The 72089-nt window shown below is 44.2% G+C and overlaps 1 protein-coding gene, 1 non-coding gene and 3 pseudogenes across 2 annotated transcripts; 3 read left to right on the top strand and 2 right to left on the bottom strand.

The window, feature by feature from the left end:
- Nucleotides 1-3603: 3603 nt before the first annotated feature.
- Nucleotides 3604-4229, top strand: LOC120855565 (annotated as a pseudogene).
- Nucleotides 4230-8901: 4672 nt separating this feature from the next.
- LOC120855564 lies at nucleotides 8902-10516 on the top strand (annotated as a pseudogene).
- A 34578-nt stretch (nucleotides 10517-45094) lies between these two features.
- F11R (F11 receptor) lies at nucleotides 45095-68594 on the bottom strand. The gene is made up of 10 exons (XM_040230089.1): nucleotides 68410-68594; nucleotides 49340-49408; nucleotides 49092-49199; nucleotides 48730-48876; nucleotides 48227-48429; nucleotides 47781-47883; nucleotides 47536-47643; nucleotides 47304-47316; nucleotides 46931-46979; nucleotides 45095-46790 (listed from the first exon to the last, which is right to left on the bottom strand). The coding sequence occupies exons 1-10, from the start codon at nucleotides 68468-68470 to the stop codon at nucleotides 46755-46757; spliced, it is 897 nt and encodes a 298-aa protein (XP_040086023.1). The 5' UTR covers nucleotides 68471-68594; the 3' UTR covers nucleotides 45095-46754.
- LOC120855392 lies at nucleotides 57726-58663 on the top strand (annotated as a pseudogene).
- Nucleotides 68595-69806: 1212 nt separating the features above from the next.
- Nucleotides 69807-69878, bottom strand: TRNAR-ACG. The gene has a single exon. It is a non-coding gene; the product is annotated as a tRNA-Arg (tRNA).
- Nucleotides 69879-72089: the final 2211 nt, after the last annotated feature.

The following is a 72089-nucleotide window of genomic DNA, read 5'->3' as shown; positions in this document are numbered from 1 at the left end:
CATCTCACCAGCTGTCTGTTTCACACATAATAGTGTGTATACATCAGTGCTACTTTCCCCATTCTTTCCACTCTCTCCTTTCCCCACTGTGTCCGTAAGTCCATTCTCGACATCTGTGTTTCCATTTGTTATTTTTTATTTACTTTTTATTATTTGGCCTTGCAACGCAGCATGTGGAAACTTAGTTCCCTGACTAGAGACTGAATCCACACCAGCTGCTTTGGAAGCAAGGAGTCTAAACCACTGGACCACTAGGCAAGTCCTAGCTTTGCAGGATCTTAGTTCCTCAAACAGTGAAAATGTCAAGTCCTAACCACCGGGTCGCCAGGGAATTCCCAGTATATTTTTAACTAGACTGGGAACGATTCTTTTGACTGTAAATTTTATGAAACCTAAATGCAACATCAACAATTCTAATGAATATGTAGCATACAAATTGAGCAGAGCTTTATGTGAGTATTAGATACACAGTAGATTTTGAAGACTAAGCAAGAGAATAAATTTTTTACATTGACTACATATTGAAATGATAATATTTTGGCTACACACATATTAAAATTAATTTCACCTTCTCTTTTTACTTTTTTACAGAGTTAATAGAAAAATTTAAATTACATATGCAGTTTGCATTATGCTTCTATTGGACAGTGCTGCTGTAAGGTATATACCTTTAATTTACTATTTAAAATTAATTAGGGCTTAAACTGAAGCTACACATTAATTTGTCAATTTTTGCCTGATAAAAGCATAAATGAAGACTACCCCAAAGTTTTGTTGTCTAGTTTGTTTCTTGGTTGACTTATTCCAGAAGGCTCCTCCTGACTACTATATAAATCTCTATTCCACAAATTCTCTTTGAATCAGCTTTACTATCCACTAGATTCCTCATTAATGAGTTAAATAAACATCTGACACATGTTCACTTTACAGTCATATGAATCATATTTTGAACTTTTTTAAAATTACACTTTGGCAGAGCCCACTGGCAAGGTTCTCCATGACAGATCACTTCTTTAATAGAAAAAACTATAATCTACTACATCATTCAAATAAAATTTCTAAAAGGAAAAGCACTTTACAACCTTGCTACTTAAGAAAATTATTTTGATTCATCCAAATCATCTACCAACATGGCTTATAGACATTTTTCCACATAAATGTAATTATGATGGATGCTATTTTGTATTTTCAGTATGTGTATGTGCAAAAATCATAAACATTTTTGTGTTTATACATGTGCTTTGTAATTATCATTTTCAATAGCTGCATACTATTTCATTGGCCTTTGTGTTTTAACTCAACAATTTGTTTATTGTTGAGAATTTGGCTTCTTTCCAGGTTTTTACTCTTATAAATCATGCTTACAATGGATATCTTTCACATATATGTATATATATTTATACAGGCTTTTGCTTCTGTTTAATTGCTTCCTTAAGGCAGATTCCCATGAAAGGGATTACTGAACTTCAGGGTGTGAACAATTTTATAGCCACTGAAGTATGCTACTATAATGCATCCAGAAAAGTCTGTAACCATTTCCACCACCATCAACAGTCCATTAACTTTTTAGTTTTCCAAAAGTTCCCAGTCTTGGTGAAAGAATGTATTTTGAGGTCTCTTTATTTTGTTTTTACTATGAATTGATAGATGCAAAACAAGTCCTCAATTTAAATGCTTCTCATAGTGTCCTGTTTTCTTTCTTTTTTGATCAAAAGAAAAACCGATATTCTGGGGACACCTAACCTGAGAATAATTCTTAAAGTGGACCTACCACATAGCCCTCGGCTGTGTGAAGCCAACTGAATGTATAACCAATTGAATGTGTAACCACACTCTGCTCGACCCATGACAGGCCAGTGAATACAGAGATAAGGTGTTGAGGCAAGGAATACAACTTTATTCAGAAAGCTGGCTGACTGCAAGAAGATGGCAGACTAACGTCTTAAAGTAACCATCTTCTGGATGCCAGGTTCTTTTATAGAGCCAGACGGAGAGAAGCAATCAGGAACTAATGTCAAAAGGCAGCATAGAGACTTCCCTGGTGGTCTAGTGGCTAAAACTCTGTGCTCCCAATGCCAGGGGCCTAGGTTTAGTCCCTGGTCAGGGAACTGGATCCCACATGCTGCAACTAAGACCTGGTACAGCCAAATAAATAAATATTGAAAAATTGAAAGGCTGAATAGAGAGGGAGAGGCAATGAAAAAGTAAAGTAGAAAGGGTCTTCAGTCTTGCAAAACATCTCTGGGAAGGGCCAGCCTTTGGAAGGGGTGTGTTAATCTCTTCTTTTTTGCATCCATTCACAGGTGGGCACCATCAGATTATCTCTCTATGAGCTGAACAAGCTAAAGGCAAAGTAGAAAAAGAAAGATATACCCATTTGAATGTAGAGTTCCAAAGAATAGCAAGGAGAGATAAGAAAGCCATCTTAACGATCAATGCAAAGAAATAGAGTAAAACAATAGAATGAGAAAGACTAGCAATCTCTTCAAGAAAATTAGAGATACCAAGGGAACATTTCATGCAAAGATGGGCACAATAAAGGACAGAAACGGTATGGACCTAAAAGAAGCAGAAGATATTAAGAAGAGGTGGCAAGAATACACAAAGAACTGTACAAAAAAATCTTAATGACCCAGGTACCATGATGGTTTTATCACTCACCTAGAGCCATATATCCTGGAGTGAGAAGTTAAGTGGACTTTCGGAAGCATCACTATGAACAAAGCTAATGGATATGATGGAATTCTAGGAGAGCTATTTCAAATCTTAAAAGATGATGCTGTGAAAGTGTTGCACTCAATATGCCAGCAAATTTGGAAAATTCAGCAGTAGCCACAGGACTGGAAAAGGTCAGTTTTCATTCCAGTACAAAAGAAAAGCAATGCTAAAGTATGTTCAAACTACCGCACGACTGCATTCATTTCACAGCTAGCAAAGTAATGCTCAAAATTCTGCAAGCCAGGCTTCAACAGTACATGAACCTCAAACTTCCAGATGTTCAAGCTGGATTTAGAAAACCCAGAGAAACCAGAGATCAAATTGCCAACATCCATCGGATGATCAAAAAAGCAAGAGAGTTCCAGAAAAACATCCACTTCTGCTTTATTGACTACACCAAAGCCTTTGACTGTGTGGATCACAACAAACTGTGGGAAATTCTTCAAGAGATGGGAATACCAGACCACCTGATCTGCCTCCTGAGAAATCTGTATGCAGGTTAAGAAGCAACAGTTAGAACTGGACATGGATCAATGGACTGGTTCCAAAACGGGAAAGGAGTCCACCAGAGCTGTATATTGTCACCCTGCTTATTTAGCTTATATGCAGAGTACATCATGCGAAATGCCAGGCGGGATGAAGTACAAGCTGGAATCAAGATTGCCGGAAGAACCCTCGACCCTGCCGCCAGCAAGCAGAAGGAAGGGCCAACATGCCAGAGACAGCCGGGGGGAGCTGAGGTCGCCCTACACGGTCGCCCCCTTCGTCTCCTGAGATGTCAGGAAGTTAGGAGGCCACCCGTGTCCCCAGCACGGGCCTCCTGGCACCAGGGGTCCCTAGCCCTGGAGCTCAGAGGTAAGAAGATGCTGACAGGTGCTCAGCGAGATGCTCCCCCACCCCTCAGGCTCCCTTCCCATCCTCCTATTTTTCCTCCTCCCCAATGTCCCAGTGGAGCCCCACCCCCCACCCTCACCCTGACCCCATTTCCAGCACCTGAGTGTGACTGCTTGTCCCCCCCGTGTAGCCCTATCCAGGGGTACCCTCATGGGGCCCCCTCTGCTTTTTCTGCTGAAGTCCGAGGCCTTTGGGGAGCCCACCTGGAGCCCAGCTGACCGCTATCTGTGAGGGGTAAGCAAGACAGCACCAACTGGTTGCTGTGGAGGGCTGGCCTGTGTGATGCCATCCACAGCTCGTAACAGACCCCTGGACTGCTGTGGACCTGTGTGGGTGTGAGGTGGAGATGCTGGAGGAGGTGCCTGCGGCTGGCAGCAGTCCTCTGTGCCAGTACTTCTTTGAAACCCACTGTAAGGCTGCCAACACTGAGGAAGATGGCCCTGGTGGGGAGGGAGTAGGCTGCTGGAATGTGGGCCAGAGGCACTGGGTGTCTGAGTATAAAGCCAAGCAGTCCTACCTGTGGGCATTGACCACTGATGCCCAGGGCTGGCTGGCGATGGATTTGAATTGATACTGCCTATGTCTACATGCTCCTAAGCTGGACTGGCCAGGCCTGAGACCCATGCCCTGGAATTGGGCAGATAGAGGAAGAAGGAGCCGGATGCTGAAAAACCTCAGGAGTGATCTGGCTGCTCTGGGCCTCAGTCTAGGAACTTGTCAAATGGTCACAAAAATCATTGAGAGTTCACTCTGGGCAAGACAGATGGTGAAACCAAATGGGGTTTTGAAGGATGAATAGGAGTTACCCTGAATGAACTTGAGGGTAAAAATGACGATGATGATAGCCAAAAAAAAAAAAGAAGATTGCTGGAAAAAATGTCAATAACCTCAGATATGCAGATAACACCACCCTTATGGCAGAAAGAGCCTTTTGATGAAAGAGAAAAGTGAAAAAGCTGGCTTAAAATTCAACATTCAAAAAACAAACACCATGGCACTCTGTCCCATCAGTTCATGGCAAATAGATATGGAAACAGTGGCAGACTTTATTTTCTGGGGCTCCAAAATCACTGCAGATGTGACTGCAGCCATGAGATTAAAAGACACTTGCTCCTTGGAAAAAATCTATGATCAACATAGACAGCATATGAAAAAGTAGAGATATTACTTTGCCAACAAAGATCTGTCTAGTCAAAGCTATGGTTTTTCCAGTAGTCACGTATGGAGGTGAAAGTTGGCCTATCAAGAAAGCTGAGTGCCAAAGAACTGATGCTTTTGAACTGTGGTGCTGGAGAAGACTTGAGAGTCCCTTGGACTGCAAGGAGATCCAACCAGTCCATCCTAAAGGAGATCAGTCCTGGGTATTTGTTGGAAGGACTGATGCTGAAGCTGAAGCTCCAGTACTTTGGCCATCTGATGCAAAGAGCTGACTCATTGGAAAAGACCTTGATGCTGGGAAAGATTGAAGGCAGGAGGAGAAAGGGACGACAGAGGATGAGATGGTTAGATGGCATCACCAACTTGATGCACATGAGTTTGAGCAAGCTCAGGGAATTGGTGATGGACAGGGAAGCTTGGTGTGCTGCAGTCCATGGGGTCACAAAGAGTCAGACATGACTGAGCAGCTGAACTGAACTGAACTAGTGACTTCATTTAATCATAATTGTTACTGAACTCAGGTTCAATGGTTCACCACTTGAAAGCCAATATTTAGGAGACAAGTGCTGGTTAGAAAGGAAAGTTTACTTTATTCAGGAGGTCAGCAACGTAGGGAGAAGGTGGACTCCTATCCAAGAACCAACTCATAAATTCTGTTTGACCAGGAAAGTTTTTAAAGGAAGAGAGGGGAAGCTTATCTCAGTTAATCATTTGGAAAGGGGGGTCAGAGTCTTTGTTATCTTCCACTGTGTGCAGACTTTCTCCTGACTGGTTGGTAGGAAGGTAGCAAGGCAGTGTTCCAGGAATCTTTTACTCAGTCTGAAGTTATCATCCTCCACCTCGGTGGGGACTTTAGTTCCTGCAGAAGAACTCAAAGATATTGTTGTATATGTCACCTGAGTAGAAACCAGGTCCCTGTTTTATCACTGCACTATAGTTTCTTGACCATTCTGAGGCAGGAAATAGATAGGTAAACCCCTGGGTAAGGTGATAGAAGATTCATTCTCTGTGGGCTGAAACTCCAAGAGGAAAATAGCAGGGCGTTTCAGAGAAGAGGCTAGGCCTTGCCCAGACCACGTATTTCTCATTCTCGAAGACAGGACATCTCCCTGACCATGCATGTCCTTGGAGGTCAAAAGGGAAGTGATGCCAACTGACGCCAGGCTACCCATAGGCCTCTGGCAGTAGAATCCATCTTGGCTAAGAGACGCATGCACACATATGGGAGGATCCTGAGACATACCAAATATGGACTCTGAGCCAGGCAAATCAAAATGATAAGCTTAAGAAAAACCAGAGAGATGCTCCACAAAAGTGATTTAAACGACCACAAGGGCAAGACTCAGGGACTTTCTCTCTGAGCTCACCTTTGTGTCTATCCACACATATGAAATTTTTTCCACCTAGTAAATACTCTACTTGCTTCACTACTTTCTGCCTTTATGGGAATTCTTTTCTGCAAAGCCAAAGAGCCAGGGCTTTGTCGCTGACCATGGGCCTGGTGGGTAGGATTTGGTGTTTTCACTGCCATAACCCAACTCACTCTCTGGCCAGGAAACCAAAGGCCCACTTCAAGCTGCTTCAGGTTGAGGCTACCTAAGATCAGTTCCTCTTTTCATTCCCCATTGCCTCACTATTTTGATTAACAACTGTTTGAATTTACCCTTTGATAATCAGGGAAGGTCTAGGAGGCTGAAGCTTCTTTCCTACATACAAGAAACTGAAGACATGCAAAAGATTTGTACCAGGGGAGGTTCCGATAGGGTTCTGTTCAGTTTTATAATCACTTCTTTAAAGGCCTCATGCACAAATATAAACATAAACCATGTTTATGTTTGATTGACAACTTAGATGTCAAGTTCTAAACTGGGTTAGAACTTCGGTTTATGAATTGGATGGGCAGGTAGGGGCAGGCAGACACAGTTCTGCCTTTAATGGTAGTGTTAGCAATATTTGTTACAATTTGCAGAAATAAAAGTTTCAAAACTGGTAATGTTAAAGCTCCTAGAAGGATGGTGCTTAAAAAAAAAAAATCACAATTCAAATAAGCAATGTAAGAGCAGAAAAAATTTCCCAGCCTCCTATTGCAGGAGAGTGGGGCACAGGAGGATGGTCACATCCCAGTTCTTGTGACAGCCACCAAGTGCGTGTTCTTGGTTTCATGAAACAAAGAATTCAAGAGCAAAAAATAGTAAAGTGAAAAAGGTTTACTTAGGGAGGAAACACACTTCGTTGACAGAGTGTAGGCCATCTGTTGACAGAGTGTAGGCCATCTCAGAAGGCAAAAGAGGCAAAAAAAGGCACCAGGGTATGCTGCTGCTGCTGCTGCTAAGTCACTTCAGTTGTGTCCGACTCTGCGCGACCCCATAGACAGCAGCCCACCAGGCTCCCTCGTCCCTGGGATTCTCCAGGCAAGAACACTGGAGTGGGTTGCCATTTCCTTCTCCAGTGCATGAAAGTGAAAAGTGAAAGTGAAGTCGCTCAGTCACATCCGACTCTTAGCGACCCCATGGACTGCGGCCCACCAGGCTCCTCCATCCATGGGATTCCCCAGGCAAGAGTACTGGAGTGGGGTATGCTAACCTTATCCTAATCTGAGTTCAAGTCCTAATATGAGTTGTATGGTTTCAATAGTCCTGAATATGGGATTGCCAGTTTTTTTAAGGGTGGGTAATTTCACAGGCTAATGAGTGGGAAGAGTATTCCATCTCTTTTGGGAAGGGGTGGGGATTTTCAGGAACTGAACCACGGCACCTGTGGATGTGTCATTTAGCACGTTGATGTGCTACAATAAGCGTATAGTGAGGCTCAAGATCTAGTAGATGACTCATCTGCCATCTTATGCCTAGTTGGTTCTAATCAGTTTAAGTCGCATGTGTTCTCAGGGTATTTCATTCTTTTAAAGTTTGTGCCCTGCCCTTTCCTGTCTCAGTTCTATGTTATTTGACTGGTCTAATAATTAAACTATATAAAACAGATTAATAGAGGAAAAACAAACAAAATTACATATCTCCAGGAGCACGTGAAGATATGAAGAATCAAAGGCAGCCAGGTAACTGAAGCTTATATAATATCCTGAGCTAAAAAAAGGGGTAGAGATCTAGAGATACAAAAGCGTGAACGAGGAAGGACAAAAAAAGCATTGTTCACCACCCAGTTCTACATTGTCATAACCCTCTATAGTTGCCCACCAACAGGGTGAAGAACAGAGTGAGGCTTTCTGTGCTTTGGCCTAACAGCTGTTTATGAAACTGAGCAAGACCCTGAGGGGCTCCTGGTCTTGGAAGCCTTTCCGTGTCTCCTAGTCTTTGTAAGGAACAGACTCCAGCCTCCATGAGCTTCCCTGAGTTCCAAAGGACAGACTCAAACAGTTGCTAATCTGGGAAGGAGAGGATGTAAAGACATGGGAGGAACAGCCAAGAATCAACAGTGTAGCCTTGGGGCAGGGGCACATAACAATATCTTTATGCTCTTTATAGAAATAAAAACACCAACAGATGAAAGAGGTATGTATGCTTGACTGCATGTATTCCCTAGACAAAAAAAAAAAAAAAATTTGTATGTATACTGGTTCCTCCTCTACCACTTCTAAGTTCTGAGCTTCATTAAGTCCTGAGATGAGGTGTATGATCTCAACAAAAGACTGTGTGTTCAAGTCCGAATATGAGTTGTACGATTTAGCTACTACTTGCCTGTCTCCTCCTTTAGCAATACTCAGCCTACCAATCCTCTATCCAAATTACCTTTCTGAAACAGGAGGGAAGGGGTCAGGGTAGAGTCTTTAAAAGAATGACATGGCCCAGGGACAAGACATAAACTGATTAGAACAAAATAGGTCAAGGTGGAAGATGCATCAACTCCCACTAGACCTTGGGCCTCAGAGTAAGTTCATGGTAACACATCAGCAAACTAAGTGATACACCCACCAGTATCATGACAGTTTCAATGCCAACCATCAAAAATCAGTGAACAGAGGGCGTGGACGGCCCCTGGCGGCCACGGGCAGAGACTGCGGCCGGGCGAGTGGCGCAGGACCGTCGGTGGCCACGGGACCAGGGCAAGCATGTAGCGGCAGCGGGCGGCGCGGCGCTCCTGGGGCTGGCCAGGCCGCGGGGGGCCGCTCGCGGAGACATGGAGGAAGAGGGCAAGAAGGGCAAGAAGCGCGAGCGGGGGAGGAAGGAGTCACGCCTTTCCACCCCTTCCGGTCAGTGACTCTCCTGCAAACGTAGGCTCTCCACATGGCCTTCCTGGCGGGTGAGTGACCAGGGGCTGCAGAGGAGCTGGCCCCGGTTATGGGCCAGAAAATTTTCTAGGAGCCAGCTGTGTCCTTCAGTTGAAGATTACTCATCACAAGGGGCCCCATTTCAAAAGGACAGGACTCATCGAGCTTCCAGAGAACCAATAGACCAGAGTGGATTTCATATAAAGTGCGCAGCCTGGAATTGTGTCGCCTGGAATTGTGAAAAGAGTAGAGATAAGAAAACCCATGAGAAGGTGACAGAGAGGCGCCCTTTGCACACTGTGGTGCTGTCCCTGCCCGAGCACGTCGAGCCCGACAGACTGCTGAGCAACTATATCGAGAAGGAGGTGAAGTATTTAGGTCAGTTAACGTCCATGCCAGGATACCTGAATCCTTCCAGTAGGACCAAAATCCCGCATTTCATAGACAGTGCAAAGAGACCCCACCAGCTCCCCACACACCTGACCCAGGAGCATGACACTGTGATCAGTCTGTCTGCCTACAACGTCAAGCTGGCTGGGAGGGACAGGGAGGACACTATCCTCAGGGTTCTATCCATGACATTGCCGCCGTGTCCTACGTACGAGATGACGCCTCACACCTGGTGGTCCTGAAGACAGCCCAGGACCCCAGCATCTCCCCCAGCCAGAGTTTGTGTGCAGAAAGTTCCCGAGGCCTCACCACAGGCTCCGTGTCGGAGAGTGGAGTGGTGTCTGTGTAGGCATGCTGCCTGGTGATCCTGGCCACAGAGAGCAAGGTCGCCGCGGAAGAGCTGTGCTCCCTGCTTGGCCAGGTCTTCCAGATTGTGTACAGAGTCCACCATTGACTTCCTGGACAGAGCCATATTTGATGGGGCCTCGACACCCACCCACCACCTATCCCTTCACAGTGATGACTCTTCCACAAAGGTGGACATGAAGGAGCCATATGAGACGGAAGCCAGCACTTTCTCCTTCCCCGAGCGTGCACATGCAGGCTGCGTCTCACCCTTGTCCTTCTGCATGCAGAGGACACCCCACGCCAAGACGGTCAGCGAGAGTGAGCTGAGCGCCACGGCTGCAGAGTTTCTGCAGGACCACATGCTCACGCTGCGCACCAAGCTGTCGTCGCAGGAGATCCAGCAGTTTGCAGCGCTGCTGCACGAGTACCCTGACGGCGCCTCGGTGCACGAGTTCTGCATCAACCTACGGCAGCTCTATGGGGACAGCCAAGTTCCTGCTGCTCGGTCTGCGGCCCTTCATCCCTGAGAAAGACAGCCAGCACTTCGAGAACTTCTTGGAGACCATTGGGCTGAAGGATGGCCATGGGATCATCACGGACAGCTTTGGCAGGTACCTCCGGGCCACGAGCTCCACCTCCACCTCCACCTCCAACGGGAACAGGACCGCAGGCAGCTCTGACAACCAGTCCGCGCCCTCGGAGTGAGACAAGTGGGACCGCGTGATTTTGGACGTCAGCAATGACATCGAGGCGCTGGGCTGCAGCATGGGTCAGGACTCAGCCTGATGGCCCCGGGGCCCCTTCCAGTCACCCTCCTGGGCCCCGGACATAGGTGGCTCTACCGTGAAGGAGGCACCCCGGTGCCGGGGCAGAAAGTCAAGCTGCACCCACCTGCATGCCCACCTGCCTCGGGAGGGGGTCCTGTCAGCCAGACCCTGGACAGCTGTCATTTTGCACACGACATTTCTATTGAAACTCTCAGAGACCTTAAAAGAAGTTTACTGCAATGTGAAGAAAAAAAAAAAATCAGTGAACAGTGGCCTAATTCCTGGAAATCTCCACCCCTTCTCTAAAATAGTTGAAATAATCCTCCCCCTCATTAGTCTATGAAATTACCCTACCCATAAAAACTAACCTCTCCATATTTGGGGCCCTCTTACCTTCTGAGATAGCCCACAGTATGTCAGTGAAGTGTGTTTCTACCGAATTTGTTCTTGCTTTTTAAGACATACCTCATCTTGTCTATGAAATATGTATCTGTCTAAATAAATCCATTCTTTACCTATCACTTTGTCTCTGATTAGACTTTTTTCTGCAACAAGACAAAAAGGACCTGAGTTCACTGAATCCTGAGACCAGGTGTGTGATCTCAATTAAAAGACAGTGGGTTGAAGTCTTAATATGAGATTGTACAGTTTCAAAAGTCCTAAGTAAGCCCCTGATTATGTAACCAAGCCAGATCATATGGGACCTTCTCAGTTCCCCCGCAATTCTGTTTTTTCTCCCCTCTGAAGTATCTAGATAATGGTATCTAATGCATATTTCCTAAGTTTTTCAGCTGATAAAACTGCCACCAAATGGATGAAATTAACTATTAATACTTGATGATCATGAGCAGGAGCTTGCTTCTAGTGCCCAAGGATTGATCATCATCAACCAATCAGAGAATTGTGCAGGAGCTGATCACATACCCTAGGACACCTCTTCCTCCCCTTGCCTTTAAAAATGCTTTGCTGAAACCCTTCAGGGAGTTTGGAGTTTTTGAACACAAGCCGCTTGTTCTTGCTCAGCCCTCTGTCAACTACAAATTGGCAGTTGTTGGGTGGGTGCTTGCCATCTGCCTGTACAAGGATTAAATCATATGCTGCTACACCTGTTGATTTTCAACACCCTCTGAAAGGAGATCAGGGTAGAGAGCAGAAATTGTTGCAGGTAAGAGCCTTGACTCCATGCTGGATCTCTTTGACTTTAACCTTTATTTTTTTGTTTTGTTTTGTTTTTGTTATTATAATCATACATAATGGCCTTCCTAAAAGGACCCCACCCCTCTGCTGGACTGTTAAACTAAAGTGCCTTTGCTCAGCACACAGAAATATAACCTGACTCTGCACACCTGCGCCTAATGGCTGCAAGAAACAAGGTATTAACATATCCCTTCCCCAATACTGGTCATTCCCAGACATGATTTGTAAGACTGATGGCCCTTTTTATTTTACTTCCTCATCCCATCTCTCTCTCATTCTATAAAAGAAAATGGCATCCAGACCGTGATAAGATAGTTATTTCTAGACATTAGTCTGCCATCTTCCCAGTCGGCTGGCTTTCTGAAGAAAGTCGTATTTCTTGCCTCAACATCTCCTCTCTCAGCTAATTGGCCTGTCATGTGGCAAGCAGACAAAATGTGGATTCGGTAACAAAATGAGGCATTCTGTGCTTGGGGGGAAAAACTAATAAGACAGGGCTTCAGATAGGTAGATATTTTCAGGAGCCTTTTTTTTTTTTTTTGGTTGTGCTTCTTGATACACAGGTTTTTCTCTAGTTGCAGCGAGTGAGCTCCTCTCTAGCTGTGGTGTGATAGCTTCTCTTGGTAGCGGACTCTCTTGTTGCAGAGCATGGACTCTAGGGCTCTTGGGCTTCAGTAGTCACAGCGCATGGGCTCAGCAGTTTCAGGTCCCAGACTCTAGAGCACAGGCTCAGTGGTTACGGTGCACAGACTTAGTTGCTCTGTGGCATGCAGGATCTTCCCAGACGAGGGATCAAACCCACGTCTCCTGCACTGGCAGGTGGACTCTGCCACTGAGCCACCAGGGAAGGCCTAGGAGCCCATTTTTTGAGCCTAATTCTTGTGTCTCCTCTCTGGAAAAGTATTAAAATCCATGGTGACAACTCTTCCTGACGACTAGCAAAAGTATCACAAGACTAGTAGAAACCTTATGGGAAGTATGTGCTTGGTTGATTCCCCCTTTACCAAAATTACATATATACTATTTTTCCCTCCTACATCTTGGGAGTAGTTTCTCAGAGGTATCTGAGATGCCATCTCCCAGGCTGCAGTCCTCGTTTTGCCCCAAATAAAACTTGACTCACAACTCTCATATTGTGCTTTTTCTTAAGTTGACACCTCCAATAAACCTTTCTGTGCACTAAACTCATTTTTGTTTATTTGCCCTAGAGGTAGGACATACATGGGCCCAGGCTCAACAGTTTCTCCCCTGTGGACAGAAATTTCATAATAGCAGAAACTCTATAAAAACAGGATGATGGAGGAGGCTGGGCCCTGTAAAGATGAGAGATGGAAGACCACATTCCTCATTCTAAAGTTAAGGAGACCTCCCGGACCACACATGCACTGAAAGGCTCCTTGGAAGTTGAGAAGGGAGGAGGGATAACCTCAAAGAAAGTGATGTCAACTACCCATAAGCTTTACTAGAATCCATCTGGGCTAAAAGATGTGCACACACACGGGATGACCCTGAGCTATGCCAAATATGGCCTCTTTACCAGACAAAGCAAGATGATTGGCCAAAGTAAATTGGAAAGAAATGCCCCATAGAAGTGATTCAAACTACCACCAGGGTGCAGCTCTCCCTCTGAGCCTGCCCGTGTATCCATCCACAGGCACTGTATTCTTTTTCCTCCTAATAAACACCACCTCTGTGGGAATTCCCTTCTGCAAAGCCAAAAGGCTAGGACCTTGTCACTGACCACTGGTCTATAAGACAACGGTGATGCAGGGACTCCAGTCACTCCCCACAGCAGACCCTGCAAAAGCAACTGAAATCACCGTGGGACCTCTTTAATGAGACAGGGTGAGAGCTCCATGACTCCAACTAGGTAGGGTCTATGAGGCCCTGTCAGCCTGAAGAAGTTACAGAAAACAGACCTTTGCCTGTCATCTGCCCAATAAAGATTTTGGGGGGTTTATGTTTCTCAGAGAGTGTGATGCACGAGGTAGATGGACCCCCAACATGGTAGAGCAATTGGAGATTCATTCCCTATGGACTGAAACTCCAAAACAAAAGCAGCAGGACAATTAAGGGAGGAGGCTGGGCCCTATCCAGGACATATATTTCTCATTCTTGAAGTCAAGAGACCTCCCCAACCACACATGTGCAGAAAAGGCTCCTTTGAGGTCAAAGATGGAGTTATGTCAAAGGATATTCTCTATCTATACACCTATTCATCTTGGCTAAAATCCAACTTGGCTAAGAGATGTTTACGAACATATGAGAGATCCTGAGATATACCAAATATGAATAGTGAACCAGAAAATCAAAATGATTGGCCAAAGGAAACTCAGAAGAAATGCCCTGTAAAAGTAATTCAAACTACCACAAGGGTGCAACTCAGCAATTCAGACACTCGCTCTCTCTAGAGTTCGCCGATTTGTCTATCCACACATGCTATACTCTTTTTCCTCTGAATAAATATTTTATTTGTTTCCCTGTTTTCTATATTTGTGGGAATTCTTTTCTGCAAACCCAAAGAACCAGGCCCTGTCCCTGACCATTGATCTAGTGGTTAGGATTTGGTGCTCACACTGCTGCAACACAGCCTCTGTCTCTGGCTGGGAACCCGAACCCCACTCCAAGCCTTAGCAGGCTGAGGCCACCCAAGGTCAACCTCACTGTGCATTGGGCTCACAAATTTGCATTCAGTAACAAACAAAATTTAAATTCGCAATTTCACCTTGTGTGGTTTTTCTTTATGTAGACAAAGGGGAAGAAAACTATTCACAGGAAGGCAGAGGTGTTTGGAAAACAAAAGGTGAATAAATTTCTTTAGGTGTCTCAGGTAATAGCTCTCTTCCTGGTACAGGCCCCCTTTCCAAAGTAAATTTAAGCAGTTAAGGGAGAGATAAAGAGCTTTCCAGAATCTGTTAGATTTTATTACCTTTACCTTGAAATAGGTCCATACCATTTCTATCCTTTATCGAGCCCATCTTTGCATGAAATGTTCCCTTGGTAGCTCTAATTTTCTTGAAGAGATCTCTAGTCTTTCCCATTCTGTTGTTTTCCTGTTTCTTTGCATTGATCGCTGAAGAAGGCTTTCTTATCTCTTCTTGCTGTTCTTTGGAACTCTGCATTCAGATGCTAATATCTTTCCTTTTCTCCTTTGCTTTTCGCCTCTCTTCTTTTCACAGCTATTTGTAAGGCCTCCCCAGACAGCCATTTTGCTTTTTTGCATTTCTTTTCCATGGGGATGGTCTTGATCCCTGTCTCCTGTACAATGTCACAAACCTCATTCCATAGTTCATCAGGCACTCTATCTATCAGATCTAGGCCCTTAAATCTATTTCTCACTTCCACTGTATAATCATAAGGGATTTGATTTAGGTCATACCTGAATGGTCTAGCGGTTTTCCCTACTTTCTTCAATTTCAGTCTGAATTTGGTAATAAGGAGTTCATGATCTGAGCCACAGTCAGCTCCCAACCTGTTTTTGCTGACTGTATAGAGCTTCTCCATCTTTGGCTACAAAGAATATAATCAATCTGATTTCGATGTTGACCATCTGGTGATGTCCATGTGTAGAGTCTTCTCTTGTGTTGTTGGAAGAGGGTATTTGCTATGACCAGTGCATTTTCTTGGCAAAATTCTATTAGTCTTTGCCCTGCTTCATTCCACATTCCAAGGCCAAATTTGCCTGTTACTCCAGGTGTTTCTTGACTTCCTACTTTTGCATTCCAGTCCCCTGGAATGAAAAGGACATCTTTTTTGGGTGTTAGTTCTAAAAGGTCTTGTAGGTCTTTCATAAAACCGTTCAACTTCAGTTTCTTTAGCATTACTGGTTGGGGCATAGACTTGGATAACTGTGATATTGAATGGTTTGCCTTGGAGACGAACAGAGATCATTCTGTCATTTTTGAGATTGCATCCAAGTACTGCATTTCGGACTCTTTTGTTGACCATGATGGCTACTCCATTTCTTCTGAGGGATTCCTGCCCGCAGTAGTAGATATAATGGTCATCTGAGTTACGTTCACCCATTCCAGTCCATTTTAGTTCACTGATTTCTAGAATGTCAATGTTCACCCTTGCCATCTCTTGTTTGACCACTTCCAATTTGCCTTGATTCATGGACCTGACATTCCAGGTTCCTATGCAATATTGCTCTTTACAGCATCAGATCTTGCTTCTATCACCAGTCACATCCACAACTGGGTGTTGTTTTTGCTTTGGCTGGTATGAACCTAACAGAAGCAGAAGATATTAAGAGGTGGCAAGAATACATGGAAGAACTGTACAAAAACAATCTTCACAACCCAGGTAATCACGATGATGTGATCACTAATCTAGAGCCAGACATCTTGGAATGTGAAGTCAAGTGGGCCTTAGAAAGCATCACTACAAACAAGGCTAGTGGAGGTGATGGAATTCCAGTTGAGCTGTTTCAAATCCTGAAAGATAATGCTGTGAAAGTGCTGCACTCAATATGCCAGCAAATTTGGAAAACTCAGCAGTGGCCACAGGACTGGAAAAGGTCAGTTTTCATTCCAATCCCAAAGAAAGGCAAAGCCAAAGAATGCTCAAACTACCGCACAATTGCACTCATCTCACATGCTAGTAAAGTAATGCTCAAAATTCTCCAAGCCAGGCTTCAGCAATACGTGAACCATGAACTCCCTGATGTTCAAGCTGGTTTTAGAAAAGGCAGAGGAAAAAAAAGAAAAGAAAAAAGAAAAGGCAGAGGAACCAGAGATCAAATTGCCAATATCTGCTGGATTGTGGAAAAAGCAAGAGAGTTCCAGAAAAACATCGATTTCTGCTTTATTGACTATGCCAAAGCCTTTGACTGTGTGGATCACAATAAACTGTGGAAAATTCTGAGAGAGATGGGAATACCAGACCACCTAACCTGCCTCTTGAGAAGTCTGTATGCAGGTCAGGAAGCAACAGTTAGAACTGGACATGCAACAACAGACTGGTTCCAAATAGGAAAAGGAGTACGTCAAGGCTGTATATTGTCACCCTGCTTAATTAGGTGGCTTCACCAACTCAACGGACATGAGTCTGAGCAGCTCTGGGAAATGGTGAAGAACAGGGAAGCCTGGCGTACTGCAGCCCATGGGGTTGCAAAGAGTTGGACATGACTGAGCAACTGAACAACAACTCTTTTCGCAATTCCCCTTCTCCCATCCCACTCACAACCCACAGAATACTGCTTTGCACCCATAGTTCCCAGATCTGCTTAGGGACCCTGACTCTTTGTAATGCAAATTTAGTAAACACTGCTGTTAAAGTCTCACCCTTGCCTCTCCCTGACATTCCAGCTCAATCCCATCACAAAAGTTCAAAACCAGTCTGGCTGGGATTTGCTCTCCACAAATGGGAGGTGGGGCTGAGGGTGGGGTCAAGTGTCAAACACCGGAGGAAATCAAGTTACATCTTGTTGGAAAGCTAGGTGACTGTTTTGTTGTTCTTTAGTCTCTAAGTCCTGTCCCACTCTTTTGCAACTCCATGGAGGTTACTGGAGGAGTGAGTAACAGTCATGCGCTTGCACTCAGCCCCCATCTGCATCTTTTCTGGGAGCCCAAAGAGATGCTGGATGCCCCAGAGTGCGGCCCACTGCCTCTGCAGCCCCTTCCTACAGCAAGTGCACAGATCCTGTCTTCATTTGAAAACACCTGGGGCCAGATTTCTCTATTCCCGCAAAGTCAGGAACTTTCCTAGGATCCACACAACCTCACAACCTGCTCAGCAGTTTCCTCCAAGATGACAGTCATAGGAACCCCAAGAATAACAAAACAAAGGGATAGGCAGCCACTAGATGGCCCCCTTAGCCTTATCCACAGCAATGCAGGGCTCAACTACCTCCCAAAGTTTGACATTCGTTTATCTCCAACTGGGGACTGGTTTCCTCTTTGGAAGCAAGTGTTAACTACAAATCGGCACTTGCCATCTCCCTCTATAAGGATTAAATCATGTGCTGCTGCAGCTGCTGACTTTCAACACCTACTGAAATGAGTTTAAGGTAGAGAGCAGAAATAAGCCCTTTTTGCTGAGGGGGAGGGATAGAGTGGGGGAACTGGCAGGAGAGGTCTTCATATATTTAGATATTTTTAGGACCTGGTTTTATGTGCCCAGTTCTTGTATCTCCTCATATCTAGAAAATCACTAAAGTTCTTTATGGTGACGACTGTTCCTCAGGACTAGCAAAAGCTTCAGGAGACTAGCAGAAACCTTCTAGAGAATGTGTGCTTGATTGCATGTATTCCCCCTTCGCCAAAATTACATATATAATGACCTTCCCCCCTGCTTCTTTGAACCAGTTTCTCAGAGCTGTCTGAAGTGAAGTGCTGACTCCTGGGCTGCAGTCCTCATTTTGCCCCAAATAAAACTTAACTCACAGCACTCAAGTTGTGCATTTTTTTTAAGCTGAGACAAGTTAAGGGACAAGTTGTGAGCCCTCGACTGGCTCCACAAGAGATGGCCCTGGAGGAGGCTGAAGAGTTCCCTGAATCCACCCTCAGGGATTTTACATGCAGATACTTATCCTTGGGGGATCAACTTAGCCCTAGCATCACTGCCAGGTCCCCAGAGCGGGGAGTGGGCATCAAACTTTGTGTTGTCTGCACCTTTCCAGGTTACCAGATTCCAGTGAAGGGAACAGAATCCCAGGGGGCTCTTCTGAGTACATTTCCTTTCTGTGTCTCCTATTTCATGTTTGTAGGAAATAGGCTTCATTCAGCCTCCTAGACCATCCCTGAGTCCCAAAGGGCTGATTCAAATGGTTGGTAATCAGGAAAGGGAGAGAATACGGAAACAAAAGGGGAATGTTACCAAAAACTCGACTTCTCTATACTCCAGTGCTGATTCACATCCTGGAGACGGAAGTAGAAACGAACAGCTTTCTTGCTTTGCCAGGCAAAGGGAGACACACCAGGCTTCGGCCTTGAAAACCTATGTGTCTCAGTTCAGTTCAGTTCAGTTCAGTCGCTCAGTCATGTCCGACGCTTTGCGACCCCATGAATCACAGCACGCCAGGCCTCCCTGTCCATCACCATCTCCCGGAGTTCACTCAGACTCATGTCCATCGAGTCCGTGATGCCATCCAGCCATCTCATCCTCTGTCATCCCCTTCTCCTCCTGCCTCCAATCCCTCCCAGCATTAGAGTCTTTTCCAATGAGTCAACTCTTCGCATGAGGTGGCCAAAGTACTGGAGCTTCAGCTTTAAGCATCATTCCTTCCAAAGAAATCCCAGGGCTGATCTCCTTCAGAATGGACTGGTTGGATCTCCTTGCAGTCCAAGGGACTCACAAGAGTCTTCTCCAACACCACAGTTCAAACGCATCAATTCTTTGGCGCTCAGCCTTCTTCACAGTCCAACTCTCATATCCATACATGACCACAGGAAAAACCATAGCCTTGACTAGGCAGACCTTAGTCGGCAAAGTAATGTCTCTGCTTTTGAATATGCTATCTAGGTTGGTCATAGCTTTCCTTCCAAGGAGTAAGCGTCTTTTAATTTCATGGCTGCAGTCACCATCTGCAGTGATTTTGGAGCCCAAAGAAATAAAGTCTGACACTGTTTCCACTGTTTCCCCATCTATTTCCCATGAAGTGATGGGACCAGATGCCATGATCTTCATTTTCTGAATGTTGAGCTTTAAGCCAACTTTTTCACTCTCCTCTTTCACTTTCATCAAGAGGCTTTTTAGTTCCTCTTCACTTTCTGCCATAAGGGTGGTGTCATCCGCATATCTGAGGTTATTAATATTCCTCCCAGCAATCTTTATTCCAGCTTGTGTTTCTTCCAGTCCAGCGTTTCTCATGATGTACTATGCATATTAGTTAAATAAGGAGGGTGACAATATACAGCCTTGACGTACTCCTTTTCCTATTTGGAAGCAGTCTGTTGTTCCATGTCCAGTTCTAACTATTGCTTCCTGACCTGCATACAGATTTCTCAAGAGGCAGGTCAGGTGGTCTGGTATTCCCATCTCTTTCCGAATTTTCCACAGTTTATTGGGATCCACACAGTCAAAGGCTTTGGCATAGTCAATAAAGCAGAAATCGATGTTTTTCTGGAACTCTCTTGCTTTTTCCATGATCCAGCGGATGTTGGCAATTTGATCTCTGGTTCCTCTGCCTTTTCTAAAACCAGTTTGAACATCAGGGAGTTCACGGTTCACGTATTGCTGAAGCCTGGCTTGGAGAATTTTGAACATTACGTTACTAGCATGTGAGATGAGCGCAATTGTGTGGTAGTTTGAGCATTCTTTTGCATTTCCTTTCTTTGGGATTGGAATAAAAACTGACCTTTTCCAGTCCTGTGGCCACTGCTGAGTTTTCCAAATTTGCTGGCATACTGAGTGCAGCACTTTCACAGCATCATCTTTCAGGATTTGAAACAGCTCCACTGGAATTCCATCACCTCCACTAGCTTTGTTTGTAGTGATGCCTTCAAGGGCCCACTTGACCTCCCCTTCCAGGATGTCTGGCTCTAGATAAGTGATCACACCATCGTGATTATCTGGGTCATGAAGATCTTTTTTGTATAGTTCTTCTGTGTATTCTTGCCACCTCTTCTTAATATCTTCTGCTTCTGTTAGGTCCATACCATTTCTATCCTTTATCGAGCCCATCTTTGCATGAAATGTTCCCTTGGTAGCTCTAATTTTCTTGAAGAGATCTCTAGTCTTTCCCATTCTGTTGTTTTCCTCTATTTCTTTGCATTGATCACTGAAGAAGGCTTTCTTATTTCTTCTTGCTATTCTCTGGAACTCTGCATTCAGATGCTAATATCTTTCCTTTTCTCCTTTGCTTTTCGCCTCTCTTCTTTTCACAGCTATTTGTAAGGCCTCCCCAGACAGCCATTTTGCTTTTTTGCATTTCTTTTCCATGGGGATGGTCTTGATCCCTGTCTCCTGTACAATGTCACGAACCTCATTCCATAGTTCATCAGGCACTCTATCTATCAGATCTAGGCCCTTAAATCTATTTCTCACTTCCATTGTATAATCATAAGGGATTTGATTGAGGTCATACCTGAATGGTCTAGCGGTTTTCCCTACTTTCTTCAATTTAAGTCTGAATTTGGCAATAAGGAGTTCATGATCTGAGCCACAGTCAGCTCCTGGTCTTGCTTTTGTTGACTGTATAGAGCTTCTCCATCTTTGGCCCAGCCTATAAAAGCTAACCACACATTTTGAGGCTGCACTCACCTTCTGTGAGGGCTCACACTCTCGTCTATGGAGTGTGTATCTCCCAAGGCTGCCCTTGCCTTCTGAGATGGCCCACACTCTGTAGAGTGTGTTTCTATCTAAAAAAAGAAAGAAAGAAAAGAAACAAAACACTTCTTACCTGTCACTTTGTTTCTCAATGAATTCTTTCTGCAATGAGACATCAAGAACCTGAGTCACACTAAGGTGACTCCTAAAACCAGGTGTGTGATTTCAGTTGAAAGATCTTGGGTTTTGGCCAGGTTTGAGGCCCAACCACATGGGTTCAAGTCCCAAGCAGGTTTTTGCCTGGGTTCAAGTCCTGACCTGTGGATTTAAGCCTCAATCTGAGGTGAAAGGTTTCAGTGTGAAGAGCCGACTCATTGGAAAAGACCTTAACATTGGGAAAGATTGATGGCAAAAGGAGAAGGGGGAGGCAGAGGATGAGATGGTTAGATAGCATCACCATCTCACTGGACATGAATCTGCGCAAACGCTGGGAGATGGTGGAGGACAGAGGAACCTGTGTGCTACAGTCCACGGGGTCACAAGGAGCCAGACACAACTTAGTGACTGAACAGCAACAAAAATCCCACAGGCTAATGAGTGGGAGGATTATTTCAACTATTTTGGAGACAGGGTGCAATCTCCAGGCATTGGGTCACCACCCACTCTGGTCTGTGATAGTTGACCTTGGAACTGTCATGGTTCCTCTGGGCGTGTCATTTAGCTTGCTGACATGTTACAATGAAGGCTTCCCAGGTGGCTCAGTAGTAAAGAATGTGCCTGCCGGGACAGGAGGTGTAGGAGACGGGGTTTGATCCCTAGGTCGGGAAGATTTATCCATGTATGTTGTATCTTCAGGTTAAGCCATTCTTTCAAATGTAGTACCCTGCGCCGCTCCCTCCTTGTGTCATTTGCTCAGATTTTAGTCCCATATTCTTATGGAGAAGGAAATGGCAACCCACTCCAGTATTCTTGCCTAGAGAATCCCATGGACAGAGGAGCCTGGTGGGCTACAGTCCACGGGGTTGCAAAGAGTCGGACACGACTGAGCGACTTCACTTCACTATTCACTATTCTTATGGGAAGGAAAAAGGCAGTGGTCCATCTTCTGTAACTGCTTCAAGGCTGCGTAGGGGCATTGACCCTGCCTGTCAGGTAGTAAATATCTCTGGATGCCTGATCTCACAGCCTCAGGGACAAGACAGCTTGTGGTTTTAAGTCAATATGAGCTGGAACACTCCCCATAATCATCATCTTGATATGGAACTGTTGTAAATGCTTCACAGCTTTCTTTATGAATCTCGATAATGAAGCACTTTTTCTAAGCACCAGAGTATAAAAATATCTATAAATGACAAAAGACTTTAAACACAGAGTTAAACATCTGATTACAGTATAATTGATAAAGAATCCTGATTGCTGTTGTGACACACAATATTTTAAGATAACTAGAACTATCACATTATACCAGGACATATCCCAATTTTAGAAACTTTTTATAATTTTTAGAATGTCTATATTAATCAAACCAACAAGCTTAAGCCACCTTCAAGCCAGATATTATTAGTTTTGTTCTGAATATTTTCCAGTTAACATGAACCTGGAATTCATTCTGGCCAGATTACTATGTATTTCTGAGTATTATGTAAGTGCTTAATTTCCTTTAAGTCAATTGAATATGGCTCTTTTATTAAGTAATCTTTGGCAATACCATATCTATAACACTTATAGACACACATGAACACACAAACAAACACAGAAGCCTGTCTAAAATTTCAGCCATCATCTTAGACCCAAACCATTTTCCCAAAATACTTTTCAAACCTAGGAGAGGGTCATTTAGAGCTTCTGTTTGTGCATGTAATATGTGCATGTAACTCAGTAATTGAGATACACTAACAGAATTACCTGGAATAAAAACACAATATTCTGTCAATGATAGCACAGGTTACCCGCCCCGCTCCCCAACCCCGCCATGAAGCTGTGATAATGTCCAACGCCATTCTATTTTGTTGGATAGCCTTCCTCATTAGAGGTCCAAATTCTTAAATAGATGTGCAACAGGCTGGTATGTAGGGCCTAAACATTGAGTTAACACACCAAGGGCCATACCTCCTCCTTCAGTACCAAAGAGAAAAAATGTTTTTTCTAAATTAGGCAACCTCAGAGCAAGGGGGTCTAATAAATTTTTTAGAATTTGGAAGACCTGTTCTTCTGTTTCCCCCCAGTTTAATGGTCCAGTTTCTGCATTTTGTTTTAGGAGCTCATATAATGGTTTTGCATCTAGCCCATAACCAGGAATCTAACCCAGCAATATCCAATTACCCCCAAGAACGTCCTAAACTGTTTTACTGTTTTTGGAGACTTTAATCTTTGAATTAGCACTATTCTATCAGCAGATATAGACCTCTTCCCTGGGGTAAGCATGCATCCCAGATAACAAAACTTGTTTAGAAATTTGCACCTTAACTTTGGCTACCCTATTACCCTTTTTTCATAAATGAGTTAGCATCTTAACAGTATTCTCATTTGATGCCTTCTTAGGGAAAACTTGCTATTAAAATATCATCTACATTGCAGAATAACTCCATTTGTTCCCTTTAATTCTCACTCATGGGACAAGAATTCCCAGTTCTTATGCCAAGGCAGTCCCCAAAATATGTGGGCTACCCTAAATCCTTGGGAAAGTCGAGTCTAAGTATATTGTCCAGTTTCTTTTGTATCTGAATCTGTCCACTTGAGGGCGTAAGAAACTGAGATTCTTCGGCTGATGGAATGTAGAAAAAAGTATCCTTTAAATCTGAAACAGTAAGCCAGTTGGCTTCCTCTGGGATCTGAGTCAGAATAGTATAAGGCTTAGGCACAATAGGCTAGATGGTTTCCCTGCTTCATTAATAGCCTTTAGATCTTATGCAAATCAATATTCTCCAGTGGGTGTAAGAATGGGTAATATCAGCATATTGTGCAGAGACTGAGGTACTAATAAACCATGCAAAAGGTATCTTTTAACTGAGGGAGAGATTCCTCTCTGTGCCTCTGATTTTAGAGGGTTCTGCTTTTTGCAGAGAAATTCCCACCCAGGTCTTAACTTAATAACCACTCTTCGGCTATCTTTGGCCAAGCCTGGACCCTCTATATTCTACACTCCAGAGTCTAAAAAGGCTTCTATCTCAGCTTCAATCTGTTTCTTCCTACTTTCTGTTAAAACCATTTGGCAATAAGGGTGGTTCCTTTGTCCCTCAATAAACAGAGAAACCCCTAACTTAGTTAATAAATCACTTCCTATTAAAGGGATGAGACAACCAGGCACAAACAGAAAGGAGTGTAAAACAGCTGGTCATTGATGTTGCACGAAAGGGTCTCCAAGAAACTATGCCCCTTTTTCTTCCCTGACAACCCCATTACATATCCCTTATGATTGCTAAGATCTCCAATTCTCTGGGTTTCAACAGAGAAGTTTGCATCAGTGTCTATAAGAAATTCTATCAAGTGGCCCACTACATCAAATGACCACCCGAGCTCATGGTATCTCTGGGTAGTGTCACTTTCAGCCTCAGGCTCCATAGGTCTTCTGATTGCAAAACCATCAGTGGCTGAGGGGCCTCCATTGCTCTCTGGCATCTGGAGCATTCCTTATGCCAATGCCCTGGCTATTTGCAAAGGGCACATCAACTGTAATCCTTCCCCCAGTGCCCCTTTTGTCCACACAAGGTACACTGAGGCTGTATGGATACCCACGGACCTTGTGGTCTGCCAGATTGGCCCAGAAAAACCAGACTGTCTGTTAGCGGTCTCTGAGCAGACAAAGCCATCGCCATCATTTGGGTCTTTTGCATATTTCCCAGGGTACATTCAGCCTTTTTGAAAACCAAATAAGTCGATTGCAGCAAATTGCTCATTGGAATCTGAGGACCAGCAATTGCTTTCTGAATTTTGTGCCTGATTCTGGGGCAGACTGAGCTGTCCCTCAGGGCAGAAGGGATCCGTGTTTGCATATTTCCTAAAAACCTCCACTAATCTCTTTTAGAACACTATAGGATTTTCATCCTGTTCCTGTTCAGCCTCTTTTACCTTATCATAATTAACAGCTTTTACTGTAAGTTTCTTCATGCTGCTGCTACTGCTGCTAAGTCGCTTCAGTTGTGTCCGACTCTGTGCGACCCCGTAGACGACAGCCCACTAGGTTCCTCTGTCCCTGGGACTCTCCAGGCAGGAACACTGGAGTGGGTTGCCATTTCCTTCTCCAATGCATGAAAGTGAAAAGTGAAAGGGAAGTCGCTCAGTCGTGCCCGACTCTTAGCGACCCCATGGACTGGAGCCTACCAGGCTCCTCCGTCCATGGGATTTTCCAGGCAAGAGTTACTGGAGTAGGGTGCCATTGCCTTCTGCATACCCTCTATTAAACTATTAATCATAGGGTCTCATATGTCTCTATCAATTGAACTAAGCTGGTAATTCCATTGCAGGTTTGCCTCAAGGACAACATCATTCCCCACTCAGAGCACAGCGTAGTCCTGTTGGGCTTGGGCTGCCAGTTAGTCCACATGGGCTCCGGCCGCCAGTATTATGCACTGCTTTTTCTCAGGAGTGCAGCAATGGGATACTAATCAATAAGATCTATAAGTCCCCTCAGATGAGATCGAAAGATCTCACTAATTGGGTAAGTCCCTTTGAAAAAAAGTTCAGGATCCTCAGAAAAACTTTCCAACTTGTCCTCTGCCATACTTAGATCAGGCATTGAAAAAGGTACATGGACTCTTATTATCCTTTGATTTTCATCCGGGCAAAACTGTAAGGGCAGTTTGTTGGTAACTTACACCAACTGCAAGCGCTAGCTGGGCTAAGGATGGGCCCCTTGAGTAACCCAGGGTACAAAGATGTTCCTGAATATGGGTGGGGCCTTTTTTTTTCATCCCTATCTGTGTTTCCCCTCAGGCAATAACCAGAGAGGGGGCTCCTGCCTGTGGGTATCCCTCTGAGCTACATACACCTTAAATCCCTTTGAGTCTCATTTAAATTTAAATACAAGGCCATGAAAATTTGAAGTGCGGAAGCTCACTCCATTCAAATTTCTTTCTATAATATAAATCTAACTGCAATGTAGTATTATAACTAAGGAAACCATTTAGTGGCCACTTTATTTTTTTTTTTGGCTTCCTCCTTTAGTAGCCACTTTCCTTGGTTTCCTAATTTGTATCATGGCCAAACATGATTACATAACCTAATAAGTTTTTTTTTTTTCTTCTTAATCCTTGTAGTCTCACTCTTTACCAATCCCTGAGGATACGGCCCAGAGGGGTATTGGTTGAGACTGATGCAACTTGACCCATTTCAGACCCAAACCTGAAATGTCTCTAACTCCCATTCTATCCAAAATTTCACTCTTAAGTCAATATCCACTGTGCAATTTGGTCAAGATTTGCACTTATAATATTAGATGCTATCTTTTCCAAGATGGTCTCCCAACCGGGTGTAAGTGCCCAAAAAGTTGTTGCAAAGAAATAGCACAGCAGACATCCCAATGGTATTCATGAGCTGGTGTTGGTCTAGCTATAAATTGGGAATAAAGGGTCAGCACTTGTAAGAGTCACAGAGAGGTACAGTAAAAGCAATAAAAAGTACGATTTGGTGGTCACATAAGTCTTCTAGGGTTATCAGAAGAAAGAAAGAAATAGAGAGGGTATGAACAAGAATGTAAGAATGTAGGAGAAAGACCTCAGTCAAAGACTATAGAGGTTAACAATTCTGTCCTGGACCTACCCCACCAATGACATCAGCAGAGCTTCCTCCCCCTGTGGGCTTGTGGAATTCCACATGCCTCTTAAGGACCAAGACCTAATTTTAAACCTTTTCTTGCCTAATTTTAAACCTTCACTGTCCCTTTGTAGTCACTAACTGAAACCATTCACCTCAGATTGGGACTTGAACCCATGTGCTGGACTCAGCCAATACCCAGATTGGTAACTGAACACAGCCAAAACCCACGGTCTTTCAACTGAGGTCACACACCCAGCTCAGGTTCTTGATGTCTCATCGCAGAAAGGATTTACTGAGAGACAAAATGATAGATCGGTAAGAAGTGGATTTATTTAGGGAGAAACACACTCCACAGACAGAATGTGGGCCATCTCAGAAATCAAGAGCGGCCTTGGGAGAAATACACTCCACAGACTAGAGGGTGGGCTGTCCTAGAGGGTGAGTGCAGCCTCAAAATGTGGTGTGGTTACATTTTATGGCTTGGCTCAGCTGGTAAAGAGTCCACCTGCAATGTGGGAGACCTGGATTCGATCCCTAGGTTGGGAAGATTCCCTGGAGAAGGCAAAGGCTACCCACTCCAGTATTCTGGCCTGGAGAATTCCATGGACTGTATAGTGCATGGGGTCACAGAGTCGGACTCAACTGAGTGACTTTCACTCTTAGCTTTTATGAACTCAGTAATTGTATAGGCTAATGAGTGCGAGGATTTTTTCAACTGTTTTGGGGAAGGGGTGGAGATTTCCAGGAACTGGGCCACCACCCACTTTTTGATCTTTGACGGTGGGTCTTGGGACTGTCATGGTGCCTCTGAGTGTGTCACTTAGCTTGCTGATGTGTTATAATGAGTGTATACTGAGCATCAAGGTCAAGCTGATGTGTCTGCCATCTTGGACCCATTGATTCTAAGCAGCTTATGTTGTGTCCTCAGAATATGCCATTCTTTCAAAGGTTGTGCCCTGCCCCCCTTCTTCCTGATCAATTTGCCTGACGAGCTGATTGACAGCTTTAGGTTCTATAACTTTTGTCCTAGTGCACAGGCACTTACCCATGAGCCCCCCAGTGAAACCCATGATGGGGGAAGGGGGAACCAAAACCCTAAGTTATTGCAAATATGGCCCAATGAACCCAAGGTCACTGTGAGTCACCTTTTAGGTCTTGGTGCTCCTATGCCAACCTGTGCTGGAGTTTTATCTTGTTTGAAACTTAGAGCAAGGCTCTCTGGGTGTGCGCTGATTACCAGGGTCCACGTAGGAGAGGGAAATATGACCCTTCTAGAATGAGGTGGGACCCACTCCTATCTGACTAGCTACCTAACAAGTAGAAGTGTAAATTCTGTAATTTATGTGAATTTTATAATTTTTCTTCCTCTCCCAAAAAATCGACTTTGTCTCCATTTGCTGTTTATTTCAGCATTTATGTTTTTTCTATTCTCATTTGAATTGGTTATAATATTTGCCTAATTCTACCATATGAATAAAATAAATCTTTTACCTAATATTATTATTATATCTGTATGAGATTCATGGTTTTACCTCCTTGCAAAAATTATCTTTTAACAATGGTTAGAGGTATATTCACTGTAATGTTAAAGAAATAAAGAAATCTGAGCTTCAGGTCCTCTTCTAATGTATTATTTTCTTAAAGAGACCTCCAGATTGCATAAAATTCAGTCCCACCAAATTTATATCCACTACCATAAACTGCCAGCTCCCATTAAGCAGTTGAAATTTTATTAAGGTAAAGTCATAACTCCCATAGGAAATTCAAAATGAACACATGTTAACAATTAGTTAGCTCATTAATTAATTCTGTGGAGCAAAAAATGCAATTTCTGGAATCATCTGCTTACTTTCTATAGTGGAAATCAGTCCCTACCAAACAAAATTCATTTGCATTTCTCTGAACAGGGATTATTTGCATCACCATCAGGCTTGTGTCTGACTCTTTGCCACCCCATGGACTATAGCCTGCCAGGCTCCTCTGCATGGGGATTCTCCAAGCAAGAATACTGGAGTGGGTCACCATGCCCTCCTCCAGGGGATCTTCCCAACCCAGGGATCAAACCCAGGTCTCCCACATTCCAGGTGGATATTCTTCACCATCTCAGTCACCAGGGTAGCCCAACTTTTCCCTACATAGTTGCAAAATAGTCAAAGATGATAAAGAGTGCAAACCCCTATAGAACCAGAAAATCCCAAGGAGGGTCCTCTGGTTTAGACAAATCTTGGTACTCCACTGAAAGGAGGCTCAGTGTTTGTCCATTTCAAAGTCTTTCACAATTTCTCCTTAATTAGCAGTAGGGATTCAGGCAGCATTAAAGTGTTGTTTGTAACAAACATGCTGTTTGTTTCCTTGTAAGAGTGTTGTTTCCTCGAGCCTCCCCCTAAGCCTGTCACCCTGCATCAAGGTGACTGACAATTTGTGGAAATTTTCCCCAAGGTATCTAGAACAGTGTTTGATTTTGGCTGATTGCTGACGCAAGTTATGAATTGGGACCATGAGTGCCTATCACTGTCCACTCACCACATACTTGTTCTAAAGGACTGAGACAGCACTGCCCAGAAATGCCAGGTGACAAAGACTCTCTCCTTGACCAGACCCTAGTGTGAAGCACTGTACCCCTCCATCCGTGAATCAGTTTCCCTTGAATAAAGCACATCAAATTTATTATGATATTGTACTGTTTTTTCAGTTGATATTCCTTACTTTCTAGTTTTCTGTGTTCAGATGTTACCAAATTGAGACCCCTTGCCAAGACCCATTGTCTCAGCCAGAGAGGTCCTTGCTCCTGCTTGGATTCTCTAAGCCAATAAGGGAACAAAAACCCATGCTGAGACTGGAACTGCACAGTCTGTATGCAATGGCCAAAGAATGGAAAAGCAGGAATTTAGTTCACAAATCAACTTCTCAACCCTGTTAGAGCAGAGACCTCATATTTAAGGGAGGGTCTAGCTAAAAGGGAGGCAGTTGAAAAAAGTGAGAGAAATATTCACGAATCATCCGAGAACAGGAGTGTGGTTTGGAACAGGAATTGATGCAGCTCTCCTCTTTGTTCTTGTACGCTCTTGTTCAGTTGTTGTCATTGGAAACTGTCAACTATCATGGCGCTGGTGGGTGTGTCTTTTAGCAAAGACTAACGTATTACAGTGAACATATGATGAAGCTCAAGATCTATGGAAGTCAAATTTTTGCCATTTTGGGCCTCACCTAAGCTAAGTCACTTCAGTTGTGTCCGACTCTGTGTGACCCCATAGATGGCAGCCCACCAGGCTCCCCCGTCCCTGGGATTCTCCAGGCAAGAACACTGGAGTTGGTTGCCATTTCTTTCTCCTAGCCATCTCCTAGATGGCTCTAATCAGTCTTTGCCTTTTACTCTTTGAAGCTTCCTCCTGAAACTTAGACAAGAGTAACTGGTCTCCATTGGCAGGAGAGGCAGGGGTATGATTCTGGGGCACAGTCTTGGTAAGGCTTTTTCTTTTAGTCAGTCATCTCAGTTCAGTTCAGTCACTCAGTCACATCCAACTCTTTGCAACCCCATAGACTGCAGCACCTCAGGCTTCCCTGTCCATCACCAACCCTCACAGCTTACTCAAACTCATGTCCATTGAGTCAATGATGCCATCCAACCATCTCATCCTCTGTCATCCCCTTCTCCTCATGCCTTCAATCTTTCCCAGCATCAGGGTCTTTTCCAATGAGTCAGTTCTTCACATCAGGTGGCCAAAGTATTGGAGTTTCAGCTTCAGCATCAGTCCTTCCAATGAATACTCAGGACTGATTTCCTTTATGATGGACTGGTTGGATCTCCTTGCAGTCCAAGGAACTCTCAAGAGCCTTCTCCAACACCACAGTTCAAAAGCATCAATTCTTCAGTGCTCAGCTTTCCTTATAGACTATAGTCTCACATCCATACATGACCACTGGAAAGACCATAGCTTTGATTAGATGGACCTTTGTTGGCAAAGTAATGTCTCTGCTTTTTAATATGCTGTCTAGGTTGGTCATAACTTTTCTTCCAAGAAGCAAGCGTCTTTTAATTTCATGGCTGCAGTCATCATCTGCAGTGATTTTGGAGCCCGGAAAATTAAAGTCTTTCACTGTTTCCTTTGTTTCCCCATTTATTTGCCATGAGATGATGGGACCAGATGCCATGATCTGTTTTCTGAATGTACTTTTTCACTCTCCTCTTTTACTTTCATCAAGAGGCTCTTTAGTTCTTTGCTTTCTGTCATATGGGTGGTGTCATCTGCATATCTGAGATAATTGATATTTCTCCCAGTAATCTTGATTTCAGCTTGTGCTTCAGCCAGCCTGGCATTTCTCATGATGTACTCTGCATATAAGTTAAATAAGCAAGGTGACAATATACAACCTTGACATACTCCCTTCCCAATTTGGAACCAGTCTGTTGTTCCATGCCCAGTTCTAACTGCTACCTCTTGACCTGCATACAGATTTCTCAGGAGGCAGGTCAGGTTGTCTGGTATTCCCATCTCTTGAAGAATTTTCCACGGTTTGTTGATCCACACAGTCAAAGGCTTTGGCATAGTTGATAAAGCAGAAGTAGATGATTTTCTGGAACTCTCTTGCTTTTTTGATGATCCAACGGATGTTGGCAATTTGATCTCTGGTTCCTCTGCCTTTTCTAAATCCAGCTTGAACATCTGGAATTTCTCAGTTCACATATTGCTGAAGCCTGGGTTGGAGAATTTTGAACATTACTTTGCTAGCGTGTGAGATGAATGCAGTTGCGTGGTAGTTTGACCATTCTTTGGCATTGCCTTTCTTTGGGATTGGGATGAAAACTGACCTTTTCCAGTCCTGTGGCCACTGCTGAGTTTTCCAAATTTGCTGGCATATTGAGTGCAGCACTTTCACAGCATCATCTTTTAGGATTTGAAATAGCTCAACTGGAATTCCATCACCTCCACTAGCTTTGTTCGTAGTGATGCTTCCTAAGGCCCACCTGAAGAAGCTGAAGTTGAACAGTTCTATGAAGACCTACAAGACCTTCTAGAACTAACACCCCCAAAATATGTCCTTTTCATTATAGGGGACTGGAGTGCAAAAGTAGGAAGTCAAGAAACACCTGGAATACCAGACAAATTTGACCTTGGAGTACAGAATGAAGCAGGACAAAGGCTAACAGAGTTTTGCCAAGAGAACACACTGGTCATAGTAAACACCCTCTTCCAACAACACAAGAGAAGACTTTACACATGGACCTCACCAGATGGTCAACACCGAAATCAGATTGATTATATTCTTTGCAGCCAAAGATGGAGAAACTCTTTACAGTCAGCAAAAACAAGGTTGGGAGCTGACTGTGGCTCAGATCATGAACTCCTTATTGCCAAATTCAGACTCAAATTGAAGAAAGTAGGGAAAACCACTAGACCATTCAGGTGTGACCTAAATCAAATCCCTGACGATTATACCGTAGAAGTGACAAACAGATTCAAGGGATTAGCTCTGATAGACAGAGTGCCTGAAGAGCTGTGGACAGAAGTTTGTGACATCGTGCAGGAGGCACTGATCAAGACCATCCCCAAGAAAAAGACATGCAAACAGGTGAAATGGTTGACTGAGAAGGGCTTACAAAAGCTGAGAAAAGAAGAGAGGGAAAGGCAAAGGAGAAAAGGAAAGATATACCCATTTGAATGCAGAGTTCCAAAGAATAGCAAGAAGAGATAAGAAAGCCTTCCTCAGTGATCAATGCAAAGAAATAGAGGAAAACAATAGAATGGGAAAGACTAGAGATCTCTTCAAGAAAATTAGAGATACCAAGGGAACATGTCATGCAAAGATGGGCACAATAAAGGACAGAAATGGTCTGGACCTAACAGAAGCAGAAGACATTAAGAAGAGGTGGCAAGAATACACAGAAGAACTGTACAAAAAAGATCAACATGACCCAGATAACCACAATGGTGTGATCACCCACCTAGAGCCAGACATCATGGAAAATCACCTAGTGGTTTTTAAGTTTGCTTCTGACCCAGCACATTCAACAGGCCGTGTATCTTCTCTTAAAATGTGCAACCCTGACCTGACATGCTGTCTTTTCTATATGTCTTTTTAGTACTATTTCAATACTGTCATAGCTCAAGCATAATCAACTTCCAATTCCTTTGTACTGTTATGGCAGTCTCTTCAGCACGTTCTCCCATGAAATTCAAATTTTTTTCTTGTTGACTTTTTAAAATATGCAAAACATAGTTATAATTCCAAAATTCAAAACAATAGAAAGTGGTATGCTCAGAGCCACACTCCATCATCTTTCTCTTTCACCTTTATCTTACCCACCAATTGTTTCAATGATGAACAATTTCATTAACTATTTTTCTTTCTGTGTTTGTTTCTGCAAAAATAAACATAATATGCTATCTTATTTCTCATCACTTTTTACCAAAAAGGAAGCCTTGCTTTTTCTTCATTTAAAAAACATATCCTGGGGACTTCCCTGGTGGTTCAGGGGTTAAGAATGCATCTTCCAATGCAGGGGCTACTGCTGCTGCTGCTGCTAAGTCACATCAGTCGTGTCTGACTCTGTGCGACCCCATAGACGGCAGCCCACCAGGCTCCTGTCCTTGGGATTCTCCAGGCAAGAACACTGGAGTGGGTTGCCATTTCCTTCTCCAATGCATGAAAGTGAAAAGTGAAAGTGAAGTCACTCAGTCATGTCTGAATCTTTGCAACCCCATGGACTGCAGCCTACCAGGCTCCTCTGCTCATGGGATTTTCCAGGCAAGAGTACTGAAGTGGGGTGCCATCTCCTTCTCCATCCAATGGAGGGGATGTGGATTCAATCCTTGGTCAGGGGACTAAGAACCCACAAGTCATGGGGCAACTGGGCCTGTGAACCCCAACTGGAGAGCCCACACGCCATAGCAAAGACCTAGTGTAGCCAAAGTAAAAAAATAATAATTTTCAAATTTTAAAAATTCAGTCTTTGAAGAATTTTATTAAAATGTATAGATATTTTAGATATATCATATATGTTAAATATATAAAACTATGTATTCAAACTGAGTTATAAAAATCTTTCTCTTTTTTTAATAATTGTGTAAAGAAAAAAATGTTGCCTGCCATTCCAGTTCCACAAGGATCAAGCCACTAGCCACTGCCGTCTTCCACTGAAAGGATGTTCAGATATTCAGGGTCGAAAAAAAGCAGGAAAAAGTCTGTGCTTTGGCACTAGATAGCTAGGATCCATATCTAAGGAAAATTTTCAAAGGACTCCAGATTCTTGCATCTTCTCATCAACACAGAAGCGCTAAAACCTTTAACTTGAGATGTCTGTTCTTTGTGATTAGCAGTAATATTTTGATGTTTGACTACAAGTTCTTCCTAGAAAAAGAAAAAGTTCATATATATCCCAGCTCCTCCTTTACCTCTTTAGAGAAGTTCTTCAGCACTATCTGAGATGTTCTCTTGTGCTATATAAGGTTCCCAAATAAAACTTAACTCCCAATGTCTTTTTTAAGTACTTATTTATGTATGTATTTATTTTTTGCCCCAGGTCTTCACTGCTCCACGCGAGCTCTCTCTTCATTGCGGCGTGCAAGCTTCTTACTGCAGGGGTGTCTCTAGTCGCAGAGCACAGACTCTGGGCACACAGGTCTGTGTAGTCGCAGCACTCGGCTCGAGGGTTCTAGAGCACGTGGGCCCCAGCAGTCGTGGCGCAGGGACTTAGCTGCCCCGAAGCACGTGGAAACTTCCTGGGCCAGGGATCCAACCCATGTCCCCTGCAATTGGGAGGCAGAGTCCCAGCCACTGTACCACCAGGAAAGCCAACTCACCACTTCTACACTGTGTGTTTTTCAGTTGCCATTTGCACAGTATTTCATTGTGTGAATACACCATAGCTTATTGACCTCTTTTTTTTTTTGCCAGATTTTTTGGTTGTGATGAGCAGCAAGCATGATCTTACTTCCTCTACCAGGGATCAAACTATCAGCCCTGTCACCTTCACTTTCTTGCCCCATCCTTGTTCTGTCAGAGTTGAGAACTATCAAAGAAAAGGGGAGGGGGATTAAAAATGAGCAGGAACCTGCAAGGACTTCCCTGGTACAGAAGCTGCTCCATGTCCCGTGCTTCTTGTTTGGAGAAAAAAGTTTTAGTCTCCTAAGCCTTCTCTGAGTTCCAAAGAGCAGACTCAAGCAGTTACTAATTAGGGAAGTGAGGGCATGCACAAAACCAGGAAAAGCAATCAAGCAAGAAAAGTAATGATGGCTTAACAGTATTTCAACCATAAAACAGAGTTCTAGTTTCTCCTCATGGAACACAGATAATAAATCAGCTGATGCATATATTTGAGCTGTTTTGCAGAAACTAAGACCCCTACTCAGGTGGAGAGCTATGACTTCATGCTGACCACAAGTCCATAGACCCCAGACTGGTTGGAACCAGAAGGCTGATGATTAAGATTCCTGAAATATCAGGAATTTTCTAGCGGTTCAGTGGTTAGGACTCTGCACTTCCACTGCACAGGGCACAGGTTAGATTCCTTGGTTGGGGAATTAGGATCTTGCAAGCCACTTGATATGGCCCCCCAAAAAAGACTTCTGAAACATCAGTGAATGCTGTCCTTTCCTTCGCCACACCATGTTATCAGTAGACTGGCTTTGCTGCATGGCAGGTGAGCAGACAAGTTTTGTTTGAGAACATGTTGGCCAGGTCATATTTTAAATGTATATGTAGTTTTATTATGATATTGACAATGTCAACTAAAAAAACATGCACAGTGTGAGAATTAGAGTTGATTTTGATTTGGGGCAAAATAAGGACTGCAACTCAGGAGACAGCACCTCAGATAGCTGAGAAACGGCTCCAAAGAGACAGTGAAGGAAAGCCAATATATATGATTTACGGGAAGGGGGAGTTCAAAGCAATCAAGCACTTATCTTACAAAAGCTTTTCTACTAGTCACAAGGAGCTGATGTCATCATGAAGGGATTTAGTGCTTTTCTAGAAATGAGATGCAAGGACTGAGATCATGAAATCATTTCCTGAAAATATCTATCTAAAGACCTGTTCCACCAGTTTCCCTGGAGCGCAAACTGCCTCTTATTCTCCACCCTGAACTCCCTCCGGGAGTGTTGAAGGTCAACAGCTGCAGCAGCACAGGATTCTATCTTCACAGAAGCAGATGGCAAATGCCCTCCTTGTTGTTGTTGTTGTGCAGTTGCTGGCAAATGCCCTTGGCAAGTGCCAATTTGTAGTCTACAACAAATTGCCCCCCTTTTATTATTCACATCAGCAAAATATGTGTTTGTTTCCCCCACCCTTGATCAAGTGTATTATCAAGTGAAGGGGAGCAGAATATGTCACCCAAACATATGCCCTTTTGGTATTGAGGAGGAAGAAATTTTCCTCTCCCCTTTTAGCTTTTTCTGGCTAGTTTAAGAAATAAATTGACATGAACCAGATTAACACAAGAAAAGCAAAATTTAATTAATAACATGTATCCAGGGGAGAGACTCAGGAAACTGGGTAACTAACTCAGGAAACTGAGTAACTCAGCAAAATGGCCAAACCCTTCACCTTAAATATCATCCTCAGCTAAAGATAAAAGAGAATGTTGAGAATGGGGGCAGTGCATTATGGAACGTTACCAGGAAAAGCACAGTAAAGAAGGGTAATTGTGATGCGGATTTAGGTCATTGCCTTCTCTGTTGATAAGTTTCCAGAGATTTGGTCATCTTCCTCTTAGAGGTACAGAGAAAGCACACCCTTACAAATGGAGATTTCCCTCACACATGTAATCATTTCTCACAAGAGGGCAACTCCCACTTGGTTTACAGAGCCCCGGCTGGAGAAGGGATAGACTACCCACTCCAGTATCCTTGGGCTTTTTTTTTTTCGCTGGTAAAGAATCTGCCTGCAATATGGGAGACTTGGATTTGATCCCTGGGTTGGGACGATTCCCTGGAGGAGGGAAAGGCTACCCACTCCAGTATTCTGGCCTGGAGAATTCCATGGACTGTAGAGTCCATGGGGTCACAAAGCGTCGAACACGACTGAGCAACTTTCACTTCACCATGTCTGCTGTTTCTCATAGAATAACCAGCTTAAAACAATGAATATGCCAATGAGAGGGGCTTCCCTGGTAGCTCAGCTGGTAAAGAGTCTGCCTGCAATGCAAGGGACCCCAGTTCGATTCCTGGGTCTGGAAGATCCCCTGGAGAAGGGACAGGCTACTCACTGCAGCCTTCTTGCCTGGAGAATCCCCATGGACAGAGGAGCCTGGTGGGCTACAGTCTACCGGGTCGCAAAGAGTCGGACACGACTGAGCAACTAAGCGTGGCAAATTCTGCTCCCCTACATTGACATAAGGATTATCTTGAGCTGATTACTTTTTTAAAGGCGCAAACAGATAAATAAATAAATAAATAAATAAAAACATAGGAAATGCTCTGAAAACCAAGTAGAAGTCAATCTTTCGAAGAGAAATTACAGGGTGTGTGTGGGGGGTGGCGGGGTGGGGGGCGCGGATGGGGAAAAAGGGGCAGTTCCTCAACCAAGAACTTAGAAGGGTGGATGCAAAATTCTTTTTCCTCCCCTGTACAAGATTTTAAAATTTTGCCAATCTGATAAGGGAAATTAGCTATTTTTAATTCCTCATACTTAACTCTATGTCCAGGAAATCATGCCTTTAACATAGCATCACGTTAAGAATAGCCATGACAGAAGGGTGTAGCGCCACCTAGTGGTATCATGTCTAGCTGCAGGAAAGGTACTGTACCTTTTCTTCAGGACTATTTGTGCCTTTGAACTTTTCCCTACCTCTGTCAGCTACAAATTGGCACTTGCCATGGGTGCTTGCCATCTACCTCTACAAGGATTAAATCATGTACTGCTGCAACTGCTGACTTTCAACACCCCCTGGAAGGAGTTCAGGGTGGATAGCAGAAATGAGACTCTGTTTGGGAAAAAACTGGCAGGACAGGTGTTCAGATAGTTAGCTATTTCACGAGCTGATTTAACGAGCACAATTCTTGTACCTCTTCATATCTAGAAAAGCACTAAAATCCTTCAGGGTGATGACTGTTCCTCATGACTAGCAAAAGCTTCACAAGACTAGTAGAAATCTTATGGGAAAAAATATGTGCTTGATTGCAAGTATTTCCCCTTCACCAAAATCACATATATCACCTTCCTCTTTGGAACAGTTTCTCAGAGCTATCTGAGTTGCTGTCTCCTGGGCTGCGCTCCTCATTTTGCCCCAAATAAAATTTAACAGACGTGGGGCTAGCCAATTAAAAATATGCATAAAGTGAGAGTTGTAAGTTAAGTATTATTTGGAGCAGCCTGGGAGACAGCACCTCAAATAGCTCTGAGAGACTGCTCCAAAGAAGTAGTGAGGGAAGGTCAATATGTACGATTTTGGAGAACGGGGATGTCAATGCAGTCAAGTGCTTTCTCCACAGGATTTTCTGCTAGTCCGGAGGAGCTGATGTGGCCATGAAGGGATTGAGTGCTTTTCTAGATATGAGGAGATACAAGGGCTGGGATCATGAAATCAGCTCCTGAAAATAGCTATCTAAAAACCTGTTCCACCAGTTTCTCTGGAACACAGAGAGACTCACTCTCCACCCTGAATTCCCTTCAGGGAGTGTTGAAGGTCAGCAGCTGTAATAGCATGGCTAGAATGCAAACACGCCCTTCTTGTTGGTGTTCAGTTGCTGGCAAATGCCCTTGGCAAGTGCCAATTTGTAGTTGACAGGCTTAACCCTTTTACCAGCTTTATTTCACAAGTATACCTGCTGTCTTGTCCTTTCATCCACTGAGACCCTTTAAAATATTAGAGGATCCCTTGGTTCATTTAGGCCGCTATAACAAAATACTGTTGACTGGGTAGCTTATGAACAATGCTAATTTATTTCTTCAGTTTTGGAGGCTGGAAGTCTGAGATTAAGATGCCAGTATGATTGGATGAGGGCTCTCTTCCAAATTGTAGACTTCTCCTCTATCCTCCCTGGTGGAAGGAGCCAGGGAGTGTCGTGGAGCTTCTTTTATAAGTGCACCAGTCCCATTAATGAAGGCCCCACCCTCATGACTTAAACTTCTGCTAAAGACTCCACCTCCTAAAACTGTCACCTTTGAGGGTTAGGATTTCAGCATATGAATTTGGGTGGAACTCAAACATTCAGACAGTAGCAGAGGGCAATCTTTAGACCACCTGGACCTTAGGCTTTGTTCTAACATTGAAAGCTAGAGGTTGTCATCACCTGCTTCCCACCCTAGCCAACTTCTTTCCCCTCATTCTATTTTCTTTTTATTTCTTCTTTTCTCCTTTTCCTTCTCTCTTCTACATGATCAAGGCCTAGGACTAAAAAAGTTTTCAGTGTATAGGGAAATTTGACCTGCATCCATAAGAAATGCTTTCTTGAAATAGACCTCAGATCCAGGCCTGGATTCTGCAGGCACCACAGGGAGCTAAAGGCAAGAGCCCCAGGTTGCATCCTCCTGGTATTGCTTACATTGAATTCCACAAGAGCAGCACCTCTGGCCTGCAGTGTCTCCCAACAAGGCATCTCATATTCTTGAATTTTCCAAAAAGCCTCTGGAGTTGTGTACAGAGTGACAGTGCTGGTGTGGTTTAGGGAAACTTTCCAGTAGCTCTTTTTCATATAGATAATTACATTTCTATAACCTTGGTAGAGGCAGAATAGTGAGTCTTTAGAATTTGGGCTCTGGAGTCTGTCCGTCTGGGTCTGCATTCTGGCTCCACTACTTACCCCTATATGACGTTGGGCAAGGCCAAGGCACCTGCCTCAATTCCTCATCTGCAAATATGCATGGTAGAGTACCTTCCTTTTAGATGTGAGGATTAAATGAGATAGTGCATTTAATGGTTTTAGAACAATGCCTGGCACTGAGGATTCCAGGCCAAGTATCATTATGTAAAGCACTAGAGAAGGCAATGGCACCCCACTCCAGTACTCTTGCCTGGAGAATCCCATGGACGGAGGAGCCTGGTAGGCTGCAGTCCATGGGGTCGCTAAGAGTCGGACACGACTGAGCGACTTCCCTTTCACTTTTCACTTTCATGCATTGGAGAAGGAAATGGCAACCCACTCGTGTTCTTGCCTGGAGAATCCCAGGGACGGGGGAGCCTGGTGGGCTGCCGTCTATGGGGTCACACAGAGTCAGACACAATTGAAGCGACTTAGCAGCAGCAGCAGGCACCTACAGCTTCAGGTCCTGCCCTCCAACCAGATTGCTGCTCCCTAGGGAACAACTTCTGGAGAAGGCAATGGCAGCCCACTCCAGTGTTCTTGCCTGGAGAATCCCAGGGATGGCGGAGCCTGGTGGGCTGCCCTCTTTGGGGTCGCACAGATTTGGACACGACTGAAGTGACTTAGCAGCAGCAGCAGCAGCAGCAGGGAACATTTCAGCTGCATCAGCTCTTATGATTCCTAAATGTGTAAAAGCTCCATGAGGGAAAATATAAGGCTGTTTTCCACCTAAATCTGCTTATCTCAAACTCTAAAGAATGCTCATCTTTCTCACACCTTTGTAAAAAAAATCTGTGATGTTTCTGCCAACAGTGACATCCCTTTTCAGCATGGACATCTTTAAAAATTTTAACCTGTGTTTCTTGGAGATGCAGATGACACCACTCTAATGGCAGAAAGTGAAGAGGAACTGAAGAGCCTCTTAATGAAGGTGAAAGAGGAGAGTAAAAAAGCTGGCTCAACATTCAAAAGACTAAGATCATGGTATCCAGTTCCATCACTTCATGGCAAATAGATGGGGAAAAAAACAGTGACAGACTTTATTTTCTTGGGCTTCAAAATCACTCCAGATGGTGACTGCAACCATGAACTTTGCTGACAAAGGTTCATATAGTCAAAGCTATGGTTTTTCCAGTAGTCATGTATGGATGTCAGAGTTGGACCATAAGAAAGCTGAGCCCTGAAGAATTGATGCTTTTGAATTGTAGTGTTCTAAAAGACTCTTGAGAGTCCCTTGGACAGCAGGGAGACCAAACCAGTTAATCCTAAAGAAAATCAACCTTGAATATTCGTTGGAAGGATTGATGCTGAAGCTAAAGCACCAATACCTTGGCCATCTATGCAAAGAGTTGACTCATTGGAAAAGACTCTGATGATGGGAAAGATTGAAGGCTGGAGGAGAAAGGGCAGAGGATGAGATGGTTGGATGGCATTATCAACTTAATGGACAGAAGTTGGAGCAAACTCCAGGAGATAGTGAAGGACAGGGAGGTCTGACATGCTGCAGTCGATGGCATTGCAAAAAGTGAGACCCAACTGAGCAACTGAACATCAACTCCCCTCCAAAAATAGATATGGATGGGTAGCAGAATATGCCACCCCAAAATATGCCACTTGGGTATATTGATTATTTCAAGCTGAAGAGAATGAGTAGTGCATACAAGAAAAGCCCTCTGCCCTTTCCCTATTTGCCTAAAAGCAGGACATAAATTTATTAAGGTGCCCCTCCACCTTTACCAGAAAGGACAGAAGTTAATCACCAGAGACAACTCTAGCCTTTAGCCTAGAGACGGCACAAGAAAAAAATCTATATAACAAACCTAACATTCATGTCCCATTAGTTTCTCCCATATACTTGCTGCTGCTAAGTCGCTTCAGTCATGTCCGACTCTGTGCGACCCCATAGACGGCAGCCTACTAGACCCCTCTGTCTCTGGGATTCTCCAGGCAAGAACACTGGAGTGGGTTGCCATTGCCTTCTCCGCTCCCATATACTTACTTGCCTACAATTTGCCAGTCCTGGAAAGTCTTTTTCCTTTTGTCTGGTCATTTCACTAAAACTTTATTATTCTTTTGTTATGCTGTATACGCCCAAATTGTCTTTTGTTAGTCTAATGACAGGACCCCAACTGAAGAACCTAGGAGGGTAGTGGGGAAATGACTTTTCTTCCCCTACAAGGTAGACTTCAAGTGTTCTGTGTGTAAACAGACTTAGGTCACAAGTCTCTTGGGAGTGTTGTCAAAATATTGGTGGGAAAAGGTGAGAGAGAGAGGTATCTGGAGCCTTAGGGGTTGTCCCTGCTCGTTTATCCCTCTGGCCACACTGCTGTTGCCAGGCTCCTTCCAGACCAGGATAAATGGACTTCATTCTCAGCATGCAGCCTTTCCTGTATAGGTTGATGCCTCCCCAAGGAAGGTTTGAATGTGCTCCTTCCTGGCCGCTTCAACACTTAAAACTGTGAGCTGGGCTCAAAGATAGGAAGAGCACTGAAAACCCAGGAGCCCAGCCACCTGGGAAGGACTCCACACACCAGAGGAAGTGAATGAGGCTGCTCGTTGTCTTCTCAGCCCTGTACCCCATTCCACAGTCTTTACTGCCCACACACCAAGAACAAAATGCATGCTTCAAGGCCTGGGACCCTCTGTCCCCCATCTCTCTTCTGCTTATTTTCATTTGGCTAGCACTTAAAAATCAAGAGGTGAGAATGTTAGTCAAAGAGGACATATGTATACCTATGGCTGATTCATGCTGAGGTTTGACAGAAAACAACAAAATTCTGTAAAACAATTATCCTTTAATAAAAAATAAATTAATTTTCTTAAAAAAGAATGTTGGTGAAAAATCTGGCTTAAAATTCAACATTTAAAAAAATCTGGCTCTCCATTCACTCCTTTCCTGCAGGCTCCAGGGATTTAGCCCTTATTCTAATCCAGATGTCCCCACTTACTCTATTGTCTGAGTTTCTTTCTCCACAGGGATGTCACAGACCCAGACCAAAGAAATGTTAAAAGTCTATGTTCAAAATCAAATGAGGTTAGGTGCTTCAGCTTCTTTTATGATAGCTCAGTTGGTAAAGAATTCGCCTGCAATGCAGGAGATCCCGGTTTGCTTCCTAGATCAGGAAGATCCGTTGGAGAAGAGACAGGCTACCCACTCCAGTATTCTGGCCTGGAGAATTCCATGGTCTGTATAGTCCATGGGGTCACAAAGAGTGGGACACAACTGAGTGACTTTCACTTTTATGAATAAAACAGGGCTTCTCTGGTGGCTCAGATGGTAAAGAATCTGGCTGCAATGCAAGGAGTTCGATCCCTGGGTCAAGAAGATCACCTTTAGAAGGAAATGGCAACCCATTACCACATCCTTGCCTGGAGAATCTCATGGACAGAGGAGCCTGGCGAGCTACAGTCCATGGGGTCACAACACTATTTTATTCTCTGGAGGTATCTTTGAGCTCACCGAGTAGACTCCATGAGCCAAATCCACCTTTCTGATTTGTAAAAACAAACAAATAAAATGTATTGAAAAAGTTATCACTGAAATTAAACCATGGCAGACATGTCCAAAAAACATTGCAGACATCTGGTCCCTTTGATTCTTGAGGTAGATGCATGTGTGGAGATGGCAACTAGTGGGCAACAGAACAGTATCAGAATGGGGTAATACGTATAGCATCATCATGTTAGAGGAATTCCAGAGTTTATGTTGCTGTGTTCACCACAGAAATTGATTGCTTCTTCACGTCCTCTCTCCAGCATGTTTTACTATGATATAAAAATCGGGTTGTGTATATTTTCTTCCCACTCCAGTATTCTCACCTGGAAAATCCCACAGGCAAAGGAACCTGGCGGGCTACAGTCCATGGGGTCACAGAGTCGGACACGACTGAGCAGTCACAAGCACAAGCACACATTTTCCCCACCACACAACACCCCTTCCTTAAAGCTCTGAAGGGCACATTTTGAATTAGAACCAGTCTTCTTTCTTGGACATCATCCACTGATTCCCATTTTCTCCCTTGAGGCCATCCATCCCGTAATCTTCAAATACCTATCTTTTTTTTTTTTTCTAACTTTATCTTGCATGAATCTTTGATTCTTTGGGTTTGACATGGTTTTAGAAGTTTCTATATGACAGTTTTAAGTCCCTTCACCATCCATATCGCTTTCTATGAAGATATTCTATTTGTAATCGTCTTAAAAAGTTTGACACCTAGAACAGAACTTCATACAGGGTTTTAGCACTATCAGCAACGAATATCTCTCTGCTTCTAGACATTCTACATTTTTCCAGCTTTATACATGAAGAATTGGTTTTGCAAGTCCAAAGCCACAATCTTACACTTACTACTGTTGAACTTCTAAGATGAAGTGTATCATTCCTGCCTATTGAGATCTTTCTGTATTCTCATTTTGCCAACTAATGAAGTTGCTGTTCTCACTCCTCGTTATCCACAAATAGGACGTGCCTTGCTTGCCACTTGGGCCGCAGGCAGTGACATTATCTTTCATCCCAGAAGGTGGCACTAATAAGCCCTACATTCTACCAAGAGCTTCATAATTGCTAGTTTCAATATGTACTGTAGGTACTGTTGGGGTGTCACAATTCAGAGAAACCCCCAAGTATCATTGCTCTCTCCTAATCCTCACATACACACCTCTACAGGGAGAGTTAAATTCTGTCTCGAGCTCCTCCCGCTCTTTCTCATGGAAGGTCACTGTGAGAACATATGCTACCCAGCCTCTTCTGAAGCTGTCCTGAATCCCAGATCTACACTTGCCTAGGTTCCTTAGCATTTCTGTGCCTCTTTTTCCCAATCTGTGAAATGGGGATAGTAGTAATATACAGTAACTTTATGAATGATAGTAATTATTCAACAAGCCACTGGGAAATTCCCTGGCAGTCCAGTGGTTAGGGCTCAGGCTTTCATTGCCATGGGCCGAGGGTTCAATCCCTGGTTGGGGAACTAAGATTCCGCAAGCTCCAGTGTGGCCAAAAAAAGAAAAAAATTACAAATTCCTCTTCTTAGAAAAGTTCCATTTCATACTAGATTTTTACAGCTAGTACCAAGAAGGGGACAATAAATTGCAAGAGTTACAAAATTAGAGATTTTTAAAGTGCAAGTTGTGCTCTCTTCATTTATCTCCTTTATTGATCTGTCCCATGCCCCAGCATGCAAAAATGGACCAATCCATTTCCCACTTTCCCCATCCCCACCTTGATCTGCAAATCCTGTTAACACAGGGACAATAAACACATCCTTAATGTTCAATCATTTTCTCTCTAATCAGGTTGGGTCCACGTCTAAAACACTAATCTCTACAGAATCGCCCTGTTCTCCAACCCCAAGTTTCCTTTTAATATAGATTATATTCACTCACATTACCATTAAGTACAGTCTAATGGTAAGTTAAAGTGAAAATGAAGTGGCTCCGTCGTGTCTGACTCTCTGCAACCCCATGGACTGTAGCCTGCCAGGCTCCTCCATCCATGGGATTTTCCAAGCAAGGATACTGGAGTGGGTCGCCATTTCCTTTTCCAATGGTAAGTTAAACTGAAATCTAACCACCAGATTCTGTAGAAGGATATCCCTGATCTCTTAAATAAAAGACTACAGGGAAGATTATTGAATGTCGAAGTCACTCTGGGAGTTCCAATTCTTTAAAGCTAGAACTTCAGGATTTAAACAAAATCAATGTGAAAAATAAACATTTATTAAAAAATTAGTTTTAACATTCTAAAATGAAAGCAGACGAGGTGTTTTCCAACTCAAAGGGGCTGTTGTTAGTTGGAGATGTAAATTCCAAGGCTGGTAGTCACTGACTCATACTCCTCACAAGTGACCTAGGGAGTGAGGAACCATTTGCCCCAGACTCGCAAGAGCAATGATTCACCTCTGCCTCCCTGTGCCCTTTAGTCCCTTTACTCCTACCCACCCTATCTCCCAACCAGGAAACTGAAACATACTTTGAAAATTTCATTCTTACTGAACCGTTTCACAATCTCTACTTTTATTGCCTAATTAGATTTTATTTCCATCTGGAAAGCTTATTTTTTATTGGTGCGTGACAATATGATCTGTTTTTTGTTTTTCCTTCTGGACCCTGGATGAAAAGAAAACTTAGTTCTGGGAGGGACGGTCAGATAAGGGTACAGAATATGGTGAAACGGTGCACAGGATCCTCCACAAAATTAGCAAAATCAGTCCTAGAAGATCCCTTATTTGCCCTCTTGCTAGTTAATAAATAGACTACTGGGGTAAAGGGAGAAATAGATTCAAGGGCAAAGAAGGGTCCAGATGAGATGAGGAAAGCAGGGACAGGTGTGTCTACCCCACTCACTCCTGCTCTCACTTACACCTATCCTCTAATTAAAATAGTACTACTTTACTACTAAAGAAGTGGTTCTCCAAAGGATTTGAGAAACCCTGCCTCAGGCTCTGGAGCAGCTTTTCCTGTAGCCTCTGGGAAGTGTACGAGTGCATCTGGGTTGGCAGAGGTGGGAGGGTGGGCTTCTTTCACTGGGTGAGTCAGATCACGTAGAACCTGGAGCACAGCGTCACTTCAGCCAGGGGCTCTCCTCCCACCCCAAGAGGACTCTGGAACACTTGATTTCAACATAGAGCTAAGACCACAAACACACACACTCACATGCTCAGCAGAACCGACTGCTACACAAATTTCCATAACCCTGCAGACATATCTTAAAAGGGTAGGTCGAGTTGTTCCAACCAAGAGAAGGGTGATAGCTTGAGCTATCCATTCCAGTTTTCTTTTCTGCAGATCAGCGTCTTGTTTTCCCTACAGACACAGTTGTCAGTCTGCTTGTGTTCAGGAAGAAGATGGTGCAGGAGGATCCCAGTGGCACTTCCCATGGAAGACAGAAAACAGTGGCCCGCAGAGGTGGCAGAGACTTGACACCGTTTCCAAACAACCATTCCAGCTGCTCCAGTCTCCAGTCCCCACTCGAGAAAGCTGCACAGCAGGAAGGAGTCAAGAAGCCAGGCTCCAGATTCCTATCTGAGAACCACTACTTGCAGGGGCAGTGAGTGCCCCACTGCTCTTGTGGTCTACTTGTGGTCAGCAGGCATCAGTCAGGACTTCTCTCTGATCCCTTGCAAGGCTGGGACAAGAAGGCTTTAAACAAGTCCCAGGCCACTCAGCAATGGTGAGGAAGGAAGGGAGGCAGGAAGGTACACATGGCTGAAATTATAAAACACAACCTAAGATAAAAGTGGGGGCCCCTGAGGGGACTCGAAGACAAATAAGGCATCCTGTGAAACTACAGACATCAGGGGCCAGAGTCTGGTAGCACCTGAGTAAGGCAAGCACTGGAGAGAAGCCGGACCAGGGTCACACCAAGAATGACGAGGTCTGTCTGAACTCCCCCTGGAGAAATCAAACATCCAAGTCAGCTCTCGTCAGTCTTCTCTAGCTGCTAGATAATCCCCAGAATACATGTGAACACGGGCTGGAAATCCCCGCCTCCAGCCAGGAGGCCCTCCCCATCCCAGGGCAGGCATACTCACTTCACTTCGAGCATTGGGCTGGCTGTAAATTACCTTCTTACTGGAGGTCCTAAAGACAAGCCAGAAGATGGAGACACTCAGCCCCCCAGTCCTTCTCCTTAACCTCTGCTCACTAACGTTAGAGGCCAGGACTGAGAACTTCACGGGTGCACGGAGCTCTCGGTAGGGAGGTTTGGGTGGAGGGAGAAAGGACAAGCACAGGACCGCAGTGGACAACGGTAGGAATCCACATGTTCTCCATACCAGGCTGGTTGTCTCCCCACCAGGCTGGTTGTCTCCCCTTCCAGCCTCTTCCCCAGGGCACATCTCAGCTTCAAACCATACACAAACACGTTCTCAACCTCAGAGAGCCCCTGGACAGCAGCTCACTCACCCTTTCTTTGCTCCTGAAAGATAAGAAATGGGACCATGAGTGTCAGCAGAGTAGGAGACAGCATGGCACAGGAAGATGGGGACCCCAATGTGTGGCCCTGAGACCCAGCTGACCCATGCTTCCCAGGAGGCAACCCAGCACACAAAGGCTCAGTACCAGGTCGGCACTCAGGTGACACTCAAGAATCAGGCCCTGAAGCAGGGAGGATCCACCTTTGAGGGCAAATACTCACTGTCAAAGTAGCCTCGGCTATAGGCGAACCAGATGCCAAAAATCAAGGCTCCCAGGAGAATGAGTGTTACGAGGACAGCTGCCACGATGCCCCCGACATTGAGCTCCACTATGGGACACAAATGAGAGGTTGGGCACCTGAATACGCCTTCACAGCACTGACAGCACCACCAAAGCCAGGACGGAAAGCAGACCCCAATCCGCACCCCAGGTCTGAGCGTAAGCCCCAGCCACACCCTCACTCACCAGCATCCATGTGCACGGTGTCTGACTTCATGGGGGACTGATAGCCATTCTGTGCCTCACAGGTGAAATCTCCAGTATCAGAGGCCGACACGGGATCAAAGATCTAGAGGGCACAAAATGAATTGGCTTCCTGCTTGAAGAAGCCACTTACCTCTCTTTTATGTCTCCTGACCCTCATGCCAAAGTTACCTTGTTGCTTGCTTTTTCCCCACCTTCAGAGCTTCTATCCCACACACCTTTTACCCCAACCCCACTTGCACTGCCTGCGATGCAGGAGACCAAGGTTTGATCCCTGCATCGGGAAGATCCCCTGGAGAGGGAAATGGCAATCCACTCCAGTATTCTTGCCTGGAGAATTCCATAGACAAAGGAGCCTGGCAGGCTACAATCCATGGGGTCGCATGGAGTTGGACACGACTGAGCAACCAACACACACACATCCGTACCAACTCCCCTGTCTTGTGGTTCAGGGTATACGAAGAGTTGCTGAAGGCACGGTTGCTCTTGGGTTCCAAAGGAATCTCTACCCCATCCTTGAACCACTTGTATTCAGATGGCGGGGAACCATCTTTCTCTGAGCAGGTCAGCACGGCTCGGGTTCCAATGGTAACAGAAGAGGGGACGTTGATCGTAGGCTTGGATGGAGGCACTGGGGAGGGAGAGAAGGTACTGGTCACAAGGGTGGGAGGGCTGCCTGCAGGCACAGTAGCATGACACCCCCATCCATCAGCTCTAGCCTTCCGCCCTTACTGTGCCCTTAGTTTCCCCCTAACCAGGCTCTTATCACTCTCTGGCAGCACCAGGACTCTGAATACCCTCCTCCCCACCCCACGGGCAACCTGCCATGAGCATGCTCACTATCCGTGAGCTCTGAAGTTTAGCAGAGCCTGTTAAGGGTTTAGGGAAGCAAACCGACTGCAAACCCACACAGAAGACCTGCGGCACGTACCGAGCACGATGAGCTGGACGGTGACCTCCCCATAGGTGTTGCCGCCCTCATCAGAGACCATACAAGTATACATCCCCGTGTCTTTCCGGGTCACAGAATGGAAGGTGATGCCAGTATCCGAGAAGGTAACTCGGTTCTCATAGGAAGCTGCCAGGAGAGAGGAAGCCGGGGCAGAGTGAGCTGGAGAGCTGCGAGAAGCTGATGACGGTAGCACCCCAGGCACAGGGGCTCTCTTCTTCCCACCAGCAAGGGCAATGGGAAGGCCCTGGAGACTTGAGCCCCAAGGTGAGCCCCTCCCCTGGAATCCAAGCACAGTCAACCCCTCTACACGTAGGCGTCAGCAAGGAGATGGAGCGACTCACCTGTGATTTTGTTGTTATAGCAAACGAGACCTCTGATATCCCCATGGGTAAACTTCCACTCCACACGGGGCGAGGAGAAGCCCGAGTAGGAGCAGGACAGCTTGGCAGCTGCAGGCAGAATCCAGGTGAGTCGGAGGAAGCAGCAGCAGTAAATGGACCCAAAGCACCACGTGGGTTGGATGTTCCCCAAAGGTCTGCCCCTGCTCGCCTCCCTCTCACCCCACCCCCCACAGCCCCTCCCAACTCACGGTTATTCTCAGGAACTTTGACTACCGGTTCATAGGTTTGCACCACACCCCTGCCCAATGCCAGGAAGCCTAAGAAGAAGAGAGGTAGGTCCATCAGGAGTGGGCAGAGAAATGCCATGGAGAGGGAAGAGCAGTCCCAGCTGATGGAGCATTTTGAGCCGGAACCCTCTGTGCTGAGATCTCAAGGTCAAGGGATTCAAGAGATCCAAACCCCTCTCAGATTTCATACCCTCTCACCATCTTCTTCAAATGTTTTCTAAACTGCAGGCCAATACTTGTTTAATCAATGGAAATAAAACGTTTATTTCTAAGGCAATGTCCTTCATTTAAAAAAAAAAAAATTTTTTCCCTCTGTGACTACCAACAATCTAATTAGTTCCAACCAGTCCAAGAACAGTTTCCCAAATGACATTTCATGGTTCAGAGAAAGCTTCTCAGCAAATAATTGTTGTCACTTGTCACACAATCCTGGCAGGAAGCCAGAAAGGTGGAGGCAAAGGAGGGAAGGAAAGGAAGGAGCAGTAATACGGTATTCATACTCGGCATTTTGAGGGCATTTTGTTCCTTTTAAAGTGTTTTCACATACATTACTTCGTTTGATCCTTGAAACAAGCATGACAGATCAGCAGGACAAGTATTATCATCCCAGTTTTATAGGAGGAACTAAAGTAAAGAAACATGTCTAAGATCACACAGCTGGTTCTGGACCAGAAGTGGGCTCAGATCACCTCAATAGAATCTCAGTCACTGGGTTGGGAAGAGCCCCTGGAGAAAGAAATGGCAACCCACTCCAGTATTATTCCGTGGAAAATCCCATGGTCAGAGGACCCTGGTGGTCTACAGTCCATAGGGCTGCAAAGTCGGACACCACTGAGCAACTTCACTGTCACTTCTGCCCAAAGGAAAAGGGAAAGAAAAGGTGGTGTGTGTGGTGGGGTTGAGAGACGAGGTGAGAGACAAGCTAATTAAATAACATGGTGGGAGAGAGGCAGCAGGTTCACAGGAGGGGCCGACACTCCAAAACAAGCGCCAGCACAGGACTCTGGGTTACCAACCTGCACTTGCAGAGTTACTCTCAATTATGCTTTCCAAGCCCAAACTGATGAAGGATGCTTTAGTCAAAATCCTGTCTTTCTTAGATAAATGCAAGCACATCTGTTCAATGCAAGCATATTTTCCCTTTATTAAATTACTCATATAACTGAGTATGCAAAAGTAGGAAATCAAGAGATACCTGGAGTAACAGGCAAATTTGCCTTGGAGTACAAAATGAAGCAGGGCAAAGGCTAATAGAGTTTTGCCAAGAGAACACACTGGTTGTAGCAAACATCCTCTTCCAACAAAACGAGAGGACTCTACACATGGATATTACCAGATGGTCAACATCGAAATCAGATTGATTATATTCGTTGCAGCCAAGGATGGAGAAGCTCTATACAGTCAGCAAAAACAAGGTTGGGAGCTGACTGTGGCTCAGATCATGAGCTCCTTATTGCCAAATTCAGACTTAAATTGAAGAAAGTAGGGAAAACCACTAGACTATTCAGGTATGACCTAAATCAAATCCCTTCCAATTATACAGTGAAAATGACAAATAGATTCAAAAGATTAGATCTGATAGACAGAATGCCTGAAGAACTATGGATGGAGGTTCATGACATTGTACAGGAGGCAGGGATCAAGACCATCCCCAAGAAAAAGAAACACAAGAAGGCAAAATGGTTGTCTGAGGAGGCCTTACAAATAGCTGTGAAAAGAAGAGAAGCGAAAAGTCAAGGAGAAAAGGAAAGCTATAAGCATCTGAATGCAGAGTTCCAAAGAAGAGCAAGAAGAGATAAGAAAGCCTTCCTCAGTCATCAATGCAAATAGAGGAAAACAATAGAATGGGAAAGACTAGAGATCTCTTCAAGAAAATTAGAGCTACCAAGGGAACATGTCATGCAAAGATGGGCACCATAAAGGACAGAAATGGTATGGACCTAACAGAAGCAGAAGATATTAAGAAGAGGTGGCAAGAATACACAGAAGAACTATGCAAAAAAGATCTTCCTGACTCAGATAACCACGATGGTGTGATCACTCACCTAGAGCCAGACATCCTAGAATGTGAAGTCAAGTAGGCCTTAGGAAACATCACTACAAACAAAGCTAGTGGAGGTGATGGAATTCCAGTGGAGCTGTTTCAAATTCTGAAAGATGATGCTGTGAAAGTGCTGCACTCAATATGCCAGCAAGTTTGGAAAACTCAGCAGCAGCCACAGGACTGGAAAGGGTCAGTTTTCATCCCAATCCCAAAGAAGGGCAATGCCAAAGTATGTTCAAACTACTGCACAGTTGCACACATCTCACATGCTAGTAAAGTAATGCTCAAAATTCTCCAAGCCAGGCTTCAACAGTATGTGAACCATGAACTTCCTGATGTTTCAAGCTGGTTTTAGAAAAGGCAGAGGAACCAGAGATCAAATTGCCAACATCCGCTGGATCATGGAAAAAGCAAGAGAGTTCCAGAAAAACATCTATTTCTGCTTTATTGACTATGCCAAAGCCTTTGACTGCATGGATCACAATAAACTATGGAAAATTCTTAAAGAGATAGGACTACCAGACCACATGACCTACCTCCTGAGAAATCTGTATGCAGGTCAGGAAGCAACAGTTAGATCCGGACATGGAACAACAGACTGGTTCCAAATCGAGAAAGGAGTACTTCAAGGCTGTATACTGTCACCCTGCTTATTTAGCTTATATCCAGAGTATATCACAAGAAATGCCGGGCTGGCTGAAGCACAAGCTGAAATCAAGATTGCTGGGAGAAATGTCAATAATCTCAGATATGCAGATGACACCACCTTTATGGCAGAAAGCAAAGAAGAAGGCTTAAAATGCAACATCCAGAAAGCTGAGATCATGACATCTGGTCCCATCACCTCATGGCAAATAGATGGAGAAACAGTGGAAACAGTGAAAGACTTTATTTTGGGGGGCTCCAAAGTCACTGCAGATGGTGACTGCAGCCATGGAATTAAAAGACACTTGCTCCTCAGAAGAAAAGCTAGGACCAACCTAGATAGCTTATTAAAAAACAGAGACATTACTTTGCCAACAAAGGTCCGTCTAGTCAAACCTATGTTTTTTCCAGTAGTCATGTATGGATGTGAGAGTTGGATCTTAAAAGAAAGCGGAATGCTTGAAGAATTGATTCTTTTGAACTGTGGTGTTGGAGAAGACTTCTGAGAATCCCTTGGACTGAAAGGAGATCAAACCAGTCAGTCCTAAAGGAATCAGTCCTGAACATTCATTGGAAGGACTGAGGCTGAAGCTGAAACTCCAATACTTTGGCCACCTGATGCGAAGAACAGACTCATTGGAAAAGACCCTGATGCTGGGAAAGATTGAGGGCAGGAGGAGAAGGAGACAACAGAGGATGAGATGGTTGGATGGCATCACCGACTCAATGGACATGGGTTTGGGTGGACTCCGGGAGTTGGTAATGGACAGGGAGGCCTGGCATGCTGCGGTTCATGGGGTCGCAAAGAGTCGGACACAACTGAGTGACTGAACTGAACTGATTACTGAATATAGTCTCTTGACCCCTGAGGCTCCCTTTTCTCATCTGAAACATGAAGGGTTTAAACTAGATATTCTCTGAAATCGTCTAGGTTCTTTTTCTTGTTTCTTTCTCTTTTTTTTACAACAGATGTATTTATATTTGGTTGTGCTGGGTCTGTGTTGCTGCATGCGGATTTTTCTAATTGCTGTGAGCTGGGCTGCCCTTTACTATGCAGCGCACAGGTTCTGGTTACAGTGGCTTCTCTCGGCGTGCAGCACAGGCTCTGGAGCGCAGGCTCAGCAGTTGGGGCACATGGGCTCAGTTGCTCCACCACATTTAGGATCTTTCCAGATCAGGGGTCAAATCCACCTCCCCTCTCTTGCCAGGAGAATTCTTATCCATGGTACCACCAAGGAAGTCCCTATTTCTTTCTTCCTTTCTTTTCTGGCTTAAATATTGAGAGAGGATTTTTACGTAATTTATTTCAATTTGATACAACAACATTGAATTAGCCAGGCCAAGTATTCTCTCTCCCATTTTATAGATGAAAAAATTGAATGGCTAAAAGGTTAAGTGGAAGATCCTAGTTTTCATAGCTAGGAAATGACAGAGTGTGATTAGCATACAGGTTACTCCTATCCCTGCTTTCCTCCCTTATTATACCATACTTTTATACATCATGCTGCTTTTCAGAAAAGCCACTGGTTCAACGGAGGCATTGCTTCCCAGGTAGCTCAGTGGTAAAGACAGAGGAGCCTGGAGGCCTACAGTCCGTGGGGTCTCAGAGTCAGACACGACTGAGCACATACGCCTTAATGCAGGCAAACTCTGTACTAAAATACGATTCTTTTAAAAATCAGGTCCATTTTGTCTCTAAAGTACTTCTAATCATATTATTTTGTGTCTGTTTATTTGGCACATTTCAAAGTCAAACCTATAATCAATTGTAACAACAGGCACAGAAATTAAAGCAAATAACCTTTACTAAATTGAAATCTGAGGACATGGAAGTTCTCTGATTCAGCTCTCATCAAGGATGCTGATAATGAAATGTTTTGATTTTTTGCCCAAGTCAACTTTCTCTGCTTTGATGATGGGAATTTTTTTTTTTTTAAGATTCTTAAATTTTACAATTTGCTACCTGTGATGTGCACTGAGATACCCAAAACCAGATCTCTCTTCAGGAATGAAAGACTCGACCTGGCTGCTGGACTACTGCCAGAAGAAAGCCTGCAGCTGTCAACCCTCTCTGAGGGTAACAAGAACACTTGTCCAGGGACATGCCTTCTACCAGGCAGAACAGGGTCAGGGTACCAGCATCCAATGCCTGATCAAGAGGAGGGGGAGTTAGAATTATGGACTTTTACTGCTGTAGCTTGGATTCAATACATGACTGGGGAACTGAGATCCAGCCAGTCCTGTGGCCAAAAACAGAGAGAACCAGCAAGAACTGACTTTTGGGGACTTCCCTGGTGGTCCAGTGGTTAAGACACTGTGCTTCCAATGCAGGGGAAGCGGGTTCAATCCCTGGTCAGGGTACTAAGATCCCACATGCCACGTGATCCAAAAACAGTGGGGTGTGGGGAGGCCATATAAAGCCCCAGCTCTATCGTCCTACCTCCCCATCTTGGGACAACAATGAAGGGCTATTCCTGCTTCAAAGTTCCCTGTGCAGAAGGCTGAGGCCTTGTTGGGACTACAGTGCAGCTCAACTTCTCCCTCTGCCCAATCCTGCTTCCTTTCCATAGGTGTGGATCCCAAGAGCACTCCCTCATAAATGTCTTAGGATAGTAACTGACATCTCAGAGTCGGCTTCCCAAGAAGCCAACCTATGACACCACCCAAATAAAGGACAGCTTCTAATTAAGCTAAAAACTAGCCCTTGAAATAAAAGGCCACCTAAAAGAAGACAAATAAATAAATCACAGCATATGAATGTGATGATTATTCCTGCCTTACTTCTAACTTTAGCCGAAGTTCTTTATTGAGTCCTCTCAGATCATCAGATCTAGAGCGTGTTCAGGAATGACAGGACCACATAGATTCCCAAATATACTGGACAACAGGCATCTTCCCCTTCTCATGAAATCTGACTGCTATTACCTAATCCAGGCTTCTCTTCTCTTATTTAAAATACAGGGCCCTTGGCCTCATGGCCTTCCCACCTTCCTCTGATGCAGGCACTGCTGATGACTTCCCCATGATCTGACTGCAATGCTCAGAGTTCTACTGTGACTGCGTATTGCACCCTGAGTCAAGTCCAGCCACGGGGTCCTTCCTTCCTAGTGACTGCAGGACCCCCAGTCATCCTGATCCATGGTACCCTTCTCATTCCAGAACAAGTCTCTGGAACCAGCCTGCCTGCATTCAAATCCCAGCTCTGTTACTTATAATCTGTGTGACCCGGGCAAGCCACTTTGAACCTCAGTTTACTCATTTGTAAAATGGGGATAATAACAGTTTCGACATCAAAAGGCTGTTGTTGAGAGTTGAACAAATTACTACAAATAAAGGGCTTATAAGAGTGTCTGACCAACAGGAAGCACCCAATAGGTATGATGCCTTATTATCATTATCATCTGCACATAGGTCCTTCTGTACACACTTCTTTTTCTGACTTCAAAATAAGGCATATAAGTAAATGTAAATACTTCTGAAAAAATGCTTATATTCCAGCCCACCAAACCATCTCTCCTCTATCACCGTGACTTAGCCTTAGAAAGACGGACTCTTTTCTAGAACCACCATGTATAGACCAGCAGAGTTGAGGGAATGGATTTCCATATCCATTCTCCTCATCTATTTTATATTTTCCCTTACCTCATCACGACCTCCCTTTTGCATTTAACCTTGGACCTATACTTGGCATATAGTATGTGTGTTAGTCACTCAGTCATGTCAACTCTGTGACCCCGTGGACTATGGCCTGCCAGGCTTCTCTGTCCATGGAATTTTCCAGACAAGAATATTGGAGTTAGCAGCCATTCCCTTCTCCAGGGGATCTTCCCAACCCAGGGATCAAATCTGGGTCTCCCACATTGCAGATTTGTTACCATCTGAGTATACTTGGCATAATGTACATACATAAAAAGGTCCTACTATTGATAATTAACATGGTAAACCAGAACAGAAGAAAACTTCACCTTTTTCATTATGATATTTAACTTACCCTTAAGTTCACAAAAAGAAAAGTTACAGAGTCAAAGGTATCAATAGATTTTTTGGTGCCTTCCTGTACAGAAAACCTTCACTTAATCTTGCACCCCTCTCTGGTTACAACTTTTTCTCCCTTCTTCTCCAAACTTCTTAAAGAAGTAATCACACATACTGTTTGCAACCCAATATACATGTTCACTGCTCAGCCTACTTCAGTACATCTTTGGCTCTCAACCTGAAATTAAAATTGCTTTTACTAAGGGCACCAATCATTGTACTCCTCAATTTTAAGATACCCTGATTATAAGATAAAACACTGATTTAGTAAAAACTTCTTGGGGGGAAATTAAATATATACAATATACTTATATTGGCTGTAAGTCACATCCCAATTTCTAAAACATTAAAATAGTCTTAGAATTAAAATATCCAGTATTTGCTTTTTCAGTTACCTTCTGTGCTCTTGGTAAGATGTTTGATCCTGCTAACTACTCCACTTTTAAGTCATCACCATCTTTCCTTCATTCTGGTCAATCAAGCAACAAGCACTACAATGTCATCTCCCAAACCTCCCCAAATTTGGCCCCTCTGCCATTTTTTACTACCATCATCATCTGTTGCTCGTTGTTCAGTCACTAAGTTGTGTTCCGACTGCAATTCCATTGACGGCAGCACACCAGGCTTCCCTGTCTTTCTCTATCTCTTGGAGTTTGCTCAAACTCATGTCCATTGAGTTGATAATGCCATCAAATCATCTTACGCTCTGTCGCCCCCTTCTCCTTTTGCCCTCAATCTTTCCCAGCATCGGGGTCTTTTCCAATGAGTCTGCTCTTCATATCAGGTGGCAAAGTATTGGAGCTTCAGCTTCGGCCCCAGTCCTTCCAATGAATATTCAGGATTGATTTCCTTTAGGATTGACTGGTTTGATCTCCTTGCAATCCAAGGGCCTCTCAAGAATCTTCTCCAGCACCAGAACTCAAAATCATCACCTGGAGAATTGCATTTAGTCTTTCAGTTGTTTTCTCTGCCTTGTTTAATCTTGGCCCACTCACATCCATCCTCCACCCCACTGCTGGAGAAAAAGTTAACATTCATTGAGCGTGCACTATATGCCAGGTACTACTATAAACACATTACATGGACTACCATTTAATCCCTACAACAATCTTAGGAGCTGGATGATACTGTTATTATCGTCTCTTTTCTACATGAGGAAACTGAGGCCCAGAGCTACAGATTCAAACCAAAGCAGTCCAGTTCCAGAGACTGGGCTACACTATACAGCCTTCTGGAAAGTCCAGATCTCACACTTGCTTCAAGCTTCCAGTGATTCCACATTGCCTGTAAGATAAAATCCAAATTTTTCAGCCAGGCAATAGTTCTAGCAAAACCCAACCTGGTGATGTTTATCATCTTCATCACCCTCTCTACTCTTGCAATTTTCCCCCCAGCAATACAAAACTACTTAAAATTCCCAGCGAAGAGTTTCACAACCTCTGCTTTTGCTCATGCTACTCCGGCCATGCGAACACCCTTTCCCCTTTCTTCATCTGGCCAGCAGATATTCATCCACATTATTTTCTGGAAAATGACTTACCCCACTCCCAATCCTTCCTCCGTCTCCTTCCTAGGCTTCCACTACACCATGCAGAACACTGTCAAAGCACTTCCCATATCATAATGACATCATCTATGTGCCTGTAGGTCTATCAAGCAGTAAACTCCCAAAGGAGCAGGAACTATATGTTAATCTATCATTCTTTCTCATCACTTAGCATAAGTACAAATTGGTACAAACTGACATTGAACAACACAGAACCTTAACAAATCAGGTCAGAGCAAATCATTTACTATAACATCTACTTGTTAAGATAAGACCATTTTTCAAATTGACACATAAGACACACACACACACACACACACACACACCACCCCCCCCCAAAAAAAAAACTTGACTCAAAACACTAGCTTTAAAGCTGTAGCTATCTGCCTGCACAATGGTAGAGGCTGGTTTCCCGCATGCAGGAGAAGTGTGCAAAGCCAACAGTGGAAGAAGTCCCAGAAGGTTTTCTAATGCAAGGTCTAAAATGTGGGGAAATGGACAAAAGATGTGAATCCATTTAAACACCCCCAGCTCTTTGAGGAAAACTCAGCTGCTGCTGCAGCAGAGCCTGGAGTTACCTGCTCCTGCTCCCTGACTCTGTTTGGTCTCGCCAAGTCTCGCCAAGGAACTAGCCAGCAGGAAGCTCCACAGCCACAGTCATGGCTTTTGAAGATACAGAAAGACTCCTGTGGAGGCAGAGCTGACAATTCACAGGATTAGAATCCCCCTCACCAGCTGCAAAGTGAAATCTTTGGAGAAGGTATGTGCTGACCTGATCAGAGGCCCAGAGGGAAAGAATCTCAAAGTGTAAGGACAGGTTCGGACGCCTACCAAAACCCTGAGAATAACTACAAGGAAAACTCCTTGTGGTGAAAGTTTTAACATTTGAGATTGATTTCAGATGAGGATCCATACACAACTCAATGACCTGCACAGTCCTGAGACTGCCAAGCAGATCTCTTCCATCAGTACAGAGCTAAAAGTCAAGGTTGAAGTCACCATCGCAGAAGCTTAAATTAACATTTTCCTAAATATTGATAACCAGTTGTTAAACAAAAAAAAAAAAAAAAACCTATTTCTTTCATGATCACAAGAGCAACCCAAGAAAGCCCAAGCCCAAGTCATCTGAGGAGACACCTGTCTAGATCATTGCTCTTTCTGCCAAATCTTCAAAATGGTTTCTGGTGTTTAAGGATTGAATTGTATTCCCTCAAAATTCATATATGAAAGCCCTAACTTCAGAAAGTAACTGTATTTGGAGACAAGCCCTTTAAGGATGATATAATTGTTAAAATGAGGCCCTTAGGACGCGCACATGCCCTAATCCAATCTGACTGGTGGTGTTCTACAAAGAGACACTGAGAGCGCTCATTGGGGAATGACCAGGTGAAGAGGCAGCCAGAGGGTGGCCATTGTAAGTCAAGGAGAGGTTTCAGAGGAAGCCATCCCTACCAGCACCATGATCTTGGACTTCTGGGCTCCAGAACTGTGAGAAAACAAATTAGTGTTGTTCAAGCTATCTAGTCTTTGGTATTTCGTTATGGCGTCCCAAGCAGACCAATACAAATGTTCAAATTGGACATCAGCAATGGGCATTCTGGTTGAATCCCCAGTCACTATAGCCTTGACTCAAGTATGCATGATGACATTAACAGTGACAGAATCAACATGCTGCACAGCAAAGGAAACCACCAACAAAATGAAAAGGTGGGTCTTGCCTGCAGTGTAAGACTCACGCTTCTAAGACAGGAGGTAAGGGTTTGATCCCTGGTCCAGGAACTAAGATCCCATATACCATACAGCATGCCCAAATAAATAAATAAAATTTAAATTTGTTTTAAAAAAAGTGCTAAAACCCAGAGAAGGGGATAAAATATTTGCAACTCACTTAACTGGTAAGGGATTAATATCTAAAATGTATAAAGAATTCATACAAATCATAGTTTAAAAAAACAAAGCACACTTAACCAATCTATTTTAAAAACTGTCAGAGGACCTGCATAGACATTTTTCCAAGGAAGACAGGCATACAGATGGCCAACAGGTACATGAAAAGATGCTCAACATCAATAATTATCAGGGAATGTAAATAAAAAACCATAATGAGATAACACCTCACACTTGTTAGAATGGCTATTATCAAAAAAGACAAGAAATAGGAGATTTACTGGTGGTCCAGTAGAGATCTTTGCTTCCACTGCATGGGGCATGGGTTGGATTCCTGATCAAAGAACTAAGATTCCACAAGCTGCACCAGCAAGCTCCCCAACCCCAGAAAAGACAAGAAACAGTGAATGCTGGTGAAGACACGGAGAAAAGGGAACCCTCATGCAAACCTCATGTTGGTGGGACTGTAAATTGATACAGTCACTATAGAAAACAGTATAGGGTTCTTCAAAAAGTTAAATGTAGAAGTATCGTATGAGCTGGGGCTCTCTCTACCCAGGTGGCAAAGAAGAATCTGCCTGCAGGAGATGCAGGAGAAGCAAGAGACGCAGCTTTGACCCCTGGGTTGGGAAGATCCCCTGGAGTAGGAAACGGCAACCCACTCCAGTTGTTCTTGCTTAAGAATCCATGGACAGAGGAGCCTGATGGGCTACAGTCCATGGGGTCGCAAGAATCAGACATGACTTAGCAACTAACAAATCCAAGGAGAAAACAAGATGCAAGTTACCTTCCTGACAGTTGTTTTCCTCTCAGTCTCTGCCCCCAGTTCCTGCCCAGTCCTACAAAGACTCAAAGGCTAAGGATCCCTTAACCTCCACACAACTTTGAGCTGGAATCCAGGCTCCCGCACTCACAGACCTCGTCTGAGTCTCAGCGGCACGTGCTTCCAGTACAGATATCCCCTTTTTCCCTTCACACTGGGGCCAACAGAGTTAGCCGAGGCTTGAGCGCACACATAATCCACGATGGAATATCACTGAGTCATTAAAAAGAATGAAATCTTGCCATTTGTGATAACAGGGATGGACTTTAAGGGCATTATGTGAAGTGAATTAAGTCAATCAGAGAAAATCCAAAGACCACATGATGTTATTTATATATGGGATCAGAAACAAACAAACAAACTCCAAGCTCACAGACACAGAAAACAGATTGGGTGCTTGCCAGAGGCAAGGAGAGGGTGGGGGGCAAAAATGAGTGAAGAGAATCAAAAGGCACTAACTTCCAGTTAGAAAATAACTAAGTCATGGGGATATGATGCACAACACGGTAACTATCGTGAATAATGCTGTACTGCATATTTAGAAGTTGCTAAAAGAGTAAATCTTAAAAATTCTATCACAAGGAAAAAAAAATCCATAACTACATATGATGCCAGATGTACATTTACTGTGGTGATCATTCTTCAATAAATATAATTGTTAAATTATTATTTTGTACATCTGAAACTAAAACAACGTATGCAAAATATACCTCCGTAAAATAATTTTTTTTAAAAACCAACAGAAATTTTTTTTTGGAAGGGACCCTGGGGACCCTCTCTCCCATCCTTTTCTAAATATCTAATTTTGTTGACTTTTGACTGTGCTGGGTCTTCATTACTGCACAGGCTGTTTTCTAGTCTCGGTGGGCAGGGGCCACTTTGCGGAGCGCAGGCTCGAGGGCTCAGGCCAGCAGCTGTGGCCCCTGGGCTTAGCTGCCCCACGGCAGGTAGGATCTTCCCACACCAGGGGTCAAAGCTGGGTCTCCTGCACTGCCAGGTAGATTCTTCACTACTGAGTCACCAGGGAAGCCCAACAAAACTAAACAAGACCTCCGCACGGTTTGTCCTCTGAAAGGTTTAATTAATTATGTCCAAATTCTAGACACATGTTACTGAGCATGACCAAATAAATAAAAAAACAGCATGAATAGTAAGATAATAGCAGCTAATATTTCTTGAATACTATGTACCAGATACTCTTCTGAGCCCTTTACAGGTTCTATTTAATCCTTGTAACAATGCTATGAAATAAATTTTATTATTGCTCCCACCTTACATATGCATTAATTGGAGCACAGAAATAAGTAATTTGCTCAAGGTCTCAAAGCTAGTAGCAGGTAGAGCTAGGATTCTAACCGGGTAACCTGGCTCCAGGGTACAATAAATTATACAACTAAGTAAAAATTAAAACAAACAAATAAAACTAACCATATTGCCATGCCAAAAGTTAAGGTAGATCAATTTATTCAGAAAAATAATCCTAGTATACACATAAAGGTATGTCTAAGAATAGACTCCAAATCCTTGACAGTGCATATTATCTGAGAGGTGAGAATACAGGCAACTTTTCTGTTTCCATGTTTTCTACCTTTGTATAATGGCCAAGTATGTATTAAATATTTTAAGTTAGAGAAAAAAGAGTGGGAAATGGAGTTAAAAAGGAAAGAAAAAAAAATCAGATCACAAAAAGCAAAGAAAAATAAAACATAGCCAGAAAGGGGAGGCAAAAGCAAAGGCAAAAACAAAGGAAGAATGATCAAGAGTAATAAGAACACACCAGGAAGCACAGGATGATGAAATAAAACTTTGAAGGTGAAATGAAGTAACAGATGAGTAAGAAACAGGAGATTACAATCAAGATCCTGTATAGGAGTCTAATAAATTTCAAGGAGAGAAAAAAGGCAGGAAGAAATGTGAGCACATGCATTGGATTGTCTCATTAAAAATGTTTCGAGGAAAAAGAAAACAACCCTGGAAGGCAAGTATTGTTGTTATCATCATCCCACTTTATAGATGAGAATACCGAGGCTTTTTCATAGTTGCCCCAAATCACTCAGCTGCAAACGAGGTGGGAATCTTAACCCAAGCCTGCCTGATTCTGAGTCTCCAAAACTACTGTACTACAGTGTCTCCAGCAGAGAAGCCAGGAAACACCATTCATCCTTCAAGATTCTGGGCCAGTGTCCCTTAATCCATTATACCTTTCCCCAGTCAAAATTAATCTCTCTCCAACTTCTAGGAATATAACCTAAGAAAATAATCAAAGGTAAGCTTAAAGATGTATATTCAAGGACAATTTAATGTTATACAGCAAAGAAAAAAAAATGCTCAGCAAAAAATGAACAATTAAGTAAATCACAGGATAGTCATAGAGTATAATACTATAGAATGGATTTTATTTAAAGCATTGTTTGCTGAAAAAAAAAAAAAGGAAGGAAGAAAAAAATACATATATGGTCGTGGTTTGCAATAATACACTCCCATCACAGAACACAGAGAACATTTCTGTTCCTGTCCTCTCTGTCATGGAGGTAGTCACCCATTTCATTTAAAACTGATATTCAGTCATTAATAATCTAAATGAGAAGGGCTCTATAACACAGTTTTCTTTTTTCCCACTGGAATTCCTACCTAATCTGACAAACTGGCCATAGCTCAAAGCAGTTTAGTACACAACTTGGCTTAAACACTGGTATGTATGGATTTCTGTTGAGCTGGTGTGACCTAAATGAATATCTGCCCACAGGGCCAAGGTTTAAGGAAAAGTCAATGGCATCAAACAGCCACTTCATTTTTTTCCAATATATTTTGCACAGGTCAGCTATACCACGTATTAATCATAGAGGAAAGATTAGAATAAAACCAGCAATCAGTGTTATCTCTAGAGAACAGGATGGCATGTGATTTCATTTTCTCTATATTCCTCTGTTTTCTGATTTTCTGCACTGCATATCTATCATTTCTTAATAAAGAATTTATCATTTTGAAAAGTAACTTTTTCTCTATGTTCCCCAAACATTCTGTACTTCGATGACAGCCTCTGAGGCATGGTGCTCTGTATTCTACTTAGTAAACACATGTCTATAGTTCCTTAGAAACAGAAAATGAGATACATTTGTATCCTCCCCTGTGAGCTGTGCTTTGCCACCAAAGCAGTGCTGTGTTAATAAGGTGGTCACAGAGGGTGGAGGCATCCAGCTATCTGACAGAACCCACCAACCTGTCCCTGTAAACATAGGTCAAACCCACAACAGAAAAGCTACTTCCTTATACTGCTTTATTAAGAAAACTTTGGTTTCCCTATGCAATTCTGTTAACAATCAGAATTTTCCTTCAGGTGTTTTCATGCAATGAGTTTGTTTTGATCCATTTAAAAACAAACAAACAAAGGAAGGAAGGAAAAGGAGGGAAGCCAGGAAGCCAGCCAGCCAGTCTCTGGTTTTCTCTAAGAATTCATCCAAACTTCCCCTCTAGGCAGATGAGCCTCATAGGACCCACCAGCCTCAGAATAAGCCAAAGCCTCAGAAAGCCCCCAGATACAGCATGCTCATATCAGCTGTTGGCTAATGGTTACAAATACCTGACTGCCCTCAGAGTTTCTTAATAGCAAAGGTTATTCATTTTTTAATCCCTAATCTCAGCGCAGTGCTCAGAACATAGTAAACACCAATGCTTGTTGGATTAACAACTGAATCTGACATTACAGTGCAATTAGAACCTGGACCCAGGACTTCCACCCCCGGTTTGCTCTTTCCTTCCGACCACTCGCCCTGTAGAGACTGACCTCACTCCTGGGGGTTGAGGTGGGACAGATAAGGAACGCATGGGCAAGAGGAAGACTGTGAGCCAAAGACTGACTGGGCTAAGTCTAAACAGTCAGGCTTGGCTGTACTTTCAGTGACGTGGGTCAACTGCACAGCCCTCTGAGTACAGCAGAAAGTGGTGATGGCTCTGTAGACAGGAGAGCTTTCACTCTATTGCTCCCTCCAACCCTCTCTCAGCAGAATTTCCAGTTCTACCAGCTCGGCTCTCCTCCCCCACCCACCTACTCACTACACAGCAGGCTGTGCCTGCCTACCCAGGGCTCACTCCAAGGGCCTGGCATCAGACTTCAGGCCAGCCAGCTGCTTCCTCCCATCTGACCCCCACACTGTAAAACGAATGACACCAGGCGGACTTTAGACAGAAACCCTGCTTATCAGGGAGTCCCAGGCAGATGAACTCTGAGTTTTCAATGCCTGGAAAACCCCAGTGTGTATCTACTCACTTTACTTCTCACAACCCTCTGACAACACTGAAACCTCTTCCACAGTTACATTTGACAAGTGGCCATCCAGCTCTTTCCTGAACCTCTAGAGAGGAAGCTGGGCTGAGTTTAGAGATCCCCAAGGTCTCCCCTCAATGCTAACAGAAGTGAAAAACAATCCCAATTTTTTTTCCTAATCTCTCACATAAAATGCACATAGCTTTCAAATCTGTCCTTGAGCAGGAGTGTCAGCTCTTCTGAATCCACAGAATAGATACCCCTTAACCCAGAGGACTTGGAGAGGAGGTGGGGAGAGGGGTGGAATATTCTAACAGCCAAGGCCACACCAACAATATGAAAAGAAATAAACAAGATATAGGATGGAATAGAATGTATAGAGGGTGCCTCCTTTTGTGTAAGGAAAGGGAAAAGAAAGCAATATATATTTATATATACTGATATCTGTATAAAAAACCACTGGAAAAATACACAGGAAACTAGGGGAGGTGTGAAACAGGTGCGAGTGATAACCCCACTCGTTTAATATTATTTTGATTCTCAAACCACGTTAATGTATTAACCTTTTCTAAACAGATAAACATTGTTGTTTGTTTTTTTAATTACAGCAGCTCCACCCCAAGCCAAAACTAGGCTGGAGATGCCAGGCAAGCCCAGATCACAGGAAACTGAAGAGAAATGTCATACAGTGAAAGTGTTCTGGAGCAAGGAGAGAAAAACTAATAAGACACTGGAATTCCACTACCACTCACTTCCTTGTTTCACCCTGTTGCGTCACTAGTCTCTAGGTTCCGGTTTCGAGGGAACAGTTCTTTCATGGGAGAACCCCCCCGCAGCGGGAGGGGAAAGGAGTGACTCACCAATCTACAGTTTGAAGTGAGTCTAACCCTGAATAGGAAAACTGGAAAGGCTTGAGTCCAAAATATTGATATGAAACAGCCAGACTCCCAGGCTGACCCAGACAGGCGCAGGGCAGCAGTTTCTCCCTGCTGGAATGCCTCAGTGCAGACACTTCATGAAGGGGTGTGTGTGCAAACACCAAGCTTCCAACCAGGTTTCCACTTCCCCTGCGGTCACAGCAAAAGTCATCCTAGACACACACCATCTTGCTAAACAGAAATGCCTCTCCTGCCTAGGAGATAGCTGGAAAACTTTTTTAAGCACAGGCTCTCTAGGGGGAGGGAGGCTAGTATTCTTGGTCACCAGTTTTTCTTTTCCCAGGCCCAGTTTTCCCAGTGTTTACTCTCCAACCCTGTCCCAGCAGGTTCAGGCCTTCTCCACTAGATTCCCCAGGCAGGGGGTGGGCCACGACTTGATCTTTTCCTCTTCCTCCCTGATGACAGAGTCCACGTGAGGAGTAAGGACATGCAGGCATCCTATATAAGCTTCCAATATCCCAAGGGCAGAGGACAGACTAGACAGGCAAGAAAGCCCCTACTTTTTCACTCTAGCCATTTGTAATCTAGCAGGGTCCCTCCCTGCTTTCTCTGACCTGCTCTACTGTGGGCAGCATTCTTTCACCCTCACAAAATCCAAAGAGGGGTAATAGCTGCCCACTAATAATCGCTTTCATGTATGTCATGTAGCTATTATCCCAGTTGATCCCCAGGATGAGGTTAGGACAAGTATTATTACTCCTGTAATACTCTTGTATTACAGATGAAAAGACTGAGTTACTAGACTATGATCACAAATAAGCCAAAAAGTCAAGCCAGAACGCAGGTTGGGGGTGGCCAGGTTGTTATTTCCATTCTCACTGTGCTAACCAAAAGCATCTCCCAGGTCTAGCCCTATTTACATGTGACAAGGTCAGTTCCTCCATCTCCTGGACATGTTACTTCCCAGGATCCACTGTCCTGCCAAGCTAATACAATATCATCTCACATTCCCTCTAAACCACTGTTTATTGATTCCCTGAGCAGACTAGAGGGTATTCCCAAGCTCAGAAGGGTGATATCACAAGGCTTTCAGTGTCAATCCATGATAATATATTGTGGGGTTATTCTAGAAAATGAGGGGGAAAGAGGCAAAGGGAGAAGGATGCGGTTCTAAGAGTCTTATAAGCCTGACAAATACTGTCACAAATACAGTTACTGACTCAGAAATTTCTAGGTTGGGAGGTGGGGAGATGAGTACAAGGGTTGACAGGGTCGTCAAAGTGTTTAGTACTGAGCACCACATCCAACAAGAAAATGACTATGGGTGTCACTAATAGTTCTAAGATACAGACAGAAGTAAATGGAGAAGAATGGGAGGGAAAGAATGGAAACTGAAGAAAGGGGGAAATGGAGGAGTCGAAGGAAAGGGAGAAGTGAGAAAAGAAAGAATCTAGTGAGAAAGAAAAATTGAAAAAGGTAGGTGAGACAGTGGCCTCTGGAGCAGTATCCCAAACTGATGTTTTGACATGCTGGTTCCTGTGTCACAGGCTGCCTGAGATGGGCCCAGGGGTAGAAAATGGAGAAGTGAGTCAGGAGACTTTGGTTTTGGTCCCAGGTCTTTTGGTCAGTCTTATCAAGTCATTTCCCCTCTTTGTACCTGTTTCCTGATCTGCACAATAGGGGGAGGGAGGAACTGACTTGTTACTGGTCCAGTCCATCCCAAGGGTTAATGTTTTTGTGATAAGAAACAAAGGAGTCGTCCATTCATCTGTCTAAGGGCACCCTTCACCCTAAGCGAAGTGAATTATCTTGTAACCAGCAATATTGGTCTTAATTGCTCATCTCTTCTACATTTCCTAAAATAGGGATCTTGAGGAAATGGAGATTCTTACAGACCCCCTGCCGACACAACTATTCACAGTAGCACACACAGACACTCAAGAATCAGATAAGGGTACAGGTGCTGACGACACAGGTAGACTAAGGCACAAACCATAAACTCAGTCAGGCACAAGCACAACTATAGACCAGAGGCCTACCCCGGCAAGTGAGCCTCATTGTTCCACCACAGGAAAGGGAGTTCACAAAGGAAACAAAAACTCTCAAACATGGCCAGGGGGGAGGGCAGCGTTCTGGCTCTTGGAAGGGAACCAGCCAACCAAAAAACAGAACCTTCCCCTGGGAATGGTCTCTCAGTCAACAACATTTACTAAGGATTCCTGAAGTAAGGTATGCTAGAAAGGAACTTGAATGCTGTGCTAAGAAATTTTAAATTTCAATTTTATGTGTTTCCTTCAAAAAAAAAAAAAAAAGGTTTTGCAACTGGACACTTTTCCTGGAGCAACCATGCAACCCAGAAATTCGGGAAAAGCTAAAAAGACCCTTCAGCAACAACCAGGGAAAGGGACTTCCACTCCAGTCGACCTCCATTAGATTTTCTCTGAGGACCCTTCAGGAGCAAAACATCCCAAGAGTCAGCGGACAGAAGGCTCCCGACTGACCTCGGAGGGTTCGCGGATGTTGGAGGGGCAGGATGGCCCTTCCCAGATGCGTGATCCTGGCTGGGCAGCGCCCCCGAGCCCACCAGCACTCACCAGTAGGTGAAAATGGAGGAAAGGGGAACCAAGCTTTCCCCGTTGTTTTTGGTAAAATTGCGGAAGAGGCAGCTCCCTCCAGGTGGATATAAGAGGGGATCCTTATTCATAAGTGTGGGGGAGCAGAGCCAGCCACTCACCAGGGGAAGGGGGAAGGGAAAAAAGAGGGATGAGTCTAGGGTGGAAAAGAGTACTAGGAGGGTGAGGCGGACGGATTTCAGAACCCCTCCCTCTCGCGAGCCAGAGGTGTGGGGAGCGCCTCGCTCCAACCTCTGATCAGACGCACAGATTACTCCGAAAACTCCGGGAACTTACACAGGATCATCGACGTGAAGAGAAGCAACTCTGTACTGCTGACTTTCGCCTTTGTACCCATCACGATCAAGATCCCGATGCGACAGCAGTCACTGCGACACTAGAAACACACACAGCTTCGCCTACAGCAGCGCGGGGACTAAACTCCAGACGCCAGGTTGAGCCCAGCCCGGCCCTTCCCTTCACGCCCGATTGGTCAGCGCCGCTCCTCTGCACTTTCCGATTGGTGGAGGGAGCCGCCGCTCCTCTGAGTGATTCACCGTCGCCAGGTGCAGTCCCGCCCACTATTCCCCGTAAGGCGCATTGGAGCCTTTCCAAGCCCGATCCGCCCCTGATTGGGCTAGGAGACTGTCGCGTACGGAGACCCAGGCCTCACCTTCTGCAGGTGAGGACTCTCTGATTGGGCGGTGTTCCTGAAGTAGGGACTTTACGACTGGCTAGGTTCTGAACTGGAGCCGGAAAATTAGAGGAACGCCTTGAAGAAGGTGGTCAGGAAGGTAGTTGTTCTGTGGGACGCGAGAGAGATAGGCCTGGTTTTGTTTGTTCGTTGTAATGCTTTGTTTGTTTATTCGGAATGTAAGTTGCAGCTGCAGAAATCTTGGTCCAGTCCTTTATCAAGTGAAAACCACGTGTATTAATTAATATGTGAGGGTCAGGAGAGAAGGCCCTCAAAGTGTGTTCCTCTGTCCACTCCACTCGCAGGATTCAAGGCTGCGCTAGAGGAGGAAAGGGAAAAGAGAGGGGAATGAAGCGCTCAGTTCAGTAGTGGGAAGGGCAGAATCGAATCACCAAACACACCCAGATAATACAACCTGACCTACTGACGCTCTATAAACATCACTGTGAGTGGCTGTGGGTATGTCCTTTACACATGTGTAATCAGTCGGCAGAGGTCTGCATTTCAGTAGTACTTATCTTCTCACTGTGGATAATTGCATGCCTGCTAAACCCTCTTTCTATAGGCTATGTTGATACTGTTAATATTTATATTGTTACATCGTTTTTATCTGAAACCCATTCTCAACAGCTTTACTATTTCTAGTTTCTAATATTTTACAATGATTTTACATTGTGATAGTAATACTTTTTTTTTTTTTTTAAACTTTTTGGCTGCACAAGGCTGGATCTTACTTCCAGATCAGCAATTAAACCCACGCCCCCTGCAGGAAAAAAAATAGGGAAGTCCCTATTTTTTTCTTAGTATATCCAGGTTGCCCGTGGGAAAACTTCCTGAACTTTATCTCACTGCAAGTAAGAAGTCCATAGTGAAGTGAAGTCCTTCAGTCGTGTCCGACTCTTTGCAACCCCATGGACTGTGGCCTACCAGGCTTCTCCGTCCATATGATTTTCCAGGCAAGAGTACTGGAGTGGATAGCCATTTCCTTCTCCAAGGGATCTTCCCTACCCAGGGATCGAACCCGGGTCTCCCGCATCGTAGACAGACGCTTTACCATCTGAGCCACCAGGGAAGTCCATACTTGTATTCAAAACAGTGGTATTTTTTGACCTTTTGCTCTTTCATCTTTGTCCCATTCCTTTGGGCCAAAAGTTCTCTTCACATTTCAGCCAACTTAAAGCAGTGTTTATCAAGCACCTATTGGGTGCTGTGAGGGAATACAAATAAATATAAACCATAATCTGTGACTTCGAATGACTTACAGTTTACTTCCAATACAATACAGGAAACAGGACAATATGTATCCAAAAAAGAAACTTCCTAAAGTTTCTAAAGAGAAACACTTGCAAAGCTCTGGTCTTTAGCCTCAAGGGAATTTAAAATCTTGGAGAGACATACACATCAAGTTAAATATGACAGTATAGAGAAGAGAGAAGAGCTTAGAGAAGGGACCAGGAACTCGGGACTGTGATTGTCAGAGAAAATCTTAAGATGGGCGAACTTAAGCAGGGATTTTATCTATTTACAAGTACACACTGTTTTGTTGTTGTTTAACCCCTGAGTTGTGTCCAGCTCTTTTGTGACCTCATGGACTATATCAGGCTTCTCGGTCCATGGGATTGATTTCCCAAGCAAGAATACTGGAGTGGGTTACCATTTCCTTTTCCAGAGGATTGTCCTGACAGAGGGATGGAAGCCGTGTCTCCCGTATTTGCAGGCAGATTGTTTACCAGAGCCACCAGGGAAGCCCTCACAGTGCTTTATTTATTTATTTTTGGCTGAGCTGGGTCCTTGTTGCTGCACGCAGGCTTTCTCTAGTTGCAAAGAAAAGGGGCTACTCTCTAGCTGCAGCCCGTGGGCTTCTCATTGCAGCAGCCTCTCCCGTCTTGGAGCACAGGCTCTAGGCACACAAGCTTCAGTTGTTGCAGCATGAGGGCTCTAGAGCGTGGGTTCAGTATTGTAGCTCACTAGCTTAGTTGCCCTGCGGCATGTGGAATCCTCTGTCACCAGGGATTGAACCTGTGTCCCCTGCATTGGCAAGCAGATTCGTAGCCACTGCGCAGAGGAGTCCCTCAAGCAGAGATTTAAAGGAACTCAGACTGATCAGTCTTAAAGGTCATTTAGGTCACTTTCTCACCCTTCTCAAAAAGGAATTCAGTGACAAAGTGATAGGTAGTGGATCTATTTAGGGAGAAACATACTCCACAGTATATGGGCCATCTCAGAAGAGGCCCTGAAATAAAATGTGGTTAGTTTTTATGGGCTGGGTAATTTCATAGGCTAATGACTGGGAGGATTATTTCAATTATTTCAGGGAAGGGGCAGGGATTTCCAGAAATTAGGCCTCTATCCTCTTTTTTGGCCTTTGATGGTTAGCCTCAGAACCCTCATGGTGGGTGTGTCATTTAAATGCTCATATATTACAAAGGCTTCCCTGGTGGCTCAGACAGTAGAGTCTGCCTGCAATGCGGGAGACCAGGGTTCAATCCCTGGGTTGGTAAGATTCCCCTGGAGAAGGAAATGGCAACCCACTCCAGTATTCTTGCCTGGAAAACCCCATGGATGGAGGAGCCTGGCAGGCTACAGTCCACAGCGTTGCAAAGAGCTGGACACAACTGAGCGACTTCATTTCATATTACAAAGAGTGTATAATGGGGCTCAAGGGCTTCCCAGGTGGTGCTCAGTCAGTTCAGTTGCTCAGGCATGGCTGACTCTTTTCAACCCCATGGAGTGCAGCATGCCAGGCTTCCATGTCCATCACCAACTCCCGGAGCTTGCTCAAACTCATGTCCGTCGAGTCGGTGATACCATCCTGTTGTAGCCACATGTTCTGGGAAACAGACTCACTCACAAGGACAATACAGATAGTGGAGTGCAGTTTATTACACCGGCAGGCCCAAGGTACAGTCTTCTCATAGTCAAGGATCCCAACCAGGTTTTGTGAAAACCTTCTATACCCTAAGCGTATGTGCCCAAACCCACCTCCCAAAATTCCCTGAAACTAGTCTGAACAAAGGGGGAAAAAAAGATATAATCAAAGTTAACTGTGATTCATATGCCTTAAGCCTAGGTAGTTAACAGTGGACAATTATCAATAGGCTTGTGGTCACACCCCAATAAGCATAATAGAATGTATGATTCTATTCGGTTACACAGATAATTAGGGTATTCTTTTAGGCAATGGAGAGCCCTGGGGCTCTTCCTTCGGGGGCCTGGTTTTCCAGTTGGTATGTCGATTCCATCGATATTGGGCATATAGCTCAAAGTCCACAGTCCGGCCCAA

Source organism: Oryx dammah, unplaced genomic scaffold (assembly GCF_014754425.2).
Source record: "Oryx dammah isolate SB20612 unplaced genomic scaffold, SCBI_Odam_1.1 HiC_scaffold_28, whole genome shotgun sequence".
Taxonomy (NCBI): domain Eukaryota; kingdom Metazoa; phylum Chordata; class Mammalia; order Artiodactyla; family Bovidae; genus Oryx; species Oryx dammah.
The sequence above is the reverse complement of the archived record's forward strand: the minus strand, read 5'-3'. Positions and strand labels throughout refer to the sequence as shown.

Excerpts from the sequence above, each read along its gene's own strand:
- F11R (XM_040230089.1), bottom strand. The coding sequence starts at position 68,470 with ATGGGTACAAAGGCGAAAGTCAGCAGTACAGAGTTGCTTCTCTTCACG. Across the intron at positions 47,884-48,226 it reads ACCACAAGACAGGGGAGTTG|ATCTTTGATCCCGTGTCGGC; the intron begins GTACGGATGTGT and ends TGTGCCCTCTAG. Across the intron at positions 47,644-47,780 it reads CACCGTGCACATGGATGCTG|TGGAGCTCAATGTCGGGGGC; the intron begins GTGAGTGAGGGT and ends TGTGTCCCATAG.